General features: G+C 46.3%; 1 protein-coding gene across 2 annotated transcripts; it reads left to right on the top strand.

The window, feature by feature from the left end:
- Window positions 1-14,253: 14,253 nt before the first annotated feature.
- On the top strand, window positions 14,254-51,714 carry LOC141270640 (uncharacterized). 2 transcript variants are annotated; one of them, XM_073680724.1, is made up of 7 exons: window positions 14,282-14,342; window positions 22,912-23,061; window positions 23,180-23,359; window positions 23,443-23,554; window positions 23,638-23,720; window positions 28,643-28,733; window positions 48,685-51,714. In XM_073680724.1, exons 2-7 carry the CDS (start codon window positions 22,984-22,986, stop codon window positions 50,019-50,021), a joined length of 1,881 nt encoding a protein of 626 aa, XP_073536825.1. In that variant the 5' UTR covers window positions 14,282-14,342; window positions 22,912-22,983; the 3' UTR covers window positions 50,022-51,714. The 2 variants fall into 2 exon arrangements, with proteins under 2 accessions (XP_073536826.1, XP_073536825.1); XM_073680725.1 differs by lacking the exon at window positions 22,912-23,061 and having other exon boundaries at window positions 14,254-14,342.
- Window positions 51,715-72,089: the final 20,375 nt, after the last annotated feature.

The following is a 72,089-nucleotide window of genomic DNA, read 5'->3' as shown; positions in this document are numbered from 1 at the left end:
CACATACAAGAAATAGGAGCATGTTCACACTAGCAAAAAGATGCAAAACCTAGAAAAGACAAAAAATATATATCTCATACCCTACCATCATTATATATAAATGTAAAGCAAAGTTGCATATGAAATATAGGGTACTTAGTGAACTATTTTTGATCAAAAAAGTATACAAGCCGTCCCACCAGCGACAAGGTGACCCTAAATTGGGACGGTCCTACACTGTCTATATTAAAAACCTTACTGTATATCAAAGTTGAAGTAATGCATATAAAAGGGTAGACAAATAGAACCGGGTCCCAATATCAGACCACCTAAGCCCGTGGTAAGCTACATATATACTAACCAGTTCAATAAGGGGTATGCCACACCCCTAATTTGCACAGAATGCAAACAAGACAAAAAAACAAGCAATGTGAACTGAGGTCTAAGATGGTACACATGCAAGAAATAGGAGCATGTTCACACTAGCAAAAAGATACAAAACCTAGAAAAGACAGAAAATATATATCTCATACCCTACCATCATTATATATAAATGTAAAGCAAAGTTGCATATGAAATATAGGGTACTTAGTGAACTATTTTTGATCAAAAAAAGTATACAAGCCGTCCCACCAGCGACAAGGTGACCCTAAATTGAGTTTGCCAAAACTTACCTGAAAAAGCCTAAAACATTTTGAAAGAATGTTCTCTGGTCAGATGAGACAAAAGTAGAGCTTTTTGGGAAAAAGCATCAACATAGAGTGTACAGGAAAAAAAAGAGGCATTCAAAGAAAAGAACATGGTCCCTACAGTCAAACATGGCGGAGGTTCCCTGATGTTTTGGGGTTGCTTTGCTGCCTCTGGCACTGGACTGCTTGACCGTGTGCATGGCATTATGAAGTCTGAAGACTACCAACAAATTTTGCAGCATAATGTAGGGCCCAGTGTGAGAAAGCTGGGTCTCCCTCAGAGGTCATGGGTCTTCCAGCAGGACAATGACCCAAAACACACTTCCAAAAGCACTATAAAATGGTTTGAGAGAAAGCACTGGAGACCTCTAAGGTGGCCAGCAATGAGTCCAGACCTGAATCCCATAGAACTCCTGTGGAGAGATCTCAAAATGGCAGTTTGGAGAAGGCACCCTTCAAATATCAGGGACCTGGAGCAGTTTGCCAAAGAAGAATGGTCTACAATTCCAGCAGAGCATTGTAAGAAACTCATCGATGGTTACCGGAAGCGGTTGTTCGCAGTTATTTTGGCTAAAGGTTGTGCAACCAAGTATTAGGCTGAGGGTGCCAATACTTTTGTCTGGCCCATTTTTTGGAGTTTTGTGTGAAATGATCAATGATTTGATTTTTGCTTCATTCTCTTTTGTGTTTTTTCCTTGCAAGCAAATTAAATGAAGATAATAATACCAAAGAATTTGTGATTGCAATCATTTTCAGGAAGAAACTGAGTATTATCTGACAGAATTGCAGGGGTGCCAATACTTTTGGCCACCACTGTAGTATATGTCTGTATGCTCACTCTGTCTGCAACAAACTTTCCTACATCTATGATCTTTTCATTACTAACAAACTCTCCTTCCTTCACAGAATCCTGGCTCACCCCATCTGACACAGCTTCTCCATCTGCACTTTCCTATGGTGGATTCCATCTTTCCCACACACCCCGCTCCAGCGGCAAGCATGGCGGAGGAGTTGGTATCCTCCTGTCAGATAACTGCTCCTTCTCCCCAATTCCACTGCCCCCTCTGTTACTTTCCCCTCTTTTGAGGCACGCTGTGTGCGCATCTACTCCCCCTCCAACCTCCAACTGGTTGTCATTTACCACCCCCCAGGGCCAGCCACCACTTTCTTCGACCACTTCACCACCTGGCTGCTTCACTTCCTTTCCGCTGACATCCCCACTATCATCATGGGTGACTTCAACATCCCCATTTACACTTCCCACTCATCTGTCTCTAAGCTTTTATCCCTCATTTCCTTCTTCAGTCTTGCTCAATGGTCTTCCACAGCCACTCACAAAATGGCCAAACACTGGACCTCATCTTCACCCGCCTCTGTTCCCTGTCTAACCTCTCCAACTCTCCCTTTATCTGACCACAGCCTACTCACATTCTCTTCCCTCTCCTCCCCTTGACCTACACTCACTCTCTGAATTCCTCCTCCCCCTTACAGACATAAGCTCCTTACATGATACAGATGTTGCTGTTGCTTTATATAACACCACAACAGCTGCAGCCCTCAATTTGGTCACCCCCCTCACACATACCAAAGCTCACACAATCAACAAGCAACCCTGACACACCAGCCTAACTAAAGAACTGAGGCGGACCTCCATTGTTGCTGAGCGGAGATGGAAAAAGTCCCACTCCCCAGAGGTTGGGGCACAGTTTTGGGCATCTGTTGGTCCTATAGATTGTATGTTCTGATTTTTGTGCAAAATTCAATAAACACATTGTTTAAAAAAAAGAAAAAGTCCCACTCCAACGAGCTCTTCATCGCATTCAAACAGTCCCTCACTACTTTCAAGTCCACACTCACTGCTGCAAGACAAACATACTTCTCATCTCTCATCTCCTCCCTGTCACAGCTATTTTCAAGCAGAAGATTGATACCATCAGACAAAGCTTTTGCCTAAAGTCCCCACAGCCCCTTCTCATATCTACTTAACCCTAGAACGCATGACCATAAAAATCTACATTTTCACATACCTGGGGCCTTTTAGGCCCGTGTGCAAATAACATGGAATAACTCAAACAAAAATGACAAACAACTATATACCTGAGGAATACCTAGAGTTTCAAAATTCTAACTAAAGTAATCTTGCAGAAAATAGAAAACAATTAACAGGGCGGGCCTGCGAGACCCCAGGTATGCGTTCTAGGGTTTTAATTCTCTTCCTCCAAAACCAGCTTCTCCGACATTACGGAAGATCAACTTTCCTCCTTACTCTCCAAGTCACACCTCACCACCTGTGAACTTGACCCTATCCCATCCCACCTCATCCCTAACCTTACTACAGTCTTCATCCCAACTCTAACCCACCTTTTCAACCTATCACTACCAACTGGTGTCTTCCCCTCATGCTTCAAACATGCATCGGTCGCACCCATCCTCAAAAAGCCCTCCCTTGACCCATCCTCTCTGACTAGATATCGCCCCATATCACTTCTCCCTTACGCCTCAAAACTACTGGAACAACACGTCCGTTCTGAAGTGTCCTCCCACCTCTCTTCTTGCTTCCTCTTTGACCGCTTACAATCTGGCTTCCGACTGCATCACTCCACTGAAACTGCCCTGACTAAAGTCACCAACGACGTACTGACTGCCAAATCCAAGCGACACTACTCTGTCCTCCTCCTCCTGGACCTGTCATCTGCCTTTTGTCACAGTGGACAATTCCCATTTACTACAGACTCTCAACTCTTGGCATCACAGACTTGGCCCTATCTTGGATCTCCTCTTACTTAACAGACAGGACCTTCAGTGTTTCTCACTCACACACCACCTACTCACCTCGGCCCCAATCTGTCGGTGTCCCCCAAGGTTCAGTCCTAGGACCTCTGCTCTTCTCAATCTACACCCTCGGCCTGGGACAGCTCATAGAGTCTCACGGCTTTTAGTATCATCTCTATGTTGACGACACACAGATTTACCTCTCTGGACCTGATATCACCTCCTTACTAACCAGAATCCCACAATGTCTGTCTGCTATCTCATCCTTCTTCTCTGCTAGATTTCTAAAACTCAATATGGATAAAACTGAATTCATCATCTTTCCCCCATCTCAATCAGCCCCTCCATCTGACCTATCCATCAAAATCAATGGCTGTCCACTTTCCCCATTCCCATAAGCTTGCTGCCTTGGAGTAACCCTGGACTCTAACCTCTCCTTCAAACCACATATCCAAGCCCTTTCCACTTCCTGCCAACTTCAACTCAAAAACATCTCCCGGATCCGCACATTCCTCAACCACGAATCTGCAAAAATACTAGTGCACGCCCTCATCATCTCCCACCTCAACTACTGCAACCTCCTGCTCTGTGGCCTCCCCTCCAACACTCTTGCACCCCTACAATCTATCCTAAACTCTGCTGCCCGACTAATCCACCTGTCCCCCTCTATTCCCCGGCTTTTCCTCTTTGGGAAATGGGGAGCCAGTGAAGCATTTGACAGAGACTCCAGTTCAAAACCCTAACCATGGCATACAAAGCCATCAACAAGCTGTCTTCTCCATACATCTGTGAGCTAGTCTCCCAGTACATACCTACACGCAACCTACGATCCTCACAAGATCTCCTTCTCTACTCCCCTCTCATCTCCTCTTCCCACAATCGTATACAAGATTTCTCCCGTGCATCTCCTCTACTCCTGAACTCTCTACCCCAAAGCATCAGACTTTCGCCTACCTTGGAAACCTTCAAAGGGAACCTGAAGACTCACCTCTTCCGACAAGCCTACAACCTGCAGTAACCCTCACTCCACCATAAATATAAATAATTTGAAAACTTCTTATAGCTCTCCACTGCCGGCAATGGTTGTGACGTTGGTTCCTTCTGACGTACAGTTGATCTCTCCTGAACCTGTATTGGTTCTCCCGTGCATCTCCTCTACTCCTGAACTCTCTACCCCAAAGCATCAGACTTTCGCCTACCTTGGAAACCTTCAAAGGGAACCTGAAGACTCACCTCTTCCGACAAGCCTACAACCTGCAGTAACCCTCACTCCATCATAAATATAAATAATTTGAAAACTTCTTATAGCTCTCCACTGCCGGCAATGGTTGTGACGTTGGTTCCTTCTAACGTATAGTTGATCTCTCCTGAACCTGTATTGGCCCTCCCTGATAAATTTTCGGGAGAGAAAAACCAGTGTAGGATGTTCAGGGAGAACTGTAGGCTGTTTTTTACCCTGCAACCCAGTCGTCAGGGTATGAGTTCCAGCGGGTGCGAGTAATCATGTCCGTACTGTGAGGGGGTCCTTAGATCAGGTTGCTGAGGCAAAGATTATGAGTCTGGGGGCCACACTGCTGAGGACTACTGCACTGGGTTCCAGAAGTGGTCCACTGAAGTTCTGTGGAATGATGTAGATCTCAGGTGCCAGTTTCACAAAAGTTTTCCTGAGACTCTTAAGGACGCTCCCGTTCTTCATGACTCCAATTGTCCATGACCCAGGACATAAGGATGAGGAACCAGGAAGATCCAGCTGAACAAATCTTCTAAAATCCATATTTTATTGGGTCATGCAAAAAATATTAAAAGTCCACATTGGAGAGGAACAGCAAACACGTTTCGAACAATAAGTTCTTAATCAATGCAATGATTAATTCTGGAAATTTGCTACTAAACTTATCAAACTATTAAAGTATGTGCGCATGATGAGTATTTTGTGCAAAATTTCTGCAGCTTTTCTGTACCTGCCAATGCATTCAATAGGAAAAACGCAGGCAAAAACGCACAAAGAATTAACATGCTGCAGATTAAAACACACATGAAATCCGACAGGAAAATACCTGATCATGTGCAGAGTACTTCAGAATTCTTATAGACATTGATCGCATAAGGCTTCCAATGCGTTTTTGGGGCCAATTCCGTGCGGAAAAAATACATAAAAATGCACCGTGTGCTCAGAGCAGGCCCGGCGTCAGCACCCGGCGCACCCGGGCAAATGCCGGGGCCCTGAGCAGGCAGAGGGGCCCACTGGCGGTCGCGCACCCCGCCGGGCTATGGGCGGAGGAGAGCAGTGCCAGCGCCCGCCCTTCTCCCCCGCTTGCTCAGGGCCCCGGCAGCCGGATACTTACCTCTCCTCGTGCCTCCGCAGATCCGCTGTCTTCCTGCTCTGCGCTCCCTGTGACATCTCAGGTCAGAGGGCGCGGTGACGTCTTTACACCGCGCCCTCCCCTGAGCCGTCACAGGGAGCACAGAGCGGGAAGATACCGGCGTCGCTGGAGTCCAGACCAGAGCAGCGGCAGCAGGTAGCAGGTGAGGAGAAGGGAGGTGAGTATTTGTTTTTTTTGTTTTTTTAATGTATGGAGGCATGGGGCAGTATAAAGAGAAGGGGGGGGGGGGACATCCTGCATGGAGCATTATAAAGAGAAGGGGGGGGACATCCTGCATGGAGCATTATAAAGAGAAGGGGGGGGACATCCTGCATGGAGCATTATAAGGTGGGGAACAGCCTGCATGGGGCATTATAAGGTGGGGAACAGCCTGCATGGGGCATTATAAGGGGGGGGGCAGCCTGCATAGTGCATTATGTGGGGGGGGACAGCCTGCATGGAGCATTATAAGGGGGGGCAGCCTGTATGGGGCATTATGTGGGGGGTAACAGCCTGCATGGAGCATTAAAGGGGGGGGGGGCTGTATGGGGCATTATGTGGGGGGTAACAGCCTGCATGGAGCATTAAAAGGGAGGGGGGCTGTATGGGGCATTATGTGGGGGGTAACAGTATCCTGTATGGAGTTTTATAAGGGGACCAGTATCCTGTATGGAGCCTTATATGGGGACCAGTATCCTGTATGGAGTCTTATATGGGGGCCAGTATTCCGTATGGAGCATTATATGGGGGCCAGTATTCCGTATGGAGCCTTATATGGGGGCCAGTATTCCGTATGGAGCCTTATATGGGGGCCAGTATTCCGTATGGAGCCTTATAAGGGGACAAGTATTCCGTATGGAGCCTTATATGGGGGCCAGTATTCCGTATGAAGCATTATATGGGGGCCAGTATTCCGTATGGAGCCTTATATGGGGGCCAGTATTCTGTGTGGAGCGATTCACCGGTTTCTGAGCTATTGTGGAATTTACAATAGATATCACTCATGTAATGTAAGAAGTGAAATCTTTGCATTGTACTATATATATATATATATATATATATATATATATTTTTTTTTATTTTTTTTATTTATTTATTTTTTTTTTTCTCCGCCGTATCTCTGCATCATGAATCGTGGTATGTGTTAAAGGGGCTCACTGAGACTCTTTCGCCCGGGGCCTAGAAAAACCTGGAGCCGGCCCTGGCTCAGAGCCTTAACGTCCTAAAAACAACAGGACATTTAGCAATGTAATGGCACCATATAGAAGACGTCCGATCACTGGGGATAATAACCTCAATTGTGGGGTCTATTTGTCTCCAGAGAAATCAGACGATATATTCCACACATCAAACTGTGTACAAAAGGGGCGCGGGGTAATTGTGCCGTATTGAGTAGCAAATAATGCTGTAACCGTGACCGAGAGTCCGTGTAAGTAAGAGACCGAGAGAGACTTCTACCAAGATGCCCCAAATCTGTAAGAGAGAGAGAGCCGGACTGAGCTTGTTAAAGATAGGATTCTAAAATCTACTAAAAAACATTATATGAAACTCTGATGTATACTAAATATCTATACTTATATTCTGTTATATGTTATGAATCTTGTTTTGCATATATCTGTTATATTGGATATAATTTAGTCATATATACCCTCACTTTAATATATATTATGAAAACCTTGATATACAGTACAGACCAAAAGTTTGGACACACCTTCTCATTTAAAGATTTTTCTGTATTTTCATGACTTTAAAAAATTGTACATTCACACTGAAGGCATCAAAACTATGAATTAACACATGTGGAATTATATACTTAACAAAAAAGTGTGAAACAACTGAAAATATGTCTTCTATTCTAGGTTCTTCAAAGTAGCCACCTTTTGCTTTAATGACTGCTTTGCACACTCTTGGCATTCTCTTGATGAGTTTCAAGAGGTAGTAACCGGAAATGGTTTCACAGGTGTGCCCTGTCAGGATTAATAATTGGGATTTCTTGTCTTATAAATGGGGTTGGGACCATCAGTTGTGTTGTGCAGAAGTCAGGTGGATACACAGCTGATAGTCCTACTGAATAGACTGTTAGAATTTGTATTATGGCAAGAAAAAAGCAGCTAAGTAAAGAAAAACGAGTGGCCATCATTACTTTAAGAAATGAAGGTCACTCAGTCCGAAAAATTGTGCAAACTTTGAACGTGTCCCCAAGTGCAGTTGCAAAAAACATCAAGCGCTACAAAGAAACTGGCTCACATGAGGACCGCCCCAGGAAAGGAAGACCAAGAGTCACCTCTGCTTCTGAGGATAAGTTTATCCGAGTCACCAACCTCAGAAATCGCAGGTTAACAGCAGCTCCGATTAGAGACCAGGTCAATGCCACACAGAGTTCTAGCAGCAGACACATCTCTTCAACAACTGTTAAGAGGAGACTTTGTGCAGCAGGCCTTCATGGTAAAATAGCTGCTAGGAAACCACTGCTAAGGACAGGCAACAAGCAGAAGAGACTTGTTTGGGCTAAAGAACACAAGGAATGGACATTAGACCAGTGGAAATCTGTGCTTTGCTCTAATGAGTCCAAATTTGAGATCTTTGGTTCCAACCACCGTGTCTTTGTGCGACGCAGAAAAGGTGAACGGATGGACTCTACATGCCTGGTTCCCACCGTGAAGCATGGAGGAGGAGGTGTGATGGTGTGGGGGTGCTTTGCTGGTGACACTGTTGGGGGTTTATTCAAAATTGAAGGCATACTGAACCAGCATGGCTACCACAGCATCTTGCAGCGGCATGCTATTCCATCCGGTTTGCGTTTAGTTGGACCATCATTTATTTTTCACAGGACAATGACCCCAAACACACCTCCAGGCTGTGTAAGGGCTATTTGACCAAGGGGGAGAGTGATGGGGTGCTACGCCAGATGACCTGGCCTCCACAGTCACCAGACCTGAACCCAATTGAGATGGTTTGGGGTGAGCTGGACCGCAGAGTGAAGGCAAAAGGGCCAACAAGTGCTAAGCATCTCTTGGAACTCCTTCAAGATTGTTGGAAGACCATTTCCGGTGACTACCTCTTGAAGCTCATCAAGAGAATGCCAAGAGTGTGCAAAGCAGTCATCAAAGCAAAAGGTGGCTACTTTGAAGAACCTAGAATATAAGACATATTTTCAGTTGTTTCACACTTTTTTGTTAACTATATAATTCCACATGTGTTAATTCATAGTTTTGATGCCTTCAGTGTGAATGTACAATTTTCATAGTCATGAAAATACAGAAAAATTTTTAAATGAGGTGTGTCCAAACTTTTGGTCTGTACTGTATATATATCAGATATCTGTACTCGTGTGTCACTATATAAATATCCTGAAAGGATTAGTTGGAACTGGTTATAGAAGTGGACTTTCAAACTGTTTACAAGAAGGAGACAAAGGATTCAACATGACACCTCCCAAGAGAATATCCTGGCGAATGAGGAGAATATCTGGGGAGGAAACATTTAACCCCATAGGACAACATAATGAGACTTATCTATACCATGGGCCAGAGACGACTATGATTGCTCAATTGCCTCAGGGCGACACCCTATTGGGACCTTCCTTTACACTGAATAGATATATATGTTATGCTGGAATAATAAACACATCTTTCCTACGCCATTTCTCTTCAAGAGAAGTTCAGTATCTGACTCTGTCTGTCCGATATCAAAGCTTCACGTATACACTTGAATAAGTTAATTTGGCAAGGGATAAGCAAAGGGTTGGGGTCCTTTGAACCTCACTTCCACAAGCTCAGGACAGAGACATGTGCTGTAAGGGGGAAACTGGGTGTTCCTAGGGGGGGGACAATAATAATCATAGCTCCCAACCGTCCCGGTTCCCGTGAGACTGTCCCACTTTGAGGGCTCAGTCCCGCATCCCATAACGGATCGGCTGTTCTCCCGGCTGTGGAGGGTGGTGGGGCAGGTTGCGGTGGTGGAGCAGCGGGCACAGGTAGTAGCCGGCAACTGCAGCTACCACATGTGCCCGCTGCTAAAATAAATTAATATTCACTCCTCTCCACGCCCATTGGAGTGGAGAGGAGTGAATATTCATTCTCCTTAATAGTGCACACTGTCAATCGTAGCCGCCGGCTTCCTGCTGCGGCTCCAAGATCCTGTGTGCCCGCTATTAGAGAGAATGAATATTCACTCTTCTCCACTCCCATGGGCGTGGAGAAGAGTGAATAAATATTCTCTTTAGTAGCAGGCACAGAGGATAGCGGAGCCGCAGCACGAGTGCGGCTGCTCCTGTGTGCGCTATTAAGCTTGAAGTTCACCTTTAATCCCTTTAGAAGTTATCGGGCGGCACGGTGGTGAAGTGGTTAGCACTGCAGCCTTGCAGCTCTGGGGTCCTGGGTTCAAATCCCACCAAGGACAACATCTGCAAGGAGTTTGTATGTTTTCTGAGTGTTTGTGTGGGTTTCCTCTGGGTTTTCCAGTTTCCTCCCACACTCCAAAGACATACTGAGAGGGAATCTAGATTGTGAGCCCTGATGGGGACAGCGACGATAATGTATGTAAAGCGCTGCATAATATGTTAGCGCTATATAAAAATAAAGATTATTATTATTATAAGGAGAACAATTCACTCCTCTCCACGCCCAAAGTCCCGGTGTGGAGAGGAGTGAATATCCCCGCAGCTCACCTCTGCATCTGAGGACACATGGCAGTGACGTCATGCGCTGCTCAGATGAGCTGCTGGCGGACAGGACGCAGCGCTGGAGCAGAGGGGAGGAAGGAAGGTGAGTAGAATTGTTTATTTTTTTCATGTGTGCAGTGATGGGGAGCCATGTATACCAGGATCGGGTCTGAGGGGGCCGTGCATACCAGGATCGGGTCTGAGGGGGCCATGCATACCAGGATCGGGTCTGAGGGGGCCATGCATACCAGGATCGGGTCTGAGGGGGCCATGCACACCAGGATCGGGTCTGAGGGGGCCATGCATACCAGGATCGGGTCTGAGGGGGTCACGCATAACAGAATCGGGTCTGAGGGGGCCACGCATACCAGGATCGGGTCTGAGGGGCCATGCATACCAGGATCGAATCTGAGGTGGCCATGCATACCAGGATTGGGTCTGAGAGGGGAATGCATATCAGGATCGGGTCTGAGAGACCGATGCATGCCAGGATCGGGTCTGAGGGGGCTATGCATACCAGGATTGGGGATAAGGAGGCCATGCATATCAGGAATGGGGATGAGGGCCGTCTGCTGAATGCCCGTCATTACCAGCGCCCCTCTGACAACTCCTCTGCTCCTGCTAGGGGAGAAAGAAATGGTAAATGGGCGTGGATTGGGATGTGACCCAATTTTCCATGGCGCGCTACACGCGGCGCATGATCTATTCCTCTTTCTCTTCTTCAAAAGTTGGGAGGCATGTAATATTATATACACAAGGCTCCGCTCCGTACACCTCGTACACGCGCGGCTCCGCTCCGTACACCTCGTACACGCTCGGCTCCGCTCTGTACACTTCGTATACGTGCGGCTCCGCTCCGTACACTTCGTACACGCGCGGCTCTGCTCCGTACACCTCGTACACGCGTGGCTCTGCTCCGTACACCTCGTACACGCTCGGCTCCGCTCTGTACACTTCGTATACGTGCGGCTCCGCTCCGTACACTTCGTACACACACGGCTCCGCTCCGTACACCATGTACACGCACGGCTCCGCTCCATACACCTCGTACACGAGCGGCTCAGCTCCGTACACCTCGTACATGCGCGGCTCCACTCCATACACCTCGTACACGCGTGGCTCAGCTCCGTACACCTCGTACATACACGGCTCCGCTCCGTACACCTCGTACACGTGCGGCTCTGCTCCGTACACCTCGTACACACGCGGCTCCGCTCCGTACACCTCGTACACGAGCGGCTCAGCTCCGTACACCTCGTACACGCGCGGCTCCGCTCCGTACAACTCGTACACGCGCGGCTCCGCTCCGTACACCTCGTACACGCGTGGCTCCGCTCCGCACACCTCGTACACGCGCGGCTCCGCTCCGTACACCTCGTACACACGGCTCCCCTCCGTACACCTCGTACATGCGCGGCTCCGCTCCATACACCTCGTACACACGTGGCTCCGCACACTTCGTGCACATGCGGCTCTGCTCCGTACACCTCGTACACGCGCGGCTCCACTCCGTACACCTCGTACACGCGTGGCTCTGCTCCTTACACCTCGTACACGCGTGGCTCTGCTCCGTACACCTCGTACACGCGCGGCTCCACTCCGTACACCTCGTACACGCGCTGCTCCGCTCCTTACACCTCGTACACGCGTGGCTCTGCTCCGTACACCTCGTACACATGCGGCTCTGCTCCGTACATCTCGTACACACGCGGCACCGCTCCGTACACCTCGTACACGCGCGGCTCCGCTCCTTACACCTCGTACATGCGCTGCTCCGCTCCTTACACCTCGTACACGCGCGGCTCCGCTCCGTACACCTCGTACACATGCAGCTCCGCTCCTTACACCTCGTACACGTGCGGCTCCGCTCCGTACACCTCGTACACATGCGGCTCCGCTCCGTACACCTTGTACACGCGCGACTCCGCTCCGTACACCCGTACATGCGCGGCTCCACTCTGTACACCTCGTACACGCGCGGCTCCGCTCCGTACACCTCGTCCACACACGGATCCGCTCCGTACACCTCGTCCACACACGGCTCTGCTCCGTACGCCTCGTACACACGGCTCTGCTCCGTACGCCTCGTACACACGGCTCTGCTCCATACGCCTCGTACACGAGCGGCTCCGCTCCGTACGCCCCGTACACGCGCGGCTCCGCTCCGTACACCTCGTACACACGCGGCTCCGCTCCGTACACGAGCGGCTCAGCTCCGTACACCTCGTACACACACGGCTCCGCTCCGTACACCTCTTACACGCGCGGCTCCGCTCCGTACACCTCTTACACGCGCGGCTCCGCTCCGTACACCTCGTACACGAGCGGCTCAGCTCTGTACACCTTGTACACGTGCGGCTCCGCTCCGTACACCTCGTACACACTCGGCTCCGCTCCGTACACCTCGTATACGTGTGGCTCCGCTCCGTACACCTCATACACGCGCGGCTCCGCTCCGTACACTTCGTACACACGGCTCCGCTCCGTACACCTTGTACATGCGCGGCTCCGCTCCGTACACCTCGTACATGCGCGGCTCCGCTCCATACACCTCGTACACACGTGGCTCTGCACACTTCGCGCACACGCGGCTCTGCTCCATACAGTTCGTGCACATGCGGCTCTGCTCCGTACACCTCGTACACGCGCGGCTCCACTCCGTACGCCTCGTATACGCGCGACTCCGCTCCTTACACCTCGTACACGCGCTGCTCCGCTCCTTACACCTCGTACACGCGTGGCTCTGCTCCGTACACCTCGTACACATGCGGCTCTGCTCCGCACACCTCATACACGCGCGGCACCGCTCCGTACACCTCGTACACGCGCGGCTCCGCTCCGTACACCTCGTCCACACACGGCTCTGCTCCGTACGCCTCGTACACACGGCTCCGCTCCGTACGCCCCATACACGCGTGGCTCCGCACGCCCCGTACACACGCGGCTCTGCTCCGTACACCTCGTACACGTGCGGCACCGCTCCGTACACCTCGTACACTCGCGCCTCCGCTCCATACACCTCGTACACGCGCGGCTCCGCTCCATACACCTCGTACACGCGCGGCTCCACTCCGCACGCCTCGTACACACACAGCTCCGCTCCGTACACCTCGTACATGCGCAGCTCCGCTCCGTACACCTCGTACACGCGCGGCTCCGCTCCGTACACCTCGTACACGCGCGGCTCCGCTCCGTACACGCGCGGCTCCGCTCCATACACCTCGTACACACGAGGCTCCGCTCCGTACACCTCGTACACACACGGCTCCGCTCCGTACACCTCGTACACGCGCGGCTCCGCACGCCTCGTACACACACGGCTCCGCTCCGTACACCTCGTACACGCGCGGCTCCGCTCCGTACACCTCGTACACGCGCGGCTCCGCTCCGTACACGCGCGGCTCCGCTCCATACACCTCGTACACACGAGGCTCCGCTCCGCACGCCTCGTACACACACGGCTCCGCTCCGTACACCTCGTACACGCGCGGCTCTGCTCCGTACACCTCGTACACACGCGGCTCCGCTCCGTACACCTCGTACACACACGGCTCCGCTCCGTACACCTCGTACACACGCGGCTCCGCTCCGTACACCTCGTACACACGCGGCTCCGCTCCGTACACCTCGTACACACGCGGCTCCGCTCCGTACGCCTCGTACACACACGGCTCTGCTACATCCACACTGTAAACCCCTCCTGACCCCACACATAACTTTCCCCTCATCCAGCACCATGACAACCAGCACAGCAGAGTCCTGCATCCACTGAGGCCCCTGATCATGTGACCCCTGACTCCTCCCCTCCTGTGACCTCATCACAGGTCCTGTGCGCACAGAACAGCCATATATGTGGTGGAGGCTCTGCAGGTGGAGGTATGTGGAGATTCCCCATTACTGGGCGCAGGGGATAGTTATGGGCGAGCACTGAAATGCTCGGGTGCTCGTTGCTCGGGTCGAGCACATTGGAATACTCGGGTGCTCGGTCGAGTAACGAGCCCAATGTAAGTCTATGGGAAACTCAAGCATTTTTTAGGCAGCTCCCCCCGGCGGTCTGCAGGGGCCTAAAAATTGCCCAAATCGATGGGAACAGTGCTCAAATGACATGGGAACAGCATGGGGATCGCCCCAGGAAGTATTTCTGACTCCCAGGTCACTGCTGTCAACAACGTGGTCAGAGTATTACGCCACTTTTATGGACTCACAATAAAACATACAAAAACGAAACCAAAATGGATTTTCCTGGGAAATATGTTAAGGAACTTCCTTTCCAGGGTAAAGACTTGTATATAAGGCAAAATAAATAACCAAAAACAAAAATTCTCCTCCATACCTTGGGCTATGTTCGTTTTTGATGCTTTTTTGCACTTTTGCATTGCTTTCAACGGTGAAAAATACATTCACCAGTAAATGTAATTTTAACATTTTACAACCTTATCTGGCCATGTGCTGTGTGACACATGCATACAGTGCTGAAAAGACATGGGAACAGCATGGGGAAGACCCCTGGAAGCATCTCTGACTCCCAGGTCACTGTCTAAAACCATGGTCATCAGACGTGATCCTATATTACTGTGGTAATAATACAGACATTTTTGGCAACGTGACATATTAAACTCCATTTAAAATGGGCAAGGGACACAGAAGTGAACGTAATGGTGCACGCTGAGGCCATGGACAAAATGAAACTGTGCCTGCTGAGGGAGCACATCAAGCACCCACATCATGTCAACTTATCTTCCTGTCCCACTTTCTAGGGAGCCACAGAATACCATTATTGAAGCCAAACCAGTGTGAAAAGGTTATTGATTGGATAGCAGATAAATAATGCTTCCAGTCCGTTTGCAACCACGACCACCACACTGTCTTCCACACTGTCCAGTCTCAGTAGCCGTGAGTCTGGACCACATTATTATAATTAATATTATTTACTACAGCGCCTTACATGTGAAAAAGGGGTTTACATAGCAAAAAACAATTACAATAATCTTGAACGAAAACGTGATGCCGTATGGTACAGGAGGAGAGAGGACCTTCCCGGCGAGGGCTCACAGTCTACAAGGGATGGGTGAGGATACAGTAGGTGAGGGTAGAGCTGGTTGTGCGGCAGTATGGTGTTCCTGCAAGTTGTACGCTTGTCGGAAGAGGTGGGTCTTCAGGTTCCTTATTGAAGGTTTCAACAGTAGACGAGAGTCTGATATGTTGGGGTAGAGTTCCAGAGAAAGGGGGATGCATGGGAGAAATCTTGTATGCGATTGTGGGAAAAAGAGATAAGAAGGGAGTAGAGAAGGAGATCCTGTGAGGATCAGCGGTTGCATACAGGTAAGTACTGGGAGACTAGGTCACAGATGTATGGAGGAGACAGGTTGTGCATGGCTTTGTATGCCTTGGTTAGGGTTTTGAACAAACTGGAGTCTCTAGGCAATGGAGAGCCAGAGAAGGGATTGACAGAGAGGAGAGGCCGGGGAATAGCTGGGGAACCGGGGGATTAGTCGGGCAGCAAAGTTTAGCATAGATTGGAGGGGTGGGAGAGTGTTAAAAGGGAGGCCACAGAGCAGGAGGTTGCAGTAGTTGTGGCGGGAGATGATGAGGGCTTGCACAATTGTATTTGCAGATTCTTGTTTGAGGAATGTGCGTATCCAGGAGATTTTTTTTTACTTGGAGTCGGCATGTTCCTCACTCTGATCCTCCTTCCTCCCACCATGCCGAGTGCCGGAGACAATTTATCCCGCACTTGGACACTCCGAAGAGCTGTTGTGTTCATCTTTCCATTTATAGATTCTGGCCCCTGGCTCAGTCCTCTGCAAGCGGGGCAACAGAAGATCGCATGTAGCGATGCTCAAATATTTGAGCAGCCATGGTCACCTGAAGGTTACGGTGGGAAAGTGCAATTACTGTTGCAAGAGGTGGATGATGATGAGACACAATGGACAGAAAGTTAGGAGGAGGACCAGGGTGCGGAAGTGTAAGACGAGGTGGTGGACGATGAAGTCGATGGGCCGAACGTCAAGGTCCAGAAACAGTGTCTACGGGTGACACCACTGCCTCTTCTCCTGTTGTTCGTGCATTCCAAGCCTCCGTCCATGATGCAGGCGAAGATGCCTCCCACCCTGCACCTGTCGTTGCACACTTGCAACCATCACTGTCAGCGTCCACGTCCTTGTCCTAGCACAGTGTTCAGTTGTCCCTAACCCATTCCTTGCAACGCAAGCGCAAATACGCAGCCACCCACCCACAGGCCACAATACTAAACTGCCACATTTCTCGACTGCTTTCACTAGAAATTTTGCCTTTTAGGCTCGTGGAGGCAAAAGCTTTCCGCAACCTCATGGCAGCGGCTGTCCCTTGGTACTCGGGCCTCATCTGACACTATTTCTCCCGGTGTGCCGTCCCTGCCTTATACAAGCACGGGTCCCAGAACATTACCCGTACCCTCACCAATGCACTTACTGGGAAGGACCACCTAACCACAGACATGTGGACAAGTGCTTGAAGCCAGGGGACGGTACATCTCACTGATGGCACACTGGGTTAATATTGTGGATGCTGGGACCCAGTCGGACCCTGGGGAGGAACACGTCCTCCCGACGCCTAGGATTATGGGCCCTGGGTCAGTCAAGCTTCAGCACAATGTTCACAAGGTAGACAGCAGCAGTGATCGGTCTACTAGACAACCAGAAAATTCTTCATGATGATAGAGGCCACCATCTCCTTAGCTTGCTGGTACTTTTCTGTGGGAATGAGCTTTTCTCCAACCAACCTGGAATATTTCCAGTGAATTATGGCACTCCGTGGTTTGGTATTAGCACCCAGTACCAGAAGCAAAGTTATCCACAATTTCCTACTCAGGAATTTTATTTGATAGTCTGAGTGGCTGCCCAAACATTAGTTACTCACAAAGGAGCTGAAGACACTGAGTGGCAGTAGCTGCAAGTTTCTCCAGCATGACCTGTTTGTTAGATATCAGAGGGAGAACAGAATTGGGCTTTTCCAATGTATCAGATTGCTCTTAAGTCTTTTAGATGGAGCCAATCCACAGTAAAAAAAAAAAAAGCAGCCATAGAGTGTCTGGGAACCTTCACACAGACTTTTGTTAGTCAGGGCTGCTTCTCGGTAGGGTTGGACCTGGACGTTCCCACCAGAGAACCGGAGAATCCTCTGGTGGGCCCTGGCTTCTCCTTCAGGAGAGTTCATAATGCAAACCTTGCAAGTTGTGACGATGATAGAGGCCACCATCTTCTTAGCTTGATGCTGGTACTTTTCTGTGGGCATGAGCTTGTCTCCAACCAGCCAGGAATATTTCCAGTGGTTTAGTATTAGCACCCAGTACCAGAAGCGAAGCCATCCACAATTTCCTTCTCAGGAATTTTATTTGGTAGTCTGAGTGGCTGCCCAAACATTAGTTTCTCACAAAGGAGCTGAAGACACTGAGTGGCAGTGGGTGTAAGTTTCTCCAGCATGACCTGTTTGTTAGATATCAGAGGAACAGAATTGGGCTTTGTCAAGGTGCCAGATTGCTCTCAAGTCTTATAGATTGTCAGAGCCAGTCCACAGTAAAAAAAAAGCAGCCATAGAGTGTCCTGGAACCTTCACACAAACTTTTCTTAGCCAGGGCTGATTCTTGTATTTCACCACAGCTCTATTTTTTAGGTCGGATGAAAGGACAGGCATAGAGGGAAACCATATCTACTCCAGCTGTCATTTCTCCGTCAACAGGTTCTGGCCATTGTCACACACTACCATGCCTGGCTGTATGTTCAGTGGTAAGAGCCACAGATCTGCCTGCTGTGTTACAGCTTTCAACAACTCTGCAGCAGTGTGCGGTTTGTCACCTAAGCTTATTATCTTCAGCACAGCCTGTTGCCACTTGGCCAAGGCAGTGCTTCCAGCTTGCCACTGATGTGGTCATTTTGGAGATGGAGGCCGAAGAGGAGGAGGAGGTGAAGGAGCTGTACAATGTGATTACATTGAGGTTACATTGGCAAGTCTGGTTTTTATACTAAAGTTCCTGATGTGTTTTTAAATTTACATTTTTTTTTATGTCTCTTCAAATGTGTATTGGAGTGCGTCCTAATTTTTGGCAGCCCTTGAAATTGCTACATATATGCAATAACAGTAGAGGAGACCAACTCTTCTAGAATATTACCTGTTTTATCTGCAATTTGTTTACGGGTGAGGTATCGCAGTGTGGATAGCGTATCATAATAATAATCTTTTTATTTATATAGCGCCAACATATTCTGCAGCGCTTTACAATTCAGACAATTTACAGACATTACCGTATTACATCGATCCAGCCAGGTATTATTATTGCCTTACACTGCGTGCTGCTGGTGCTGCCGAAAAAAAATAAAAATCTATTCTATTCCCTATCGATACCACTGTTAGATGCATTTACAATTGGGACTGGCGCTGCTAGGTGGTATCATCAGCTCGAGATGAGTGTTCATTCTGGTCGCATAAATCTCTTCCACAGTCCATGACTTTTTTTTTTATTTCTTTGGCTTTATATACAAGTCATGACCCTGAAAAGAATGTTTCTTAACATTTCTTCCAGGAAAATCCATTTTTGCCTTGTTTTTGTATGTTTTATGTCAGTCCGTAAAAGTGGCATAATAATCTGACAACATTGTTCACAGATATGCTATTTGTCAGCAACCAACTGTGAATAAGTTTGAACAACATACCCCTGCCAGACTTTAAATGGAGTGTAATATCTGACACAATCCCAAAAATTTCAGGATTATTATGGCAGTAATAAGGGATCACATCTGATGACCACGGATTTAGGCAGTCGTCTAATAGTATGGTATTTGTCAGTGACCAAGTGTGAATAGGTTCAACAAAAAATAGCTGGTTGACTTTTTAAATGGAGTGTAATATTTGACACTCTCCCAAAAATTTCAGGATTAATACAGCAGTAATATGGGATTATGTCTGATGACCACAGTTTCAGGCAGTGGCCTAATAGTATGGTATTGGTCAGCGACCAAGTTTGAATAGGTTCAACAGAACACACCTGGCTGACTTTAAATGGAGAGTAATATTTGGCATGCTCCACAAAATGTCTTCATTATTACCGCAGTAATATGGGATCACGTGTGATGATGGAAAAGTTTGTCTGCTTCCACAATACTGCAATGCGAATATAATCAAAAAATCTGGCTGTATTTAATGTTCAAATGGAGCAGTAAAATGGGGTACGGTATTGCTTTTTAAGCAAATAATCAGGATTAAGAGCAAAAATAAAATAGCCCTGATATGTAGGGCTATGAATATTTGTAACAGCAGCAGACAGAACGTGCTATGGACCCTATTGTGCTGTATACAGTGTCCACAAACCCTGCCTGCCTAACTCCTGCTATCACCAGTAATATATGCAGCTGGATTACTCATCCGAATGACTGTTAGTTCAGATGGATATATATCTTGCTGTGGAATATCTATACCTAACTATTATACCACCAATTCTGTCCCTCACTCAGCAGCACCTCTCCCTACTCTGACTGTTTCCGGGGTAGACTGTGACGAACATAGGGTCACCAGGTCTTACATAGACACAATGACGCTATGTGGCCAGCCAATCACTGTAATGCCATAACCAACATGGCTACGGCATTACAGTGCGTGACAAGCAATCCCTGCATCTTAATTGGCTGTCTGAAGAGCGCCAAACATGCGTGGCGGGGATCTGAGCTCCCTCCCGAGCATCCCAGAAATACTCGCCGAGCATGTCGAGCAGTGAGATGCTCGAGTGAGTACCGAGCAGTGGCGAGCACGCTCGCTCATCACTAGCAGGGAACAGCACTCAGACTATTTTGGTGTCTTTCTTTTGCCACTTTCTAAGAATTACATATTTTTTGATCATTTTCCTCTGATAGATACATACCGACCAACTATGAAAAACAGGAAGCACATTTTTCTCGCACAGTATAGTGCCCTTTTATTGGGCCCCACACACAGTATAATGTTCCCACAGTACCGCCACCCCCCCACACAGTATAATATTTCCACAGTGCCACCATCCCCACACACAATATAATGTTCCCACAGTCAGTGCCGCCATTCCCCCACACTCAGTATGATACTACATGGCACCACTCACAGTCAGGTACCACCCACCCCACTGACTAATAAATACTCCCTTAGCCCCATTCTTAATGTCTGTACAGTTGAACCCGGGACAGATGAGATAATCACCACACGATAGCTGTACAGGATAATAGAGTATAATAAAGTCGTTGTGGACGTGATTTCACCAACATTGTGCAGGGAGATTGTTTTCTCTATAGTGATGTATATTTCTTATTGATAAAACTGTGATATCGGTATTTTTTATTCACTTACAACCTATTTTTAAGCTTTTCTCCACAACCCTCATTAGTGCGATCATACAACATACAAGCCTCTGATTGCTCTGGTGATGCACTGCACTACTGTAGTGCGGTGTATTATCCCTGCCTGTCAGTGTAATACTAATGGACCTATACACATTAGATAACTGTCGGCCAAACGATCATGCAACTGACGGCTATCTCTCCTGACTCCCCCATACACATGAACACTCTGGTTGCCCGAACCTTCCTGTGGTCTGTATGAGAGAGGTGCTGACAGATTCCTGTGGCAGAGGATTATCTCCAGAGAGAACAAAAGGGTCGGCCTCTGTAATAAAGCATAACTGATCCTTCACTCACCTATCATATGTCAGGAGGCCTCCATATACATTAGGCAGCAGCCGATCCTGCTCAAATCAGCGGTTTTACCTGAATTTAGTCTAATATGTATGGGGCCTAAGAGGTATCTTATTACACTCTGCCTCTGGCAGGGCCTAATAGACTTTCATATGTTGAAGGCCAGGGGCCTTTTCTACCCCTCCTGGTAGCATAGCAAACCAGAAGCCATCCACCGTCGAGTAGTGTTTGGGGAGATTGGGCCAAACGAAGGAGCCACGTAACTCTGACAGCCTTCTTAAATTCTACGGTTGTTTTTGGCATAAGCAAATAGTTAAACAGTCGGGATTATTGTTCTAGTAATGTCCATACCATCCGTGTGACAAACATGAACGTTGCTGTGTGGAAAAGAATAATTAATTATTTTTTTTTTATATATTGTTGAACATTTGATAAAAGGAGCACCATGTATTTTGTGCCTTTCCCATGATTTTCACAAAAATTGTTGCTGTCAATTTTATTTTGTAACATTTCAACACACTGCATCTTTTTGGTTATTTTCTTGTAATATAGGGAAGCCTAATGAGAAAATGGCAGGAGAAATATAATACCCAGAGGAAGCAAACATAAAAAATGCCACAACACTGGGAAAATAGTCAGGGAAGGACAAATATATTTAAAGAGCCGTAGTGGAAAATGAAGTTTGTCGTCCTCATCATGAAGTAGTTATTTCTCATGTCACATGTAATGAATATCTCGTGCACTATTGCTAATGCCAATTCCAGTGTTGGTAAATGAGACGAGAATTAGTGTTATGGAAGATGAGTCTATGAGAAATGTATTCAGCTGCAGACTTCGAGCAAGAAACTGCTTGTTGTGTGTAGTCTAAAATATATAGGATTTATTAGTAGATATTGTGGTAGATCGGCTCACTCGGCTGCACATGGAGGTAGACATGGAACACTGTTTAAATTCTCAGTAGGTTTATTAAACGGCATAAACCAATGTGGAGTTAATAAAAATAAACAGAGCCCATCTGGCATAACAACAAAACAAAATAAGAAAAAATGTCCAGCAAAGTCCTTGCATCGGCTAGGGCCCGGCCCCTCAGGTTTTAGCAAAAAACACACAGGTCAGATTAGCAGAAACAAACATAAGCTCCTCTCTCTGGAGCTGGCCTCCATATACTGAACCACACCTGAGTCAAAAGGCTGGCTCTTTATAGCCCAGACCACACCCTGAGGTGGAGATATGGAGAACAACCTCCTGCCCGCTCTTTGGTTGTTCTCAGTCAAACATGCCCTTGTGAAATGGCTGATTAACCCTCTCTGCACCTACTATGCAGGAGAAGACTTCCATGTTTCACGTTACAGAAGCTAACAACCTCAGTGAAATATATCTGCCCTCCAGTATTCTGCAAGTGACTTTGTCACAATATAAAAAAATGAATACTGGAAAATAATAAGAATAATATTACTTACATTAATGATCACGTACAACCCCTGTACCAGCAATGCTAGCTCTCCCACCAGTCTCTGTATCTTTTGGTAACATTGGATCTCTACAGCCAATCATCAGCTGAAGCAGTGACCAAAATAGTCAGTGAATGGGACAAGCTGACTGTCACCAATTCAACTAATATTTCAGTATATACGATCTACCAATACAACATTTACACTTTCTATCTCCTCATATGTTCCATTTATTATTGCCAGTAATTTTTATTATTACACAGGATTCTTTATGATGTTAAATCAGCTCATCTCCCTATTCAGGTCCCTACAATATCGGATCCTCTCAGTGGAGATCTTGTATATAAGAGAATTTTTCTGATTGACCCATCAAGGATGGATAGGGACAGGGACAAGATGGCGGAGAGGATATTACACCTCACCCTAGAGATCCTCTTCCGGCTTACTGGAGAGGTGAGAGATTCTGATAAGAATGTAATGTCATCTATGGGAACAGATGCACAGAACTGGAGAGGTGAGGACTCTGGGAATGTCTGTAGTGAGATTTATTAATGTGTCTCTCCATAACCAGGATTACACAGTAGTGAAGAAGACCTCTAGTGAGTGCTGTCAGGCTCCTGTGTCTGAGGGACGGGGGAGACCCCTGAGCCCAATCATGAAGCCTCTACCTCACCCCCTGATACATGAGGAGATCAATGACCAGAAGATCCTAGAACTCACCTACAAGATGATTGAGCTGCTGACTGAAGAGGTGACTCTGCTGGGAATGCTGGGACATTATACAGTAATGCTATGAAGGGATTGGGGTGATGACGGTATCATTGTATTTGTCAGGTTCCTATAAGATGTCAGGATGTTGCCATCTATTTCTCCATGGAGGAGTGGGAGTATTTAGAAGGACACAAAGACGTCATGATGGAGGTTCCCCAGCCCCTCACATCACCAGGTAATAGAAAGGACTAAATACACACGGCCTATAATTATCTGTATGTAAAAAATGAATTCAGTCCCTGTATGTGTTTCCTCCAGTTCTATCCAGTAAGGGGACAACAACTGAGAGATGTCCCCATCCTCTTCTTCCAGAGGACTATAAACAAGAAAATTCCAAAAAGGTAATTTACATATTCACCAGTAAATTATTTTATACTTTTAAATATATATACAGTGCCTACAAGTAGTATTCAACCCCCTGCAGATTTAGCTGGTTTGATAAGATGCAAATAAGTTAGAGCCTTCAAACTGCAAACGAGAGTAGGTTTTATGAACAGAAGCATAAATCTTACAAACCAAAAAGTTATGTTACTCAGTTGAATTTTATTAAATTTTAAACATAAAAGTGTGGGTCAATTATTATACAACCCCTATGTTTAATATTTTGTGGAATAACCCTTGTTTGCAATTACAGCTAATAATCGTCTTTTATAAGACCTGATCAGGCCGGCACAGGTCTGTGGAGTTATCTTGGCCCACTCCTCCATGCAGATCTTCTCCAAGTTATCTAGGTTCTTTGGGTGTCTCATGTGGACTTTATTCTTGAGCTCCTTCCACAAGTTTTCAATTGCGTTAAGGTCAGGAGACTGACTAGGCCACTCCCAACACCTTGACTTTTTCCCTCTTGAACCAGGCCTTGGTTTTCTTGGCTGTGTGCTTTGGGTCGTTGTCTTGTTGGAAGATGAAATTACGACCCATCTTAAGATCCTTGATGGAGGAGCGGAGGTTCTTGGCCAAAATCTCCAGGTAGGCCGTGCTATCCATCTTCCCATGGATGTGGATCAGATGGCCAGGCCCCTTGGCAGAGAAACAGCCCCACAGCATGATGCTGCCACCACCATGCTTGACTGTAGGGATGGTATTCTTGGGGTCGTATGCAGTGCCATCCAGTCTCCAAACGTCACGTGTGTGGTTGGCACCAAAGATCTCGATCTTGGTCTCATCAGACCATAGAACCTTGAACCAGTCTGTCTCAGAGTCCTCCAAGTGATCATGAGCAAACTGTAGACGAGCCTTGACATGACGCTTTGAAAGTAAAGGTACCTTACGGGCTCGTCTGGAACGGAGACCATTGCGGTGGAGTACGTTACTTATGGTATTGACTGAAACCAATGTCCCCACTGCCATGAGATCTTCCCGGAGCTCCTTCCTTGTTGTCCTTGGGTTAGCCTTGACTCTCCGGACAAGCCTGGCCTCGGCACGGGAGGACACTTTCAAAGGCTGTCCTGGCCGTGGAAGGCTAACAGTAGTTCCATAAGCCTTCCACTTACGGATGATGCTCCCAACAGTGGAGACAGGTAGGCCCAACTCCTTGGAAAGGGTTTTGTACCCCTTGCCAGCCTTGTGACCCTCCATGATCTTGTCTCTGATGGCCTTGGAATGCTCCTTTGTCTATCCCATGTTGACCATGTCTGAGTGCTGTTCACAAGTTTGGGGAGGGTCAGAATTCTTGTGGTTTGAGGGGTTGAATAATAAATGACACCCTGAATTAACTTTTAACATTTTAAAAAAAAAAAAAAAAAAAAAAAAAAAAATTTGCTGCAGTGCACTTCCCACTTCCAGGCTGATCTACAGTACAAATGTCACAATGCCAAGTTAATTCCGCATGTGTCAACCAGCTAAATCTGCAGGGGGTTGAATACTACTTGTAGGCACTGTGTGTATATATATATATATATATATATATATATATATATATATATATATATATATATATTAGTACAGACCAAAAGTTTGGACACACCTTCTCATTTAAAGATTTTTCTGTATTTTCATGACTTTGAAAATTGTACATTCACACTGAAGGCATCAAAACTATGAATTAACACATGTGGAATTATATACTTAACAAAAAAGTGTGAAACAACTGAAAATATGTCTTATATTCTAGGCTCTTCAAAGTAGCCACCTTTTGCTTTGATGACTGCTTTGCACACTCTTGGCATTCTCTTGATGAGCTTCAAGAGGTAGTCACCGGAAATGGTTTTCACTTCACAGGTGTGCCCTGTCAGGTTTAATAAGTGGGATTTCTTGCCTTATAAATGGGGTTGGGACCATCAGTTGTGTTGTGCAGAAGTCTAGTGGATACACAGCTGATAGTCCTACTGAATAGACTGTTAGAATTTGTATTATGGCAAGAGAAAAGCAGCTAAGTAAAGAAAAACGAGTGGCCATCATTACTTTAAGAAATGAAGGTCAGTCAGTCCGAAAAATTGGGCAAACTTTGAAAGTGTCCCCAAGTGCAGTTGCAAAAACCATCAAGCGCTACAAAGAAACTGTCTTACATGAGGACCGCCCCAGGAAAGAAAGACCAAGAGTCACCTCTGCTTCTGAGGATAAGTTTATCCGAGTCACCAGCCTCAGAAATCGCAGGTTAACAACATCTCAGATTAGAGACCAAGTCAATGCCACACAGAGTTCTAGCAGCAGACACATCTCTTCAACAACTGTTAAGAGAAGACTTTGTGCAGCAGGCCTTCATGGTAAAATAGCTGCTAGGAAACCACTGCTAAGGACAGGCAACAAGCAGAAGAGACTTGTTTGGGCTAAAGAACACAAGGAATGGAAAGCTGTGCTTTGGTCTGATGAGTCCAAATTTGAGATCTTTGGTTCCAACCACCTTGTCTTTGTGCAACGCAGAAAAGGTGAACGGATGGACTCTACATGCCTGGTTCCCACCGTGAAGCATGGAGGAGGAGATGTGATGGTGTGGGGGTGTTCTGCTGGTGACACTGTTGGGGATTTATTCAAAATTGAAGGCATACTGAACCAGCATGGCTACCACAGCATCTTGCAGCGGCATGCTATTCCATCCGGTTTGCGTTTAGTTGGACCATCATTTATTTTTCAACAGGACAATGACCCCAAACACACCTCAAGGCTGTGTAAGGGCTATTTGACCAAGAAAGAGAGTGATGGGGTGCTACGCCAGATGACCTGGCCTCCACATTCACCAGACCTGAACCCAATCGAGATGGTTTGGGGTGAGCTGGACCGCAGAGTGAAGGCAAAAGTGCCAACAAGTGCTAAGCATCTCTGGGAACTCCTTCAAGAGTGTTGGAAGGCCATTTCAGGTGACTACCTCTTGAAGCTCATCAAGAGAATGGCAAGAGTGTGCAAAGCTGTAATGCACACGCCCGGACTGACTGGCGTGTGCGTGTTTATGTAGTGATTCCACTGTGCCATGAACCGGAGAGTGCCTGGAGGGGCGTAACTAAGTATCTGCCCGATCCGACCAAGGTCGCACGACGGCATACGACGCCAGTGCACCAGGGAGGAACCGAGCAGAGGAACCAGGGTCTACTCCAGGTCAGACTCCGGACACGGCTGTTGACCCACACCGGGGAATACAGGAACAGGCAGACTAGAGCACAAGCTGGGTAGGGTCCAGTACAGACTGGGAGACAAATTCGAAACCGCAGACGCGGTAGACAGAGCTGAGCAAAGCGAAAACCGCAGACGCGGTGGACAGAGCTGAGCAAAGCGAAAACCGCAGACGCGGTGGACAGAGCTGAGCAAAGCGAAAACCGCAGACGCGGTGGACAGAGCTGAGCAAAGCGAAAACCGCAGACGCGGTGGACAGAGCTGAGCAAAGCGAAAACCGCAGACGCGGTGGACAGAGCTGAGCAAAGCGAAAACCGCAGACGCGGTGGACAGAGCTGAGCAAAGCGAAAACCGCAAACGCGGTGGACAGAGCTGAGCAAAGCGAAAACCGCAGACGCGGCGGACAGAGCTGAGCAAAGCGAAAACCGCAGACGCGGCGGACAGAGCTGAGCAAGGCGAAAACCGCAGACGTGGCGGACAGAGCTGAGCAAGGCGAAAACCGCAGACGCGGCGGACAGAGCTGAGCAAGGCGAAAACCGCAGACGCGGTGGACAGAGCAGAGCAAAGCGAAAACCGCAGACGCGGAAGGAACAGGGCTCTGTTCACACGGAACAGACTAGAAGGGAAAGGCAGAACCAGATACCCACAGGGTACTTACAGAGAAGTAGCGAGTGGACCACAAACTCACAAACGGAAGTACAGTGACAACGAGCAGGAGTAGGTACGAGTTCAGACTCTGCAGAAAAAGGAAAGGAATGGACATAGAGAAAAAACAGGTAAAAGATAGGAGAGAGTTCAGACTGGAACTGAGTGTACGGAGGAGACCGACACTGCAGCGGGATACAGGAGCGGGTCTGGGAATACGGCCCCCAGAGAGGCGGGACGAACAGGCAAGGAGCGTGTTCAGACTGGCCTGGAAATACAGCCTCCAGGAAGGCGGAACGAACAGGCAAGGAACGAGTACAGACTGCAGGTTAAGGTACACAGATAGGACACAGTACAAACATGGGAACAGATACTGCAAGACAGGTAACATAGACAGGACCTGGCATGTCAGAGACAAAAGCCAACTGACAGGGCAAGATGCTCAGGCATGGGTTAATGGGGCAGCTGGTTTAAATACCAGGTGACAGACAGCAATAGGCTGAGGACGCACAAAGGGTGTGCCTGCAGCAGGTACAAAAAGCAGGAAGTGATCGGGCGCCGCCCATAAGCAGCAGACACAGAAGCAAACAGACAGCATGGAGGGAAGCCAGAGAGACACCCTGGACTGGAGATCAAGTGCGCGCTCTTGCACAGTGGGAGATGGACCACTATGCAAGGACGCCGCCAGGTATGTTACAAAAGCAGTCATCAAAACAAAAGGTGGCTACTTTGAAGAACCTAGAATATAAGACATATTTTCAGTTGTTTCACACTTTTTTGTTAAGTATATAATTCCACATGTGTTAATTCATAGTTTTGATGCCTTCAGTGTGAATGTACAATTTTCATAGTCATGAAAATACAGAAAAATCTTTAAATGAGAAGGTGTGTCCAAACTTTTGATCTGTACTATATGTAAATTTTATACTTTTTATACTATACTTATGCTATACTATACTTATACTATACTATTGTTTTATACTTGTGTAATGAGAAAGGTGGAGATGTCAGGATTAGAGCTGATCATAGATGTGACTTCTCCATCTGTCGGTGACTTTTACAATATTTGTTTCAGAGTAAAGATCTGATCCATATTAATACTACAGCGACATATGTGAGGGGTGATGAGCTGTATAAAGAGGAGACTTCTACAAATGACTACCCAGGTGAGTAGTAACTGTAATGCACACGCCCGGGCTGAGTGGCGTGTGCGTGTGTATGTAGTGATTCAACTGGACCGTGCCGGAGAGTGAATACCTGGAGGGGCGTAACTAAGTATCCACCCGATCCGACCAGGGTCGCACGATGGCATATGACGCCAGTGCACCAAGGAGGAACCGAACAGAGGGACCAGGTGCTACTCCAGGACAGACCCCGGACACGGCTGTTGACCCACACAGGGGAATACAGGAACAGGCAGGTTAGGCTGGCACACAGACTGCTGGGTATAGGCAGCCACGGCTGGTATGCAGACTGGCGGATGCTGGTAAGCCTGACTGGTATGCAGGCAGGGAGGTACTGGCAGGTACGACAGGTTGGAGCACCGAGTGGATAGGACCCAGTACAGACTGGGACTCAGGAACAGAACCGCAGATGCGGTGGACAAACAGCAGAGTGAGGCCGCCCAGAGCGGCGAGCAAGAGCAGAACAAGACGAGACTATCTGGAGCGGTGAGCGAGAGAGGAGCAGGACGAGACTGCCGAAGCAGCGAGCAAAGGGTGAGAGCAGAGCGAGACTGCCAGAGCAGCGAGCAAAGGGTCAGAGCAGAGCGAGACTGCCGGAGCAGCGAGCAAAGGGTCAGAGCAGAGCGAGACTGCCGGAGCAGCGAGCAAAGGGTCAGAGCAGAGCGAGACTGCCGGAGCAGCGAGCAAAGGGTCAGAGCAGAGCGAGACTGCCGGAGCAGTGAGCAAAGGGTCAGAGCAGAGCGAGACTGCCGGAGCAGCGAGCAAAGGGTCAGAGCAGAGCGAGACTGCCGGAGCAGCGAGCAAAGGGTCAGAGCAGAGCGAGACTACCGGAGCAGCGAGCAAAGGGTCAGAGCAGAGCGAGACTGCCGGAGCAGCGAGCAAAGGGTCAGATCAGAGCGAGACTGCTGGAGCAGCGAGCAAAGGGTCAGAGCAGAGCGAGACTGCCGGAGCAGCGAGCAAAGGGTCAGAGCAGAGCGAGACTGCCGGAGCAGCGAGCAAAGGGTCAGAGCAGAGCGAGACTGCCGGAGCAGCGAGCAAAGGGTCAGAGCAGAGCGAGACTGCCGGAGCAGCGAGCAAAGGGTCAGAGCAGAGCGGAAACCGCAGGAGCGGTGAGCAAGGCAGAGCAGGCAAGAACCGCCGGAGCGGTGAGCAAGGCAGAGCAGAGGGGACAGGGCTCTGTTCACACGGAACAGACTGGAAGGGAAAGGCAGAACCAGGTACACACAGGATACTTGCTATGAAGTAGTGAGTGGACTCTAAACTCACAAACGGGAGTACAGGGACAACGAGTAGGAGTTAGGTACGGGATCAGATTCTGCAGGAAAGGGGAAGGTATGGACATAGAGAAAAACAGGTAACAGGCCAGGAGAGTATTCAGACAAGAACAGACACAGCAGCAAGATACAGGAGCGGGTCTAGGTATGCGGCCCCTAGAAGGCGGAGCGAAAAGGCTAGGAGCATGTTCAGACAGGAACAGGCAAGATACAGGAATGGGTCTAGGTATGCGGCCCCTAGAAGGCGGAAAGAACAGGCTAGGAGCGTGTATAGACAGGAACAGGCAAGATACAGGAATGGGTCTAGGAATGCGGCCCCTAGAAGGCGGAAAGAACAGGCTAGGAGCGTGTTCACACTGGCCTGGAAATACAGCCTCCAGGATAGGCAGAAGACAACAGGCTAGAAGATAGTTCAGACAGGACACCGTTCAGACACGGGAACTGATACCGCAAGGCAGGAAGCATAGACAGGACCTGGCACATCAGTGACCGGAAGCCAACTGACAGAACACAATGCTCAGGCATGGATTCCAGGGAGGAGCTGGGTTAAATACCAGGTGACAGACAGCAATAGGCTGAGGACGCACAAGGGTGTGCCTGCAGCAGCTACAAGAAGCTGGAAGTGATCGGGCGCCGCCCTTAAACAGCAGAAACAGAGGCAAGCAGACAGCATGGAGGGAAGCCAGGCTAGCAGACTGGACTGGAGATCAAGTGCGCGCTCTTGCACAGTGGGAGATGGACCACTATGCAAGGACGCCGCCAGGTATGTTACAGTAACCACTAAATGCAGGGAAGTCACAGAGTCCTCTCAGTCACTGGATGTGGCTGCTTTATTTTCAGTGTAGTCTGGCCATATCACAATCAAGCAGTCACCATTCTCCCGCTAAACCCAAACTGTTCCCATTACTTGGAGCATTGGAAATCCTTCGGTTGGAGTGAGACCTGTTCCGGCCAGAGCTTACAGTCCGGAGAATGCTCCCTACTATCTGGAATTAGAAGGTGCTGACCCTTACCTTCCCGGATCTCTCAACTGCAAAGCCAAATGACGGCGTAGAATGTGCTGAAAACATGGAGAATCATGGGAAGAAAAATATAATCCTTATAGTGGACCTTGCTTTTATGACGAGACATCATTCAAAGTCCTTTTTATTTATATGCTCAAATATAAACAGTAGACACATGAATATAAGAAATATAATGCAATTATCATGTTTTCTTTCTCCTTTCTTTTGCATTTAAACGCTTCCCCGTCACCTCCCATTCAGAGGAGAGAAAACCCGTAAACCATTAATTCTTGCCCATATTTCCTAAACTCTTTGCTTCTACTTATCCCAGCAATTAATTTATTGGGACGTGTAACTTTTTCAAACTAGTAGTTAGAAAAGTATATTTTTAGAAGTTATCCAGTCCTTAAAAATCATTTCCCTTGCAGATAACAACCGTGAAGTAATTACCATATGCATGGCACCCCTCATCTCCATCCTGGTATGCATGGCACCCCCTGATCCCCATCCTGGTATGCATGGCACCCCCTGATCTCCATCCTGGTATACAGATATATGGATTTAATCTCCATTGTTACATATGGCCATGACACCATAAAATAGTACTCCCCATTTTTGATCAGGACACTGGGAAATGCTGGTCTGTCTTCAGCTTTCTATGAACTTGCTTTTTGCCACGCGTGCCAAGAGCAGGACTGAGGGGCAATCAGTTTATTAAAGTCCATGAATATTCTCTACAACCCACTTGTTGTAGTGAATATTCATGGACTTTAATAGCGGGCACGCTGACCGCCGGCTGCTGCAGGAGCGGCGCTGTGGTACAGTGTTCCGACTATTAAGGAAAATTAATATTCAGTGCTCCCCACGCCCATGGGCATGGGGAGCACTGAATATTCATATTCTTTAGTAGCGGGCACAGTGCAGGCTGCAGCAGGCGACTCCTGCCTCCTGTGCCCTCTCCACCGCCACTGCCACTCCCCCACACCACCCACAGCCACCATATATACACCATATACACTGCTCAAAAAATAAAGGGAACACTTAAACAACAGACTATAACTCCAAGTAAATCAAACTTCTGTGAAATCAAACTGTCAACTTAGGAAGCAACACTGATTGACAATCAATTTCACATGCTGTTGTGCAAATGGAATAGAAAATAGCTGGAAATTATTGGCAATTATCAAGACACACTCAATAAAGGAGTGGTTCTGCAGGTGGAGACCACAGACCACATCTCGGTACCAATGCTTTCTGGCTGATGCTTTGGCCACTTTTGATTGTTGGTTGTTCTTTTTCACTCGTGGTAGCATGAGACAGGCTCTACAACCCACAGAAGTTGCTCAGGTAGTGTAGCTCATCCAGGATGGCACATCAATGCGAGCTGTGTCAAGAAGGTTTGCTGTGTCTGTCAGCGTAGTGTCCAGAGGCTGGACGCGCTACCAGGAGACAGGCCAGTACACCAGGAGACGTGGAGGGGGCCGTAGGAGGGCAACAACCCAGCAGCAGGACCGCTACCTCTGCCTTTGTGCAAGGAGAAACTGGAGGTGCACTGCCAGAGCCCTGAAAAATGACCTCTAGCAGGCCACATATGTGCGTGTGTCTGCACAAACGGTTAGAAACCGACTCTATGAGGGTGGTATGAGGGCCCGACGTCCACAGATGGGGGTTGTGCTCACAGCCCAACACCGTGCAGGACGCTTGGCATTTGCCACAGAACACCAGGAATGGCAAAGTCGCCACTGGCACCCTGTGCTCTTAACAGATGAAAGCAGGTTCACACTGAACACATGTGACAGACGTGACAGAGTCTGGAGACGCCCTGGAGAGCGATCTGCTGCCAGCATCATCCTTCAGCATGACCGGTTTGGCAGTGGGTCAGTAATGGTGTGGGGTGGCATTTCTTTGGAGGGCCGCACAGCCCTCCATGTGCTTGCCAGAGGTAGCCTGACTGCCATTAGGCACTGAGATAAGATCCTCAGACCCCTTGTGACACCATATGCTGGTGCGGTTGGTCCTGGGTCCCACATGAGGACAATGCCAGACCTCATGTGGCTGGAGTGTGTCAGCAGTTCCTGCAAGATGAAGGCATTGAAGCTATGGACTGGCCCGCTCGTACCCCAGACCTGAATCCGATTGAGCACATCTGGGACATCATGTCTCGCTCCATCCACCGTCACGTTGCACCACAGCCTGTCCAGGAGTTGGCGGATGCTTTAGTCCAGGTCTGGGAGGAGATCCCACAGGAGACCGTCCGCAACCTCATCAGGAGCACGCCCAGGCGTTGTAGGGAGGTCATACAGGCACGTGGAGGCCACACACAATACTGAGCCTCATTTTGACTTTTTTTTTTTTCAAACATCATGTTTATTTGTTTTTTTTAACAGAACAAATCATAGAAAAACATATAAAACAAATAAAATAAAGCCAGGATGTACAAAATAAAGGACCTGTACACAGATCATGTACAATGAATAATCAATAAGTTCCGGTTAGCTGGCTTAACAAATAGACATCTAAGCTAAGTATTATCAAGTTACAGTCATCTACATTCAATGGAATTAATTAAATAACGATAAATTGTGATGATTTTCTCCCCTGCTTTAGTTAACACGTAAGAGTCCTAGGTTATTATTTAGATCCTCCAGAATATACCATTCTGTAGAAGTAAATGGTTGGACAATTTTATTCTTTTTAGACAGAGAACAGCAGGTTATAATAAACTGTTTCCATTTTGATAGAAACTTGCCAGCTTGTTGTTCTTTGTTACTAAGGGCATCTAATTGCTCCACTCCCATAAAATGTGTCATTTGGATTATTAGCTCTGCTATAGGGGGAATGATAGGGTCCAGCCAGTGTTTGAGTAACTGTTTTTTTACCAGGAGGAGTAAAGTATGAAGCAGTTTTGGGGGGCCTTTTGATTTTTGGTCTGAATTTTCTGGGTTATTCCAATGATGTAGTATGGCTACATATGGAGAGAGAGTGTATCCTGGGCCCCATATAGTTTTTAGCACATCTGAGACCTGATCCCAGTATACTGTTGAATCAGGGCAGGACCATAGGCCGTGCATAAGATCAGAGTATGGGTGATGACATTTAGAGCAAGCAATCATCCTATTTGACAAGGGATCTTTTTTTGGTATATTAAAGGCGTAAATGGCCCCGTGTATTATTTTATACTGAGTCTCTCTCCATGATTCGTTTATAATGTATTTTCTAAATATATTCCAACCCGATCTGATTTTAGTAGGGATTTCAACATCATCTAGTTGTTGCTTCCAATATTTAAAGAAGACATCAGGGTGTATCTTTAATAAATTAGATTTCATAGCCGAGTAAAGACTAGAAATTGAGGGAGTACCAGTTGGAGATAGTAAAATTATATCTAATTCGTTTTGAAAGGTCTCGAAGGTGACATCCTTTAAGTTTGACATAATGGATAATCTAATTTGTTCAAATTGGAGGCCATGCTGCAGAGGTAGATCATATTTATCTATACATTCTGGGAACGTCAACCATCTCCGATCGGTTGGGTGGAGTAGGTGAGATATGTTATGTATACCTGCTTGCTGCCATTTAAGAAATAATTTATTTTCACTGTCCTGTGGAAATTCCAGATTCCGCCATAGCGGCAGGTGCTTAGAAACTCTGAAAGAAAGGCCATATTTTTTCTAACTGCTTTCCAAGCGGAAATGGTGTCTTTAAAAGTTACTGATTTTTTGATTGCTGGGGGTAGAGAAGAGTAGCGAGAGTGTAGAAGAGCAGTTAAATTAAAGGGGTAAGCATAGTCTGATTCCAAAGAGTAATCAGAGTATGTATGTCTTTTGTGGAGCCAGCCAATTATGTAGCGAAAAAGGCAAGCAAGGTTGTAATTTCTAATACTTGGAAAATTGATGCCTCCATCATCCTTGGACGACATAAGTTTGTCAAGGCTAATCCTAGGACATTTTCCTCTCCATATAAAATAACTGAATGCCTTATTAAGTGTGATTACGTCAGAGTGTTTCAATAGTAATGGTAGAGTTTGGAGTTGATACATAATTTTAGAGGTACTTATCATCTTAACGAGATGCGCCCTACCCAAAAAAGACAAGGGCAAATCCTGCCACGACTTCAACTGATCAGTAATTTTTTTTGATGAGGGGGGGATAATTTAATGTATATAGAGAAGATGGTAGCCGGCCTATTTTTATACCCAAATAGGTGATATGGGATGTAGCTATATTAATATCATAAAAAGATTTCTTTGGGTAGTTTCCTACCCTTTTCAGTTAATGGTAGCAATTCACATTTTTTAGTGTTTATTTTGAAACCAGAATATGAGCCAAAATTTTTAAGTAGATCCAACACCAGAGGTAAATGTAGGAAGGGATCTGACATGAACAAAATGATGCCATCTGCAAAAAAAGCCGCCTGAACTGATTTTTTGTTAAATTGGATGCCTGAAAAAGTTTTAGGGTCTGACAAAATACGGACTAAGGGTTCTAGAGCCAGATTAAAAAGTAAGGGGGATAAAGGACATCCTTGTCTCGTTCCCTTTTCAAGAGGGAAGGGAGAGGATAGAAAACCCGGGGTATACACCTGGGCTTTTGGAGACGTGCATAAATTACGAATGTAATTAAAAAAAGGGCCTGACAATGACATTTTAGTCAAAACCATGTATAACTAATCCCAATTTATATTATCAAAGGCTTTTTTGGCTTCAAGGGAGATAATTGCTGTGGATCCCTTTAGATCAGGAGTAGAGTGGATTTTATCGAGCGCCACTAATACTTTCCTAATATTTAGTGTGGCTGAGCGACCTTTAACCGGTTCAGGACCGCCCACTGTACATAAACGTCGGCGCTGCCCGGGCTCTGTGCAGCGCCGACGTTTAAAAACGGTGGGTGGTCCCGCAGCGCTCAGGACCCCCAGGGTCCTGCTAGCGCTGCGGTACCGGTTCAAAGCGATAGCTCTGACATGTGGCATCATGGGGACCTGAATGGATCAGGTCCCCATGATGTTAACCTGTTCCTATCTTCTAGATGCCGCGATCCATAGCGATCGCGGCATTTAAAAGATAGTAACAGCTGGTGGTCGGCGATCGGGACCCCCCACATACCTCAGGAGCGGCGGGGATCCCGGTGCTGTGACCTCTGACATCATTGAGACCTGATTGGCTCAGATCTCGATAATGTCAGCGTCACACCAGCCAATCAGAGAGATCACCAGGGAAGTTTGTTTTATCAACAAACTTTCCCGGGCGATCTGCCTGATAAATACACTGTTTCTCCTCCGATCTCAGTGAGAGAGCAGAGGAGAAACAGTGTGACAAGAGCTGTGTCAGCCTTGCCACTGTGAAAGTAAAAAAAATAAAATAAAAAAGAAAGTAAGAGTTAGGGTTAGTGAGTCTGTCAGATCAGTCAGTCCTGTCAGATCAGTCCTGTCAGATCTGTCAGTCAGTCAGTCCTGTCAGATCTATCAGTCAGTCAGTCCTGTCAGATCTATCAGTCAGTCAGTCCTGTCAGATCTATCAGTCAGTCAGTCCTGTCAGATCTATCAGTCAGTCAGTCCTGTCAGATCTATCAGTCAGTCAGTCCTGTCAGATCAGTCAGTCAGTCCTGTCAGATCAGTCAGTCAGTCCTGTCAGATCAGTCAGTCAGTCCTGTCAGATCAGTCAGTCAGTCCTGTCAGATCAGTCAGTCAGTCCGTCCTGTCAGATCAGTCAGTCCGTCCTGTCAGATCAGTCAGTCCGTCCTGTCAGATCAGTCAGTCAGTCCTGTCAGATCAGTCAGTCAGTCCTGTCAGATCAGTCAGTCAGTCCTGTCAGATCAGTCAGTCCTGTCAGATCAGTCAGTCCTGTCAGATCAGTCAGTCAGTCAGTCCTGTCAGATCTGTCAGTCAGTCAGTCCTGTCAGATCTGTCAGTCAGTCAGTCCTGTCAGATCTGTCAGTCAGTCAGTCCTGTCAGATCTGTCAGTCAGTCAGTCCTGTCAGATCTGTCAGTCAGTCAGTCCTGTCAGATCTGTCAGTCAGTCAGTCCTGTCAGATCTGTCAGTCAGTCAGTCCTGTCAGATCTGTCAGTCCTGTCAGATCAGTCCAGTCAGTCAGTCCTGTCAGATCAGTCCAGTCAGTCAGTCCTGTCAGATCAGTCCAGTCAGTCAGTCCTGTCAGATCAGTCAGTCAGTCCTGTCAGATCAGTCAGTCCTGTCAGATCAGTCAGTCCTGTCAGGTCAGTCAGTCCTGTCAGGTCAGTCAGTCCTGTCAGATCAGTCCCGTCCGTTCAGTCCGGTCCGTTCAGTCCAGTCAAAAAATCTAAAAATAAAATGGCCCGTCAGACTTATACCGCAGAGGAGGTGTATGCCCTGCTGTGTTCTGACACTGATGACAGCGCAATTTCAGATGGAGATGTGGATTTTGAGGGCTTTAGTAGCGGCGACACTGAGAGCTCAGAAATGAGCAGTGATTCTGGTCCATCCTCAAGCCCAAGGACCAGTACAACAATAGGGGCAAATAGCGCTACTGGAGAAACGTCTCCAAATCAGGGAACACTGCCCAGTACAAGCGCTGTCCCTGCTACTAGTGAATTGGCGCACGCCAGTGTACAAGGGGCTTTGCCACATGATCTAGCATTTCCCAGATGGGAGGCTTCGGATTCGGCTGCTCCATTCAGCCCTGATTTCAACGCCACTCCTGGTATAAATGTGGAGGTGGAAGATTTTGGACCAATTCATTTTTTTAATTTGTTTTTTACAGACAGCTTGCTAGAGCATATTGTCGTGCAAACAAATTTATATGCATCCCAATTCATAAGCCAGAATCCCCGATCTTACTATGCTAGAGCAAATTTATGGACACCAACTAATGTCCCGGAAATAAAAAAATTTTTAGGACTTACATTTGCCATGGGGCTTGTTAAAAAACCGAGCATTCGATCCTACTGGTCCAACCACCCTGTTCAAGCCACCCCTATGTTTTCAGTCATTCTGCCTAGGACCCGTTATGAAATGCTCATGCGGTTTTGGCATTTTAACGACAATAGTCAATGCCTGCCCAGAAATGCCCCAGAACATGACAGGTTATATAAAATTAGACCCATCATTGAAAATTTGTCAGAAAAATTCTTAAGCCTCTACACCCCAACACAAAATATTTCTATAGATGAGTCCCTTGTAAAATTCAAAGGAAGACTGCACCTCAAGCAATTTATCCCATCTAAAAGGGCAAGGTTTGGAATAAAGATCTATAAAATGTGCGAAAGTTCAACCGGATACACATCCGCTTTCCGCATATATGAGGGGAAAGATAGCCAACTAAACCCACCAGGATGCCCTACTTATCTGGGGACATCTGCAAAAATTGTTTGGGAGCTGATAAGTCCATTTTTTCAAAAAGGCTACAATCTATATGTGGACAATTATTACACCAGCATACCCCTATTTAAAAGTCTGGTTGAACACAACATCGGGGCTTGTGGGACCATCCGTAAAAACCGTCAGGGGTTTCCACAACCATTGGTCAACCAAAAGTTCCAAAAGGGGCAGTCAGGGGCTGTACGCAACGGAGAGCTGCTTGCCCTGAAATATAGGGATAAGAGGGATATTTTTGTCCTCAGCTCGATCCACACAGATGCCACAAGGGCCACTGTAGAACTAGGATCCACCACTCCGAAGCAAAAACCTGTGTCAGTCATTGACTACAACAAACACATGGGGGGTGTGGACCTTGCAGACCAGGTTCTACAGCCATACCAGGTATCAAGAAAGTCCTATACCTGGTATAAAAAGTTGGTTATCTATTTGTTTCAGGTGGCCACATACAATTCTTTTGTGTTGTACAAAAAAGCAGGAAATTCAGATCCTTTTCTTGATTATCAAGAAAAGGTAATTGAAAATCTTGTCTTTCAAAGTGTTAGCCCCGCTCATCCATTAGAATCTGAGGATGTGAAAAGACTCACTGAGCGACATTTTATTGCACTTATTCCAGCAACGGAAACAAGAAGGAACCCCCAGAAAAGATGTCGTGTATGTACTAAGAGAGGAATGAGGCGTGATACCCGCTATTATTGCCCACAATGCCCATCATTGCCAGCCTTATGCGTCACTGACTGCTTTAAAATCTACCACACAGAACCACGTTTTTAAACTGTAAAAATGTATCCCAATTTGTCATTCAAACATTTGGTTCATTTAGTGAATGACATATTCGAGTAGAGCTCACTTAATTTCCAGGGGGGGTTCTCCAGAATCTAAACCTTCCATTGCGTGCTTGTTTCTGGAAATCATCCATCGAGTTAAAATGGTCACTAAACCCATAGATGAATTCCCAGAGGGGTGTCATTTCCAAAATGGGGTCACTTCAGGGGGGATTCTTTAGCTCTGGTACTCTGAAAAGTGCCAGAACAGCATAATCCCCCCTGAAGTGACCCCATTATGGAAATGACACCTCTGTGGGAATTCATCTATGGGTTTAGTGACCATTTACCTACTTATTTTCCCACCACTAGATTAATTTATACAGAGGAGTAGATTGTAAAATTCGGTCACTTGTTGTGGGTTTCCTCTGTTTAGGCACCTCAGGGGCTCTCCAAATGCAACATGGCGTCCGCTATCCATTCCAGTCAAATTTCCATTCCAAAAGTCAAATGGCGCTCCTTACCTTCCGAGCCATGCCGTGCGCCCAAACAGTGGCTTTGCACCACATATTGGGTATCAGCGTGCTCAGGAGAAATTGCACAACACATTTTGGGGTCCATTTTTTCTGGCTGCCCTTGTGAAAATTAAAAATTTGAGGCTAAAGTAGCAGTTTTGTGTTTAAAAATGTGTTTTTTTATTTTCACCCTTCAACATTATAAAATTGTGTGAAGCCCCTGGGGGTTCAAGGTGCTCACCACACATCTAGATAAGTTCCTTGAGGGGTCTAGTTTCCAAAATGGGGTGACTTGTTGGGGGTTTCCTCTGTTTAGGCACCTCAGGGGCTCTCCAAATGCAACATGGCGTCCGCTATCGATTCCAGTCAAATTTCCATTCCAAAAGTCAAATGGCGCTCCTTACCTTCCGAGCCATGCCGTGCGCCCAAACAGTGGCTTTGCACCACATATGGGGTATCAGCGTGCTCGGGAGAAATTGCACAACACATTTTGGGGTCCATTTTTTCTGGCTGCCCTTGTGAAAATTAAAAATTTGAGGCTAAAGTAGCAGTTTTGTGATAAAAATGTTTTTTTTTATTTTCACCCTTCAACATTATAAAATTGTGTGAAGCCCCTGGGGGTTCAAGGTGCTCACCACACATCTAGATAAGTTCCTTGAGGGGTCTAGTTTCCAAAATGGGGTGACTTGTTGGGAGTTTCCTCTGTTTAGGCACCTCAGGGGCTCTCCAAATGCAACATGGCGTCCGCTATCGATTCCAGTCAAATTTCCATTCCAAAAGTCAAATGGCGCTCCTTACCTTCCGAGCCATGCCGTGCGCCCAAACAGTGGCTTTGCACCACATATGGGGTATCAGCGTGCTCAGGAGAAATTGCACAACACATTTTGGGGTCTATTTTTTCTGGCTGCCCTTGTGAAAATTAAAAATTTGAGGCTAAAGTAGCAGTTTTGTGAAAAAAAGTTAAATGTTCATTGTTTTCTTCCACATTTCAAAAATTCCTGTGAAGCACCTGAAGGGTTAATAAACTTCTTGAATGTGGTTTTGAGCACCTTGAGGGGTGCAGTTTTTAGAATGGTATCACTTTTGGGTATTTTCTGTCATAAAGGCTCCTCAAAGTCACTTCAAATAAGATGTGGTCCCTAAAAAAATGTTTTTGTAAATTTTGTTGTAAAAATGAGAAATCGCTGGTCAACTTTTAACCCTTATAGCTTCCTAACAGAAAAAAATTTTGGTTCCAAAATTGTGCTGATGTGAAGTAGACATGTGGGAAATGTTATTCATTAACTATTTTGTGTGATATATCTCTCTGATTAAAGGGCATGAAAATTCAAAGTTTGAAAATTGCTAAATTTTCCAAATTTTTGCCAAATTTCCATTTTTTTCACAAATAAACGCAAGTGATATCGAAGAAATTTTACCACTATCATGAAGTACAATATGTCACAAAAAAACAATCTCAGAATCAGGGGGATCCGTTGAAGCGTTCCAGAGTAATTACCTCATAAAGTGACAGTGGTCAGAATTGAAAAAATTGGCCCGGTCACGAAGGCAAAAACAGGCTCTGGCGCGAAGTGGTTAACAAAGCCTGCTTGTGCAGGGGATATAAGGTGGGGTAGAATGGAGACCAGTCTATCAGCCATTATTTTGGATAAAAGCTTAATGTCGATATTTGTAAGTGAAATCGGTCTGTATGAATTGGGGGATAATGGATCTTTGTCTGGCTTTAGTAATAATTTGACATAAGCCATATTTGCGGAAGGAAAAATAGGATTGCCACAAATTATCTTGTTGAAGATCGGTACTAATAGCGGGGACACCTCTTTCGTTAAGGATTTAAAGAAATCAGAAGTGTATCCATCAGGTCCAGGGGCTTTGTTTGGTTTCAAATTTTTAATTGTAGTGGTAATCTCCTCCAATGAAATAGGTTTATTTAATATAGATTTATGTTCCTCCGAAAAAAATGGTAATTTGATCTAATCCAAGAGTGTATTAGAGAGGGGCAAGGTTTGTATTGGTTTTTTATATAGGTCCTTATAGAATGAGCCTAAAATCTCATTAATTGATTTAGGGTCCATGTGAATAACCCCATTATTATTTCTTAATTGAAAAATTCCCTGGGCTTTCTCATACCTTTAGCTAAATTGGCCATCATCCTCCCCGATTTGTTACCAAATCTATAAAAGAACGCTTCTGTTTGAGATAAATGGAATTTTTCTCTCATATCTGAATATTGATTGAATTCAGATTGTTTTTGGGACCAATGTGTTTTATTAAGAGGGGAAGGATCGAGAAGAAATGTAGTGTAGGCTTGTTTCAGTTCAGAGGACAGTTCACTATATTTTTTCATAACCCTTTTTTTGTGAGAAAAAGTATATGCCAAAATTTTTCCTCTAAGTACCGCCTTGGCCGATTCCCATAATAATGTGGGGTTATCTTGGTGTGCCGAATTGTCAGATAAGAACTCGTTCCACCAAATCTTGAGAGAGGAAATAAAAGAGTCGTCTGCAAAAATAATCTGGAAATTTGCACAAGAAGTCTGGGCCCCGAGGGAAATCCCTTGACAGTTCCAACCTCACTGGAGCATGATCAGAAATAACAATATCATCAATTTGCACCGTTACCAATTTAGCCAACAGAGGAGAAGATACAAAAAAGTAATCAATACGGGACCAAGAGTCGTTGGCGTGTGAGAAGTGCGTATATTCTCTATTACTGGGGTTCAAAAACCTCCATGAATCAATTAATTGGCAACTAGACAAAAAAGGTGCCAGTGCTTTGTCATGCGAGGTAACCGATTGCGGAGTACCAGTAGTGTTTTTCCTATCCTCATGAACTGAAACCTCTGAGTTAAAGTCTCCACCTATTATTTTGTTAGGGTTGGAGTCAAATAGGAGTCTAGTCTCCAATTGTTTAAAAAAAGGTTTGTTGCCTATATTAGGCGCATATACATTGTAGATAGAGAAGGTTCCACAAGACGCAGATAATGTTAATTGAATCAACCTCCCTTCTCCATCCTGCTGCTGACTTATGACCTGATGTATAAGCTGCTTATTAATAAGGATTAAGACTCCAGCCTTTCTATCTACGGACAGTGAACCATAGATACCACCAACCCATAACTTCTTCATCCGGGGGAAATCTGCTTCAGGCAAATGCGTTTCTTGCAGCAAGGCTATGTCAGGCTTTAAACGTTTTAAATGTGTAAGGACTTTCATCCATTTTTGGGGAGAGCGCAAACCCTTAACATTCCAAGATACGATACACATATTCAAAGACTGTAAAGATAGACATGTTTGGTGAACAACTTATAAAATAATGATGACATGTAGTTAATTACGTACTAACGAGCAAAGCTCGACCATGTGAAACAAACTCAAAAAACAATATACAAATGTTTTAAAGAACTGACCTAGCAAGAGAGTAAACATTTTTAACTGCTCGCTAGGGAAAAGACTATCTCCTGGGCTTCACTTCTGCCCGACCATGTGTGCAATATAACAGATTACATTTAAATTTAAAATAAGATTCAAATTCAAACCTAACTCCCCTCTTAATTGACGTAATTTATCAAAATTTTCTAAACCAATTGCCTCCATAAAAGACTTTCACTCCAGGGCCATCAGGCGTATAAAAGGAGAACCTCCTTTAGTCAGCGATTGTTATAGCTTTGGTCTCCTTTGTCTCCTCGTTTTGTGGGTCTCTTAGGGCAGTGGTCCCCAACCTTTTTTGCACCAGGGACCGGCTTGAAGCAAGATCATTTTTCCATGGCCCAGCAAGGAGGGGGTGGGGTGGGCGGGGCTTTGGTCATATGGGGGCGGGGTAATGGAGGGATTTGGAGTTTAGTGCATACTTATCATATAGTGTAGACCAGGTCCCCGCCAGGAGCTATGCCAGGAGCCCCACATAATGTGCTGTGCCAGGAGCCGCATCACTGAGGCCCCATCACGCCCTGCAGCAGGACAGGGCAGCTGTCCTGACAGCTGCTGTTCAGCTGCATTTACTTCATCCCAGGGGCAGACACAGACTGTAGTGGGCCCCTGTGCAAGAAATTTTTGGGGGCCCCCCCCGCCCTTCATAAGGCAACAAAGTTATGTAAACATAACCCCCCCATGTGCAGCTCACCCCCGTGCATCTCTCATCCCCCTCCGTGCATCTCTCATCCCCCTCCGTGCATCTCTCATCCCCCCCCGTGCATCTCTCACCCCCCCGTGCATCTCTCATCTCTCCCCTCCCTCCCATGTGCATCTCTCATCTCTCCCCTCCCCCCATGTGCATCTCTCATCTCTCCCCTCCCCCCATGTGCATCTCTCATCTCTCCCCTCCCCCCATGTGCATCTCTCATCTCTCCCCTCCCCCCCATGTGGATCTCTCATCTCTCCCCTCCCCCATGTGCATCTCTCATCTCTCCCCTCCCCCCCATGTGGATCTCTCATCTCTCCCCTCCCCCCCATGTGGATCTCTCATCTCTCCCCTCCCCCATGTGCATCTCTCATCTCTCCCCTCCCCCCATGTGCATCTCCCATTCCCCCCACTCCTAGTTAATTGTATTTAAAAAAAAATAAAACTTGTTATACTTACCCCCATGCGATCCCTGCAGAATCCTGGCGCTCGTCCAAATCGCTGACACCAGGTTCTCCTGACTTCCGGCCATGTGACGGCGCCGTCACATGACCGGAAGTCAGGGGAATCATGAAGGTGCTGCCGCAGCAGCGCAGCGCTAAGATGTTCCGGACCCGGCGCTTAGCATGCGGCCGGGGGCCCCATGAGGAGAGAGACGCACAAGAGGGGGGCTCCGAGGGGGCTCCTACCGGCCGGGCCCCATACTGGAGTCAGGGCAGTCATGCCCTGATGGCGGCCCTGCTGGAGGCTGGAGGGGCCCCCTCTCCCCGCGGACCGGCTGAAAAACCCCAACGGCCCGGTCCTGGTCCGCGGACCGGCGGTTGGGGACCTCTGTCTTAGGGGACCGTGAACTAGAGGCAGTTTTTGCTTGGAGGGTCTGTTCAGGACTGGCCCCAGGGTCTAGGAGACTGTTGACAAAAGAGTCTGCCTTATCAGGTGAGATACATTCCCGGAAGGAGCCATCAGTGTCTTTCAGCAGTAGAGTAGCCGGGTAGCGTAGCTGAAAGCGGATTTTTTCTTTGTGCAGTCTGGTGCATAAAGCGCTGAAGGCCTTCCTTTTCCTGGTTACTTCAATTGAGTAGTCTTCGAAAAGCAGGATTCTATGGCCTTGAATGATCAATGGGTGGTTTAATTGTTTGCAGGCTCGGATAATGTCAGCTTTATCATTGAAATCCAAGAATTTCATAATGACTTGTCTTGGCCTTGTAGTATTGTTGGCTCCAGAGACAGAGAGTGGAGGACCAATTCTGTGGACCCTTTCTACCTTTTTACCTTCAGATAATTTTAGGGCTTTTGGAACTTTGTTCTCACATAAGGGCTTCAGAGTGTTCTGCTGATATGATTCAGGTAGACCCACCAAACGCAGGTTGCTCCTGCGAGAGCGGTTCTCAAGGTCATCTATACGGTCTCTCAGAATTTAGTTTTCATGAGTCATAGCCACTATTTTGGAGTGGTCCTCATTTGAATCATCTTCAATGTTTGATACTCGTGATTCTAGCTCAGTGAGCTGTTCGGCTTGTTCTTCCTGTCTGGTCTGAAGATCCATCAGTGCAGTATTTAGTGTGGATTGGATTATGATTTTGATTTCAGGAAGTAGCCTAGCAGTGACCTCAGCCGCTAGTTCCGAAGGGTCCATTTGTGATTCCCCTTTTCTCAAAGTAGAATTGCGGGGTGTTTTAGGGGGTTGACGTAGATCCCCTCCATCTTCAAGATGGACGTGCTGTTCCTCTTGGTCTGGGATAGGAGCCATATTATGAAGATTGGGGAAGTCCGAATGATATGAAGAGGAAGATTGTTTTTGCCCGCTACAGAGAAGGTAGCGGTCCATTTAGGCCAAAGATAATTTTCGAAGACGACCTTCAGCTGTGTGAAAATTACAAAAAATTTCTGAGCTGCGGGGTCAAAAATTAGGAGTTTGGAGATGTACAGGGTGGGAGAGCAAGAGCAGGTAAACAGAGATCACATGGTCGGCGCCTGAACCGGAAGACTCACAGAATCATGGCCCGTAAATAGTGGTTACTTCATGATAAGGAATGGAGTGAATCCAGAGCCGGTTGTCTAATGTCCAGTAATAATAAATTGCGTATATGAGGTCAAGTCAGATTATTAGACGACCAAGGAGAGTTGGGCGGTATAATAGAAATAGTGAGTGAACTGAGACTGCAGTATTTCTGTGGGCCACAAGATGGCGTTTGATGCAAATGATAAAGAAAATGGTTGTTTTAGTACAAATGTCCACTACATGGAATTTTGAAATAATGAGCAAATGGAGGACGGACACTTGAGGGTTAACCAGCTTATCTTGATACTGCTGACCTCCACAAAGATGGAAGGTGGGGGGGCCCAGAATGCCTCTCAGTCCCAGCCTCAGCCCCGCAGGACCTCACGGAGGACGCGGCACACTAGACACAGGCCGCCCCGATGTTTCCGAACCCCACGGAGGACGAAGGCAGGGTAAGTTTTCCCTTCGCAGGTGACTTGGGGGTGCTGTTCCGAAGCACTTACCCCTGGCTAGCAGAGAGTCCTGTCAGGGGAGTGCAGTAGGAGCGGAGGCAGGCTCCGGCGGTGCGTCTCCACGAATCCAAGATGGCGGGTGCACGCAGGCCAGGACTCTCTGAGGCTCCGGTATCCCACGCCAGAGAGTGCTGGTGGGACCCGGGAGAACTCTCCTTCAAGAACTGAAAGGTCAGGAGATCTAAGGAAAGGTTAGAAGGAGCCTGAAATGCACTTTAGGATAAGGCTCAGCGGGAGCTCCTCCAAGACACGTCCTGCTCCCTCAACTTCCAGTGGGCGGGCCCCTTGACTTGTTTTAAGGACATTACATCAAAGTTGGATCAGCCTGTAGTGTGTTTTTCCACTTTAATTTTGGGGTTGACTCCAAATCCAGGCCTCCATTGGTTAATTCATTCATTCAACTTTGTACAGAACAAAGTATTCAATGAGAATATTTCATTCATTCAGATCTAGGATGTGTCATTTGAATGTTCCCTTTATTTTTTTGAGCAGTGTATATGGGTATATATTCGGAATATAAGACGCACCCCCCCACTTTCCTCCAAAATTTTGGAGAAAAAAAGTGCATCTTATAGTCCGAAAAATACGGTAGATCCTTAGTAGGACAATTGTTAGAACTCTCCTGTTAGTTTTTTTTTAGTTTGCTGGTCACATGACCATTTTTGCCTATTTAATCCGGCTCCGCCCTCCTGGTCTTGCTGGACTTCATTGTATTTACTACTCTTGAGCTAGCTTGGTGCTCTGTTGCCGTTCTCTGTTAGTTTTGCTAGGTCTTCTGACCTCTATGCTTTTTGTTGTGTGTTTGTCTTTGACTGCTACTATTTCTGCTAGGTGTCCAACTTATCCCAGTCCCTAGTTCTTGTAGGGATCCCTCCCTCACATCTATAGGTCTTCGTACAGACTAGCCGAGGACTTTAGCGGGTCTGATCGCAGGATCAGGTTCCCCGTTACATCGTAGGGATCTAGTTTAGTTCTATTGTAGGGACAGTTCTCCTGTCTTTCCTTAGTCCCTGTAGCAGATCATAACAACAATCCATCTTGACTCCTATAAAAAAATTAAATATTTAGCCTCTCAGCAACAATTGTGATAACTGGTTCCCAAAATTCCCTAATTTCCCGGCAGTCCCAATACATATGAGATATGCCAACTCTGAGTTACACATGAGACATTTAGAATATTTAATATATCCGAACCTCTAATAGCCGGGGACGGAGCAACCTGTGAACAACCATAAATTGGAACATTCTCTCATGTGACGTACAGAAGAACATTAGCAGAATTTACAATTATTTCACAATCTTTAAGATAAATCCAAGATCTGATTCCCAGAATTTATTCTCTTCTGATAGTCGATTAATTAAATGTTTTAGCCGAAGTTCGGCACTGTAAAAAATGAGGGAGATTAGTATTATTGTAAAGGATAGTAATTAATACACAAAGATATGATAGTTTTACCTTCAAGAGCCGGAAATATATTTTCTCTGTTAAGAATTCTACAAATGTCCATTATATAAGAACTTGTACTGAAGCGATCCATGGTTGAGTCTGAGAGGCCAGAAAATGAAAGTACTCCTTTGTTGGAAGAATAAGTCCACGTTTAGTTTTTGGTCAGTATTTTACATCAATATTTGAAAGCCAAAATCAGAAGGGTAACAATTAGAGAAGAAGTATGTTAAAAATACGTGCACCACTTCTGTATTTTTCACCCACTCTTGGTTTTGGCTTATAAATACTCAAGTAAAATACTGACCAAATACTGAACATGCGAATGTGGCCTAAATGAAGTTAACCCTTTAATTAGTAGAGTATTTTTCATTTTTTGCACTTTTGTGTTTTCCTTGTTTTCTTACAAGACCCATAACTTTTTTTTTGTTGTCTACATAGATGTGTTAGCGCTTGTGTTTTTGCGGGGCAAGTTGTAGTTTTGAATGACACCATTCATTTTACCATATAATGTACTGAAAAACAGGGGAAAAAAATCTAAGTGGGATGAAATGGTGAAAAAAATGCAATTGTTTTTTGGGTTTTGCTTTTACAGCGTTCATTTTGCGGTAAAAAATGGCTGGAGACATAATTGCCCTCATCAGTCTGGTTACGACGATACCAAAACTTGATCATGGTGATTTCTCTATTTAAGTGCTGAAAAAAAAATTCGAAATATTTCAATTTTTTTCCTTTGTGTCGGCATTTTCTGAGACTTAGAACAAACAAACAAATAAGGTGGAACATCATCCTCTACTCGTTCCCGCTCTGAGGTCTAATGTAAGATTGTCTGCTGTTTTTTTTCTTGGTAAATAATTGAAATTTTCTACATAACTTGCAATTTCTATCTATATTTTAGAAATGTTATACACGTATATTTTATTCAAAAGTAATCATCTTTTTTCTTGGCAGATGACTGCACCAGAAGATCAGAGGGACAAATGACAGCTGCAATTTTTAAATCAGATGACAATGAGATCACACAAAATATAACTGAAGTGAATGCCATTATCTCAGATATACCATCATTCCTTCACACCAATGGTCTATTATCTGATCCTTTTAACCAGGTCTTATCTTCCGATTCATCGCAGACTATTAAGAAAAATGAAAATCACGAAAGAGGCATTACAAATCAAACTGCTCTTAAAGCAAAGACGCCATGTTCATGTGCAGAAAATAGAAAATGTTTGTCCCTCAAAACGTCTTTTGTTACTCATAAAAGAACGCACACAAAGGAGAAAAGATTTTCTTGTGCACAGTGTGGGAAATATTTTATCCAGAATTCAGAGATTGTTAGATATAAAAGCGTTCATACAGGGGAGAAGCCATATTCGTGTTCAGAATGTGGGAAATGTTACGCAAGCAAATCAAATTTTACTAGACATCAGAAATTTCACACAGGGGAGAAGGCTTTTTCATGTTCAGAATGTGGGAAATGTTTTCATCAGAAATCAGATTTAGTTGTCCATCAGAGAACTCACACAGGGGAGAAACCTTTTTCATGCTCAGAATGTGGGAAATGTTACGCAAACAAATCAAATTTTATTAGACATCAAAGATTTCAAACAGCAGAAATGCTTTTTTCATGTTCAGAATGTGGGAAATGTACAGATAAATCACTTCTTGTTAGACATCAGAGAACTCACACAGGGGAGAAGCCATTTTCGTGTTCAGAGTGTGGGAAGTATTTTAATTTAAAATCAGCTTTCGTTATCCATCAGAAAATTCACACAGGGGAGAAACCTTTTTTGTGTTCAGAATGTGGGAAATGTTTTGCAGATAAATCAAATTTTTCTAGACATCAGAAATTTCACAGAGATGAGAAAGCCTTTTCATGTTCAGAATGTGAGAAATGTTTTCATCAGAAATCTGATTTAGTTGTCCATCAAAGAATTCACACAGGGGAGAAACCGTTTTCATGTTCAGAATGTGGGAAATGTTTTTCAGATAAATCATGTTTTTCTAGACATCAGAAATTTCATAGAGGGGAGAAGGCCTTTTCATGTTCAGAATGTGGGAAATGTTTTAATCAGAAATCAGATTTAGTTGTCCATCAGAGAACTCACACAGGGGAGAAACCTTTTTCATGTTCAGAATGTGGGAAATGTTTTTCTCAGAAATCAAGTCTTGTTAAACACCACAGAATTCACACAGGAGAGAAGCAATATTCATGTTTAGACTGTGGGAAATGTTTTAAACAGAAATCGCTTTTAGTTGTCCATCAAAAAAACTTACACGGGGAGTAACCATATATTTTGTACAAGAAAGCACATAACAGACACTCAAAGTAAAGTAAATAAGTAAACTAGAAAGGGAAAGCAATTTAGAATTTAGATTAAAATTAAAGTATATGCAGTTGGTAAAAGATGTCTCGTATCTTAAAAGCAATCTAACATTACCATTGAACATTTCAGATTGTATATTTATATATCCACTATATAGACAAGAGTATTGCAACCTACCTTCTCCCACACCAAAAAAATAACCCTCCACCCTCTTTTTTCCTAACTACCCATATTAGTGCTCTGCCATTCATTACAGTTTCTTTAAATGCACAATCTCCAGGTCTGAACAAATGTATTTACTTTATGTATATCACAGTAATAAACCTGTTCATGTTGTAAGTTACTATTTATATCTATGATCCATTCCTTCATTGTAGGAATATCTGGTGGGATCCATTTATTAAAAGCAGTTTCTGAGCTAATTATGGCTTTTTCACCATCATTTGGAACTGATTCCCTTTTGTATTCGCCAATACACTTATTATTGGGTCTAAGGTGACTTTGTTTTTAAATACTTCCTCAATTGTCTCAATTGAGACCCCACAAAATGTAAACTTTATTCCATAGCCATAACATATGGTGGGTTTGTGACAGAGTGCCCCTCCCCCAACCCCCTTCAGACTGTTTCATGGACCATACTGGACTCAGGCCTATATTAGCCTTTTCTGTCCTGCATCTGGTGGGGGCATGTGTGTCTGTACACCTCTCGCAAATTGTCTCTTCAGACAGGAAAAGAACTAGAACTCTAGTGCCACCTATTGGAAGTAGCAATCCTAAAAGTCAATATTGACCCTTTAACGAGCCTTGTCACATGACTTAGGATAAAAGCCAAGACCAGAAACTCAATTTGCAGACATTGTGTTTCGGGGTGCTGCCCCTCGTCAGTGCAAAGTGTGAGCTCTTGTTTGGTTGGGTGAGATGCGTCAGACCGGTATCTAACAAGTAATGTTTCTCCTTGCGGAGAGCGACATGCTAAGCACGTCAAGGTGAGGAAACTTTTGTTCCTCTCTGCATGTGGCTTTCCTTAAATACCCAACTCTGCAGACCTGCTGGTGGCTGGAGTTCTTGAAGATTCTTCATTTTTCGTTACCTGTAGTACATGTTTAAGGGGGTGGGGTTTGTGTATCTCTGCCCAAACTGGGGGCTGATCGCAAGAGAAGAACCATAAGACACATGTTTTGTTTGTTAATCAAGCAAAGGTTGACCACTAGGATCATATCCATATAAATGTCTATAGATCAGGACAAAATTAAGCTGTTCAACGTCAACATTTAAAGAAAAAAGAAGTGGCCAAAACGCGCGTAGGGGCAGTGGCAACATAGACTGATCTACACATGTGAGTAGTTGGGACATATCTATTCTAACTATTTAGGTTTTTGACGGTTTTTCATATGAATTTATACTAGCACTGTGCACTTTAATACTTATTTGTGGCCTATATATAGGATTCATTTGTTTATTTGTATGAGTGGGTGCAGTTTACACTCCTCCCCACTGTCCAAACCTTTACCTATATGCTCTCTCCTCATGTGGATGTCTATCTGTGGTGCCTCATTTGGCCTACCACTGATGTAATTATTGCCATTGGAGATTTTGTATGTCTACTGTTTTTATAGTTACCTGTACTAATAAAGTTTATTACATTTTTACCTAATGTTCGCTATACGTCTTTTTCTTTAAATTTTGATCTACGTTTTGTTTGTTAGTTGATGCTGTCTTGTGAAGGGCTAGGATCTGTTGCTGAGGCCAGATCCTGGTGCCGTGTATGGACTATTGGAGATCCGTTGAACTATTGGAGAATGGAGAGCAGTTGCTACATGAGAATGTGATGTCTTGTCACCCTGCTGGATTTGATGACTTAGTCTGAGACTGTTGTTACATTGTACTTGGCATTTGATTACCGGGTGGCACCCCCGGATTTGTACTTTTCTGTATTACTGACTCTAAGGAACTATAGCTACGTTTGTTGTTGTGGGATTGGTCATCGGCCTGCTGTCTGTGCCTGCTCTGTCTCACACTCCGTCACAACCTGGTTGGCAGCGGTGGGATCAGAGCAGAGGGAATGGATAACAGAGGCCCAACAACGAATGGAGCCAGAACCTCAGGATACAGAAATTAAATTGTGGGGAATCTACAAACGAAGGCCCGTGAATTAGGCGTCAGTTACAAAGGACTGTCCAAAGAGCAACCAATTGAGGCTTTGGAAGAAGCTAGCCTTTAAGATTCCACAAGAGAGGGATTTTCAGAGCAACTGGAGGAAAGACGGGACCTGGAGGTAAATACTCGGAAAAGTCAGTGGGTTGCGTGGTATGAATAGGAGATGGCATTTCTTGGGGATGAACCCACCATTGAAGATGAACGGTAGGCCATTCGCAGAGTTCAAGAAAGACAGCTCGCTGTGGTAGCAGCTGGAAGCCCCAGGCAGACATTAATCACAACATCCACCATGAGGGAAGCCCCAAGAGTGTCCCGCAAGGACTTTAAGCCATTTAATGAGGCTTCAGGGGACATTGAGGGATTCTTCCAAGACTTTGAACATCAATGTCAGTTAATGGAAGTTCCAGAAATGGAGCGGGTGAGACATCTGGTGGGGCCCTTAGAGGGTGGAGCTGAGGAAGCGTATCGAGCTATGGACCCTCAGTGGAATCGTGAGCATATGAGGATATTAAAGAAACTAGCTTGGAACATTATGTGGTTACTCCAGACACTTACAGGACTCAGTTCCGCTCGTTAGCCTGTAGTGGGGAAGACGCTTTTAAAATGTATGCCCATAGGATCAAACAGACATGTCATCGCTGACTGGAGGGAGAGGGTGCCTTAACTTAGGATATCATAACAGTTCTTTGTCAAATGCCCCACTGAGATCAGGGAATAGGTGCATGAGATAAAACCAGCGACAGTAGAACAAGCTGCCGCTCTAGCTGATGAGGTTCTCACCATCAAGCCTCAGTGGAAAAAGCTATTGGTGGATGGAGAAAAAACTGCCAACACCCCACCATCGGTGGTCCCTTGTCCTCCATTCCCCAAGGTTTGCTGTCCCACTAGACCACCGCCTCCTGTTGATACCAATATGAATCACCTTCCAGCTAGTCCTTCCTCATCCTCTGGAATGTGACAAGGAGTGAAAATAGTTGAGCGCAGGTGTTTTGGTTGTGGGCATCTGCAAGCCACATGCCTAGCTATTCAGTGGAGGAATCGTCCTCAACCCCAACAACCACCTTCACATGGATATCAGCTTTCAGGTTCCCTTGCCTCCTTCCCCAGAATGCAAATGGGAAGGAGTGCGACACAGCGCAGATGTTACTGATGTGGGCAGCCTGGGCATCTGCAAGACACCTGCCCTCATGATCAATTGAGAAATGACCCTGCACCAAATCGGCCTATCAATTATTTTCAGCCAAATACAATGGAGGAAGAGGTGATAGCCCTCCAAGTTGATTTGCCTAATGACTCAGACACCCATGTTTCACCATTAGGGGTTTATGGGGTGCGGGCCACAGCCATGAGTTCCTCTAATCATCAAAGAAAGCACTTACAGGAGGTTGTGCTGGACAGTCGGAGAGTTCTTGGTTTTTGTGATTCTGGGTCATTTCTCACCATAGCTGATCCCAGAGTGGTTCAGCCAGAGGTAATACACCAAGGACATGGGATTACCATTGAATTAGTTGTAGGCCAATGGAGGAATATCCCAAAAGCAAATGTAGAACTGGACTTTGGCTTTGGGGTCAAGCAATGTGTGGTTGGGGTGATGAGTGGCCTGCCTGCAGATATTGTCCTAGGAAATGATGTGGGAGATCTACAGTGCCGATTTGTGGGTGCAGGAAGCAGAGTTTAAGTCAAAGAGGATGCAAAATGGAGCCCGGACCTTCAGCCATGCAACTTCATCATATGATATCCAGAAGAGGCAGTCAGCACCAAAATGCTGATGGATTGTCCAGACAGGAGGATCCATGAGTCCCGGCTGCTATGTCTATGTGTACTTGACAAGCGACCTGTTGAGTTCACTAGTCTGTACACAAATTGAGAGGGGAAGGGGTTATGACAGAGTGCCCCCCCCCCTCAGCTTGTTTTCATCGACCTTACTGAATCAGGCTTATATTAGCATTTTCTATCCTGCATCTGGTGGGGGCATGTGTGTCTGTGTTCCTCTGGCAAATTGTCTTCAGACAGTAAAAGAACTAGAACTCTAGTGCCACCAATTGGAAGTTGCAATCCTAAAAGTCAATATTGACCCTTTAACGAGCCTTGTCACATGACTTAGGTGTAATGCAGCGACTTGCTGGCATTACGGTAATGGTCCAGGTTGTGTTTTACCTGACCATGTACCTTCCCCCTCAGGTGACTGGTCACATGACTGTGACATAGCACAGGTCCTGCACGCACAGAATGTCTGTCTGATCACATGACTGTCACATCAGCAAGGTCCTGTCAGTATGTGTGTGTGTGTGTGCATGGGATGCATATATAAACCCTGCTTGATGGGAGACAGGTGTGTTCTGTGAGAAAGGCGTAAGGCCTGTTCCCGTGTGTGTGGGACACCGACCGTGTGAGGCCTAGTGAGGCCGAGTGAAGCCTGGCAGACTGAAAGGCAAAGACTGGATCCTGTATGGATGCTAGTGGCCTTGGAAGGCAGAGGTTTGAGGAAGAGTCCTGAAAGGCAGAGCCTGGATCCTGTGTGGATGTCAGTGGCCTTTGAGGGAACGACGGCTGGAGACCCCTACCTGGGAAGCCGCAAAGCCACAGTGGTGGCGGAGTAATGGACTGAGCAGCTAAACCCGGCAAAGGTAATACCCTGTGTTATATGGACATTAATATGGACATTGCTATGTTATTACCTTGCTGAAGGCTGTACCTGGAGCAAGTGGGCCTTTGTGTCACTTGGCTCGTGAATATTATATATATGTATGTCGGCGTGCCACTGAGTTGGACCCGGTCATATGCGGTTTATGAAGTAATAAACTGCTGAGCATTGTTTAAAAACGGAAAGACATTGCACGTGTGCATTGATTGTCGCAGCGAAGCGAGTATCCCCCATTATGATGACTAGTGCTGCCTTACATAGGATAAAAGCCAAGACCAGAAACTCAATTTGCAGACACTGTGTTTCGAGGTACTGCCCCTCATCAGTGCAAAGTGTGAGTTCTTGTTTGGCTGGGTGAGAGGCGTCAGACCGGTATATATGAAGTAACGTTTCTCCTTGCGGAGAGCGACATGCTAAGCACGTCAAGGTGAGACTTTTGCTCCTCTCTGCATGTGGCTTCCCTTAAATACCCAACTCTGCAGACCTGCTGGAGACTGGAGTTCTAGAAGACTCTTCATTCTTTGTTACCTGTAGTACATGTTTAAGTGGGCGTGGGGGGGGGGTATCTCTGCCCAACCAGGGGACTGATCCCAAGAGAAGAACCATAAGACATGTTTTGTTTGTTAGTTGATGATGTGTCTTGTGAAGGGCTAGGATCTGTTGCTGAGGCCAGATCATGGTGCCGTGTATGGACTATTGGAGATCCGTTGGAGATTGGAGATCATTTGCCACGTGGGATTGTGATGTCTTGTCACCCTGCTGGATTTGAGGACTTAGTCTGAGACTGTTGTTGCATTGTACTTGGCATTGGATTACCGGGTGGCGCCCCCCAGATTTGTCCCTTTCTGTGTTACTGACTCTAAGGAACTACAGCTACATTTGGTGTTCTATTCTCCTAGTCCCAATAAAGGTTGTGGGATTGTTCATCGGCCTGCTGTCTCTGCCTGCTCCGTCTCACACCCTGTCACAAACTCACACCAAAAAAAATAAATTTCCTCCCACCCTCTTTTTTCCTAACTACCTATATCAGTGATCTGCCATTCATTACAGTGACCTTGGTATCGTCAATTCCAGGCGGGTTGGCCCCCAACCCATCTTACTTCTAATCATCCCACAAAAACGACAGACACTATAGCTTGGGTGTAATTGGCCGCAGTGGCATTTATTAATGCATAATAAACGTCTTGTGTGTAATATATATACACCACAGACCAAAAGTTTGGACACACCTTCTCATTTAAAGATTTTTCTGTATTTTCATGACTATGAAAATTGTACATTCACACTGAAGGCATCAAAACTATGAATTAACACATGTGGAATTATATACTTAACAAAAAAGTGTGAAACAACTGAAAATATGTCTTATATTCTAGGTTCTTCAAAGTAGCCACCTTTTGCTTTGATGACTGCTTTGCACACTCTTGGCATTCTCTTGATGAGCTTCAAGAGGTAGTCATCGGAAATGGTCTTCCAACAATCTTGAAGGAGTTCCCAGAGATGCTTTGCACTTGTTGGCCCTTTTGCCTTCACTCTGCGGTCCAGCTCACCCCAAACCATCTCGATTGGGTTCAGGTCTGGTGACTGTGGAGGCCAGGTCATCTGGCATAGCACCCCATCACTCTCCTTCTTGGTCAAATAGCCCTTACACATCCTGGAGGTGTGTTTGGGGTCAATGTCCTGTTAAAAAATAAATGATGGTCCAACTAAATGCAAACCGGATGGAATAGCATGCCGCTGCAAGATGCTGTGGTAGCCATGCTGGTTCAGTATGCCTTCAATTTTGAATAAATCCCCAACAGTGTCACCCGCAAAGCACCCCCACACTATCACACCTCCTCCTCCATGCTTCACGGTGGGAACCAGGCATGTAGAGTCCATCCGTTCACCTTTTCTGCGTCGCACAAAGACACGGTGGTTGGAACCAAAGATCTCAAATTTGGACTCATCAGACCAAAGCACAGATTTCCACTGGTCTAATGTCCATTCTTTGTGTTCTTTAGCCCAAACAAGTCTCTTCTGCTTGTTGCGTGTCCTTAACAGTGGTTTCCTAGCAGCTATTTTACCATGAAGGCCGGCTGCACAAAGTCTCCTCTTCACAGTTGTTGAAGAGATGTGTCTGCTGCTAGAACTCTGTGTGGCATTGACCTGGTCACTAATCTGAGCTGCTGTTAACCTGCGATTTCTGAGGCTGGTGACTCGAATAAACTTATCCTCAGAAGCAGAGGTGACTCTTGGTCTTCCTTTCCTGGGGCGGTCCTCATGTGAGCCAGTTTCTTTGTAGCGCTTGATGGTTTTTGCAGCTGCACTTGGGGACACTTTCAAAGTTTTCCCAATTTTTCGCACTGACTGACCTTAATTTCTTAAAGTAATGATGGACACTCGTTTTTCTTTACTTTAGCTGCTTTTTTCTTGCCATAATACAAATTCTAATTGTCTATTCAGTAGGACTATCAGCTGAGTATCCACCAGACTTCTGCACAACACAACAGATGGTCCCAACCCCATTTATAAGGCAAAAAATCCCACTTATTAAACCTGACAGGGCACACCTGTGAAGTGAAAACCATTTCCGGTGGCTACCTCTTGAAGCTCATCAAGAGAATGCCAAGAGTGTGCAAAGCAGTCATCAAAGCAAAAGGTGGCTACTTTGAAGAACCAAGAATATAAGACATATTTTCACTTGTTAAACACTTTTTTGTTAAGTATATAATTCCACATGTGTTAATTCATAGTTTTGATGCCTTCAGTGTGAATGTACAATTTTCATAGTCATGAAAATACAGAAAAATCTTTAAATGAGAAGGTGTGTCCAAACTTTTGGTCTGTACTGTGTGTATATATATATATATATATATATATATATATATATATACATATACACACATAAAGACACAGTAAGGTCCTAAGCAGGGGCTTACATAGGAATCATGGGGCCCCATAGCAGAAGTTCTAATTGAGCCCCCCCCCAAAAAAAAGTTAAATAATTGTTGGGGGCACAGAAGAGCAGATCTCACAACTTTCCAGCCTTTGCATAGCAATTAATAAATTGGGTACAGCAGTTCAATGCAGTTGGGGAATATTTTTTTCATAAGAATTTGGGAAAGTTATGAAATGTCCTATAAATGTCTGTCCTATTCCTGATCTAAGGGTCTAGACTTTTAGCTGAGATGAATCTGTGCTGTAGTAAATTTATCACTTAAACATGAGCCATGTATGAGGGAGTTGCAGTTGGAGTCTGTGTCATGGAAATTGAGGAGTCGGAGGTTTGGCTTATCGACTCCGCAGCCCTGCCTACTGTACCCCACCTCAACTCCCAGGGCAAAGTATGGTGACCCCAACACAGTATAATCCCCCAACTGTGACCCCCACACAGCCTTCCATGCAGTATAGTGGGCCTACATACAGTATAGTGGGCCTACATACAGTATAGTGGCCCCCACACCTCTCCACACTCCACTGAGTATAATGCACTCACCATGGTCCTCCACACAGTATAATGCACTCGCCATGGTCCTCCACACAGTATAATGCACTCGCCATGGTCCTCCACACAGTATAATGCACTTGCCATGGTCATCCACACAGTATAATGCACTCACCATGGTCCTCCACACAGTATAATGCACTCGCCATGGTCCTCCACACAGTATAATGCACTCGCCATGGTCCTCCACACAGTATAATGCACTCGCCATGGTCCTCCACACAGTATAATGCACTCGCCATGGTCCTCCACACAGTATAATGCACTCGCCATGGTCCTCCACACAGTATAATGCACTCGCCATGGTTCTCCACACAGTATAATGCACCCGCCATGGTCCTCCACACAGTATAATGCACTCGCCATGGTCCTGCACACAGTATAATGCACTCCCCATGGTCCTCCACACAGTATAATGCACTCCCCATGGTCCTCCACACAGTATAATGCACTCCCCATGGTCCTCCACACAGTATAATGAACTCCCCATGGTCCTCCACACAGTATAATGCGCTCCCCATGGTCCTGTACACAGTATAATGAACTCCCCATGGTCCTCCACACAGTATAATGAACTCCCCATGGTCCTCCACACAGTATAATGCACTTGCCATGGTCATCCACACAGTATAATGCACTCACCATGGTCCTCCACACAGTATAATGCACTCGCCATGGTCCTCCACACAGTATAATGCACTCGCCATGGTCCTCCACACAGTATAATGCACTCGCCATGGTCCTCCACACAGTATAATGCACTCGCCATGGTCCTCCACACAGTATAATGCACTCGCCATGGTCCTCCACACAGTATAATGCACTCGCCATGGTCCTCCACACAGTATAATGCACTCGCCATGGTCCTCCACACAGTATAATGCACTCGCCATGGTCCTCCACACAGTATAATGCACCCGCCATGGTCCTCCACACAGTATAATGCACTCGCCATGGTCCTGCACACAGTATAATGCACTCCCCATGGTCTTCCACACAGTATAATGCACTCCCCATGGTCCTCCACACAGTATAATGAACTCCCCATGGTCCTCCACACAGTATAATGCGCTCCCCATGGTCCTGTACACAGTATAATGAACTCCCCATGGTCCTCCACACAGTATAATGAACTCCCCATGGTTCTGTATGCAGTATAATACAGCCCCCCATAGGGTGAAAGGCAGCCCGCACCATAGGGTAAAATGGAGCCCCAGTCCTCCAGTATTATCAGTACTCACTGATTTATAAATAAATACATACTTACCGCTCCTCGTTCCCCGCTGCTTCAGTCTCTGCAGCGCGTCTCTGTCATCACCTCAGCAGCTGCCAGCTCCACTGTCTGACAGAGCGTGGAGCGTCATCACGCCGCTGCGTCAGAAGCAGAGGAGAAATGATGGGAGAGAGAGTGTCACATGACTATCCCTCCTCCATCATTGCTTTCAATCAGGGCCGGCTCCAGGTTTTCGTGGGCCCCGGGCGAAAGAGTCTCAGTGGCCCCTTTAATACATGCAGCATTCATGATGCACAGATACAGCGGAGAAATGTAGGTATACAACACAGGGCAAAGGCTGCCCCCTCACCCTTCACATATGCAGACATGCACGTACACAGATACGTACATATTTGAACACATTCTTAAAAACACATAAAATACATAAATATATATATATACACAGTCATACACACTGACATACACACAATACGCATTCGAAATATATTTAATATGGGGACTGGGGAATCTGGTGGCAAGCCTCACTTACCTGTCCCTTGTCCTGTGTCCGGTCCAGCTGTGCAGGGCCGCCGGCATGTCTGATGGCCATCACAGGCTCTGGACCATCAGAGGGACCCACTCGCCGTCGGGGCCCAGACCGCTCCCCCAGCATGTCCACAGGGATGACCTCTGGCGGTGTTTGATTGCCGGCTCTTAATCGGGGCCCCCCTCCTGCACCTTCTGCTCCGCCGGCGCTGCTTAATTGCCGGCACATCATCAAGGCCCCCCACGGGGTCTCTCTTCAACAGGGACCCCCTCGGTGCCTCCCTTCAACAGGGCCCCCCCTCCATCGGGGCCTCCCTTCAACAGGGCCCCCCCTCCATCGGGGCCTCCCTTAAACAGGGCCCCCCCTCCATCGGGACCCCCCTCTCCGCTGTTTGATTGCCGCCACCCGCCGACACTTTTCAGACATGGCCGCGCGCAGTGCGCTGTGCGGCTGTGTCTGGTAGTAATGACGCGGCAGGGGCGACACAAGCACAATTAAAGGGGGAAGAAGGGGGGCGACTGCTATCGGGCCCCCCCAGCTCACGGGTCCCATAGCAGTCGCGTGGCCTGCCTCCATTGGCGGTACGCCACTGGTCCTAAGCTAAGAAGGGGTCTGGTGCTCCCAATAACAAAACAGCACTTGCTCCTACCCGCACACTACCAGAACGGGAACACCACAAACCCCCCAAACCCGTGGGGGTTCAAACGTTTTGAAACTGCCACACCTGGGACTCGACATTCCTTTTGTCATAAGTCCTGCAACTCACCAGACCCCACTACTACACATATAACCGAGGGATCCATGTCCTGTGGACACTCCCATACCAATTTATACCCACTTCAAGGACCCTACACACGCCACCACGAGAGTGCTTAACCCCCCTTCCTTTTATGAAAATCACCTGTTCAATGCCTTTCCGCAGTGCTGCTGACCATATGTGAATCCCTCCATTGTTTAAATGCACTCCGTCGCTTATCCAAAAACCACCCAAGCCATTTTCCAAACTAAAATGCCTGATATTCCCCCATGTTCCGAGACAAATTTTGAAACGACCCTATTCACTTTTCTCTGTGCATTGTTTAGCCCCTCTATAGACCTGGCGTTTCGCCAACTCTTACGGGGAACAATCTCCGACCAGACTGTTACCATCCCCGGAAAAGATGCCCAGAGCCGTGAAAAATAGTGCTTTAAAACCCTACTTAATTCCCTGCACGGCCGAGCTCCCAAGTCGTTACCCCCCACATGCAGCAGCAATATGTCTGGGGGGCGATCTAAGCGCACAAATTTATTTACTTCCCATAGCACCGCGTTCCATCCTATCCCTCTAAACCCCAGCCAGCGTATAGTGGCTGTGTTCCTTGGGATGCCAAGTTGCCTTCCATCCCGCCTTGCGTCTGCTCTCAATGCGCCCCAGTGTACATAGGAGTGGCCCATTATCCAGACAAGGAAACGGGAACCTAAGCAAAAGACAATATATGGTTAGAACACACCTCTAAACAATTTTTTTTTTTTACACGTTAACTACTGCATCTGGTCTCAAGTATGATAAATAACATTTTGATTCCCACCTCCCTATGCGTTTGACGGTTTCAGCTTTAAGACCACACGCCGCTGCGTCTGTTGCGACCCCTATCCGGAAGGAGTGGCGAGCGAAATTGCGCAGATCCAAACCCAGCTTACTCAGACACGTTCTAAAAATGCTGGTTAATTGGTATTTTGACAGAGATGTCCCATCTTCGTGACATAGCAGGGAGCCATTGGAACTGCCCCCAAGCCTCTTGAAACGCTCAAATGTTTTTAAAGGGCACAGCTTTGAACCCTGCACTGCTCCTAGCCTTACTTTTTTCCCTTTTCCCAGTTGGTCTGTTTTAGATTATCTTAGCCAAAATTCGACCCCTTACTTTTTCGACAACACGTCCCTCGCTAGCACCCCACCAAACTTTTTTTAGATGGGGCAACAAGCTTGTTAACTCTTAGAGCCCCGAAAAAGGCCCAGGAAAAGGCTAACCTTAAGTGTTATCGCGTACTCAGAGCTGCAGATCTCTGTCAGTGCCTCCCCCAGCCATTCCAGTATTCTGAACGACACTGGGCGCCTGCTATCCTTTTGCGCCCGCCCCAGACGAAACCCTTTTACCACCTGTTTTACTAGGGGATACTTTGTTAAATCCCTAAGTCCCCTGGTCCTGAAACTAAATCCAATGCCCGCGATTACTCGGTTTACCTTGGCAATCGACTACCCTACCCGAACTCCCTCGCTAAACCTTAGAAGCAGCAGCCCTACCTGATCATGCTTAGATAATAAATCATTACTTTTTCCACTTTTCCGGCCTTCCCACAGCCCCCAGGCTGTCAATGTGCTAAGAGATGGGGACGATTTTATTAGGGGTTGGGCTGCGTGAATGCCAATTTCCATAAGTGTTCCAGGCAATCGAGCCCCTTCACCTCTGCTTTGGGGGCCAACGACCGGAAGCGATCCCACTGAAAATGAGAAAGGGCATCAGCGTTGGCATTCTTTTCACCTGGTATGTGTGAGGCCGTTATATAGCCATTTATCAATAAACATTCCAATACTAATTGCCTTAGTACCCTGATTACTGGTGGAGAAGATGCTGACAGTTTTTTTATTGCTATTACCACCCCCATGTTATCGCAGCGTAGGCGAATCCTTTTGTTGCGTAGCTGCGGGCCCCACAATGTTACCGCTACTATGATTGAGAAGATTTCGAGCAGGGCTATGTTTTTTACCAGCCCCGTCTGATTCCAATTGCCGGGCCACTCCCCGGCACACCATTGGCCCCTGTAATAGGCGCCGAACCCTGTGCTACCAGCTGCATCCATGAAAAGTTCCAAGTCGACATTATCCATCACCTCCTCCATCATTAATGAACGGCCGTTGTACCCTTGGAGGAATGTCGCCCATACCGTCAAGTCCTCCCTGTGCTCTTTCGACAACCTGATGTAGTGATGTGGAGCCCTCACTCCGGCTGTCGCCCCTGCTAACCTCCAGGAGAATATGCGTCCCATGGGTATCACCCTATATGCGAAGTTCAACTTGCCTAGTAACGATTGTGTCTCCCTTAACGTCATCTTTTTTAGTCGACTGGCCCTTGCCACCTCGGCCCTCAATGCCACCACCTTTTCTTCTGGCAACCTGAGTTCTCACTTCTCAGATTCGATGACAATCCCAAGGAAACAAATCTGCGCGGCCGGGCCTTCCGACTTTTCAGGTGCTAAGGGGACCCCGAATAACTCCGCAACCCACTCCATGGTGTGTAATGTGGATGCACATTGCGGTGAACCCTTTGGGCCAAAACACAAAAAATCGTCGAGGTAATGGATAATTGGTGCCCCCCAGACACATCCCTAACAACCCATTCCAGGAATCAGCTGAACGCCTCAAATAAGGAGCGCGAAATGGAACACCCCATGGGCAAACAGCGATCTATGTAATATGCTCCTTCCCAGAAGCAACTAAGCAGTCGAACACTGTCTGGGTGTATTGGTAGTAACCTGAACGCCCCCTCAATATCTGTTTTGCCCATCAGGGTACCCTTCCCCAATTTTTTGACCCACCTGATCGCTTCGTCAAAGGAGGTATAGACCACCGAGCTAAGTTCTGTCGCAATGCCGTCGTTCACCGAACTACCCCTTGGATAGGATAAATGATGCATTAATCTAAATTTATTGGGTTCTTTTTTAGGGACAATGGTGGCTCCTTGAATGGTCCTGCCATTCTGCCCAATGTGACTTCCTAATTTAATTTTGCCGTAACTACTCCAGGGTACTGATAGGCTGATTTTAGTTTTTTGTTGGTGACTGGGACCTCGACGCGACGAAGGGGATTGTGAAACTCACCTCAAAACCTGCCGTCAGCAGCTCGACTGTTTCCCTATCTGTGAACCTATTTAGGAAGGGTAGCATTTTTTCCAGTTTCATCAGCGTCACTCCTTTGGGAATTGTTGGAAGTTCCCCCTCCCCTTTATCATTTATCGGCCCCATGTAATGAACCATTAGAAAAGGAGCAGGCATGCTTGTATTTACAATCGGCGGCGAATTTGCACTGACTCTCGTTGAATTGCCAGCATAGCCCTGGCCTCTGTCCGCCACTTGACTCCCCTGTCCCTTATCTCTCCCTCTACTTCCGTGATGGCCGGATGGCCCGGCCCCACCTGGAAAGTGGTGCCCAAACCTTGCTGGGGCCATTACCCTCAACCACAACCCTATATCCTTCTGGTCCCATCTTATCGTTGGTCGAACTGTCTTTCTTTGCTGAAATTGCTCATCATGTCTCAGCCAAGTTTGCCTGCCGTACACTCTGTACGCCTCCCCTGGCGTCTTGTAACCAAATATTTTGCCTATGACACTTGCTAGGATATGGAAAGCCTGCAACCAGTTTGCGAAGGTTTGTGGGATGAACCGCCACTGTTTGTTTTCATCTTCCTTTTTATTATCTTCGTTCTTATTTTTATCGAAATTAAACTTCTCTGACGGCAGCAGGGAAAATATTTCCACATATTCGTCCTTCCAAATTTGCTCTTTTACCGCCTTCTTTAAATGTGCCCCCAGGGAAGCCTCGTAGCATACGCACACCTCACCCCTTGCCCTATCATCCAAGTGAATTGTGTCCCCTTTTTCCATCGTCATTCTTTCCGACACAGGCGCCGGACTTATCGGCTGATAATGGGCGTGGGATCTTTTCCACCTCTCCTACCTCTTCGTTCCTTCCTCCCTCACCTAACAGGACCCGGGCTGATGCTGGAGCCAGTAGTAGATTATGTGCCTCTAAGGAAGCTACCCGATTTTTTAGGACAGTCAGCATGTTGTGTATGGCCCCCCTTCCGTGTTGCCTATTCCGCTTCCTGCCTGATCTGTCTCTCCTGCCCCCCGTCTCAGCCCTACACTCTGCACCATTAAGATTGGTTGAGACGGATGCAGAGCATAGTTATACTCACTGGGCTGCGTTGGCCGTCCCGCCACACCGGCCGGAGATCCCGCATCCATCCTGGTCCTGTGGCGTTGTTCGTCCAGGTGCTCCCGACGCGTTGCCGGCTTCCCTCGCCGTGTCTGTGGGTGGGGGGGCCCCATGGCAACCACCGTGCTCGGGCCCTGAGGAGGCCTAGGGGACGGAGAGTGGATAAGGGGCAGGGGAGGATGCCAATGCGGGGGGAGCAAAGACCTGTGTTGGTATCTGGGACAGGGGATGGTTAGGGGGCAAGTGAGGCTGCGTAAAATAGATAGGGTGGTGGTGGGATGCATTATTCTGGCCAAAATGGTAGGGGGTATGGAGAGGGATATAGGGAGCTAGAGGTGCTGCTAGGGGCTGGTAAATTGGACTGGTGGAGTGATTGGGGCTGAGGAGGGGCAGGTGGAGGGCTATGCCTTGCTCTCCACTGTCCTCTGCGCTGCCCCCGTTTTCTTGCTGCCTTGTCCTGGATCCATGGCAAGGCCGCCGCTGGAGGTCCTGATGCCCCCAGTCACGTGACCGCAGGTATCCATCACGTGACTGCAAGTCGTGGCCACCGCTTCCGATGTGCGATGGCCCGGGGGACGATGACTCTGCCTCCGGACTACGTGACCACAAGTCCTGGCGTCGATCTTCTGTGTATGGTAGCACAGGGGGAGCAGGCTCCGCCCCGCGGTCACGTGACCGCAGGTCCTCAAGCCACTATGACCGCGGGTGCTGCCTCTTGTGGGGGATGCCCGCCTGCCTGGCCTGCTTCATCTCCATTGTTCCAGCCTTTTCTTTTCTTTAAATCCACAATCTCCATATATGAACAAATGTCTTTAGTTTATGTATATTACAGTAATAAACATGTTCATGTTGTAAGTTACTATTTACATCTATGATCCATTCCTTCATTGTAGGAATATCTGGTGGGATCCATTTTATTAAAAACACTTTCCGAGCTTAGTATCGCTTTTTCACCATCATTTGGAACTGATTCCCTTTTGTATTCGCCAATACACTTATTATTGGGTCTAAGGGGACTTTGTTTTTAAATAATTCCTCAATTGTCTCAATTGAGACCCCACAAAATGTAAACTTTATTCCATAGACATAACATATGGGGGGTTAATCTGACACTTAGGGTCCTTTTTGTTGTTCAAGTTTGACAATACCTGTGGTGTTAAATAAATATATGTACAATGAACAATTACAAAATTCTATACATTGGATTTTTTTTCCCACGCCAGTCTTAATGAGGTGGGGTGCAGCAATAAGATGTACGAAAATCATTAAGAGGTGCCACTCAAATGAATTTGGTGCTTCTTATTAGTGATGTCTACCTCCCTCCATTTAGGCACTGGAGTAGCATTTCTGGTGCAAGAAACAATCTTCTGGCTCTCACTGAAACCTGGATCAAGAAGTTGCTGCTCTCTCATATGGTGAGCTACAATTTTCACAAAACCCCAGACCTGAGAGTAGACAAGGTGGAGGTGTTGGTCTGTTCCTTTCATCACTATGCACTTTCCAGGTTATCATTTGCCGGTATTCTGTGACTGTGACATTCCCACTCTCATCATAGGGGACTTTAACATTCCCATTAATAATCCGCTATCTCCATTTGCTATTCATCTGCTTTTTCTAACCTACTCCTTCGGCCTCTCACAGCCTCCTAACTCTCCTGCACATAAGGATGGGAATATTCTGGACCTGGGCTTCTCCCATCTCTGCTCAGTGAATGACTTTACTAACTCTCTACTCCCGCTCACTGACGACAATTTTTTTTCCTTCTTTGTCAAGAACTGGCGTCCAGCTCAGGACACCCCCACCTATCACAAATACAAAAATCCACATGTCATCAATACTCAGCTGCTTACGAACAATCTAGTCAGCTATAGCTCCGATCTCCCTCCTCTCCTGTCCCGACTTAGTATTGTCACATTATAATAATACATTGCAGAGTACCCTGGATGAAGCAGCACTTGCTACATGTAGAAAAAAACAGGCACAGATGATGGCAACCCTGGCACATAATGCAAACACGTTCTTTCCAGCATTGCTGAAGGTATACCAAGCATCAGTGGAGAAAATCGCTTTGAGGAGAAAACTTCATCCATTATATGTTCATGCTCAAAACTTATAACTGCTCTCCAATTGGCCAAACTAGTCTACTTTACCACCCTCAACTAGCCGACAATCAAAAACAACTCTTTGAAACTTTCCACTCCCTCCTGAGCCCTAAAGTACAGGCCACCATCACCAACCTCATTGCTGACAATCTGGCCACTTATTTTCTAGAAAAAAATCAACTATATCTGTCAGGACATTTTAACACAATCCCCACAGTGCCTGGATCCAGGGCTGCCACTAGGAATTTCGGGGCCCCATACTGGCAAAATTTTCGGGCCCCCTTGAGACTCCTCCCAGGTTCCATCCCAGCTCCGCCTCCACCCCTCGAACTTTCCACAGTCCTTCCGCCCACTCTTGGAAATACTCTACTTTCTGCACCACATCCTCACCAATCACACATTAACAGTTACCATCGAACACCAGATCACATACAGTACAGACCAAAAGTTTGGACACACCTTTTCATTTAAAGATTTTTCTGTATTTTCTTGACTATGAAAATTGTACATTCACACTGAAGGCATCAAAACTATTTCCGGTGACTACCTCTTGAAGCTCATCAAGAGAATGCCAAGAGTGTGCAAAGCAGTCATCAAAGCAAAAGGTGGCTACTTTGAAGAACCTAGAATATAAGACATATTTTCAGTTGTTTCACACTTTTTTGTTAAGTATATAATTCCACATGTGTTAATTCATAGTTTTGATGCCTTCAGTGTGAATGTACAATTTTCATAGTCATGAAAATACAGAAAAATGTTTAAATGAGAAGGTGTGTCCAAACTTTTGGTCTGTACTGTATATAGCCAGCACTCCATCTTGACTGAAAATAAAAACAGAAATGTAGAAATTTTTGCAAATTTATTAAAAAAGTAAATTTGAAATATCACATGGTCATAAGTATTCAGACCCTTTGCTCAGACACTCATATTTAAGTCACATGCTGCCCATTTCCTTGTGATCCTCCTTGAGATGGTTCTACTCCTTCATTGGAGTCCAGCTGTGTTTAATTAAACTGATAGGACTTGATTTGGAAAGGCACACACCTGTCTATATAAGACCTCACAGCTTACAGGGCATGTCAGACCAAATGAGAATCATGATCTGGCCTAGGTTACAAAAGAATTTCTGCAGTACTAAAGGCTCCTAAGAGCACAGTGGCCTCCATAATCCTTAAATGGAAGAAATTTGGGAACACCAGAAGTCTTCCTAGACCTGGCCGCCCAGCCAAACTGAGCAATCGTGGGAGAAGGGCCTTGGTGAGAGAGGTAAAGAAGAACCCCAAGATCACTGTGGCTGAGCTCCAGAGATGCAGTAGGGAGATGGGAGAAAGTTCCACAAAGTCAACTATCACTGCAGCCCTCCACCAGTCGGGTCTTTATGGCAGAGTGGCCCGACGGAAGCTTCTCCTCGGTGCAAGCTATATGAAAGCCAGCATAGAATTTGCTCAAAAACACAGGAAGGACTCCCAGACTATGAGAAATAAGATTCTCTGGTCTGATGAGACGAAGATAGAACTTTTTGGTGATAATTCTAAGTGGTATGTGTGGAGAAAACCAGTCACTGCTCATCACCTTCCCAATACAATCCCAACAGTGAAACATGGTGGTGGCAGCATCATGCTATGGGGGTGTTTTTCAGCTGCAGGGAAAGGATGACTGGTTGCAATTGAAGGAAACATGAATGCGGCCAAGTACAGAGCTATCCTGGATGAAAACCTCTTCCAGAGTGCTCTGGACCTCAGACTTCTCTGAAGGTTCAACTTCCAACAAGACAATGACCCTAAGCACACAGCTAAAATAACAAAGGAGTGGCTTCAGAACAACTCTGTGACCATTCTTGACTGGCCCAGCCAGAGCCCTGACCTAAACCCAATTGAGCATCTCTGGAGAGCTCTGAAAATGGCTGTCCACCAACGTTCACCATCCAACCTGAAGGAACTGGAGAGGATCTGCAAGGAAGAATGGCAGAGGATCCCCAAATACAGGTGTGCAAAACTTGTTGCATCATTCCCATGAAGACTCATGGGTGTGCTAGCTCAAAAGGGTGCTTCTACTCAATACTGAGCAAAGGGTCTGAATACTTATGACCGTGTGATATTTCAGTCTTTCTTTTTTAATAAATTTGCAAAAATTTCTACATTTCTGTTTTTTTTTTTCAGTCAAGATGGGGTGCAGAGTGTATGTACATTAATGAGAAAAACAATGAACTTTTTAGAATTTACCAAATGGCTGCAATGAAACAAAGAGTGAAAAATTTAAAGGGGTCTGAATACTTTCCGTACCCACTGTATAGCAGCTTACAGAGCACATTCCCCAATTTTTCCCAACTTCTACACTACACCAAATGAAGAACAAAAGCGACAGTGCCACCCTGCACAGTAACAGGACCCCCCCCCACTGAAAATAGTATCCTCAAAAATAACAAACATACAGTAATAGAGTCACACATCCTGCCCCATGTCTCTCCATCCTGCCCCACGTCTCCATCCTGCCACTATGTCTCCCATTCTGTCCCCAAGTCTCCATCCTGCCCCCATTGTCTCCCATTCTGCCCCAATGTCTCCATTCTGCCCCCGTTTTCATTCTGCCCCAATGTCTCGCATTCTGCCCCAATGTTTCCATTCTGCCCCATGTCTCATATCCTGCCCCTATGTCTCAAATTCTGCCCTCATGTCTCCATTCTGCCCCTCATGTCTCCATTCTGCCCCCCATGTTTCCATCCTGCCCCAAATGTCTCCCCATCCTGCCTCCAATGTCTCACATTCTGCCCCCCATGTCTCTATTCTGCCCCCCATGTTTCCATTCTGCCCCTCATGTCTCCCATTTTGCCATGTTTGCATTCTGCCCCCAATGTCATATTCTGCCTCCATGTTTCCAATCTGCCCCCATGTTTTTTGCCCCCAATGTCCCCGTTTTCATTCTGCCCCCCATGTTTCCCATTCTGCCCCCATGTTTTCATTCTGCCCCCAATATCTCACATTCTGCCTCCATGTTTCCAATTTGCCCTCATGGCGGTGATGTCATATACCAGCGACGTGCGTCTTAATGTCAGCCGCCGGCCTATCACTGTGATTGGCCGGCGGCTGTTAACTATTGCCATGCGGGAAGCTTCCGAGGACGCAGGATCACTGAACCGGCAGAATGCTGCCACTCAGGCCCGGTGAGCAGAAGAACGGGGCCCCGACCGGGCCCTGTCTGCTCACCGGGCCCCATATGCCAGTAAGGGAATTACTGCCCTGATGGCGGCCCTGCCTGGATCCCCTTCCCTCCTGTACTTCAAACTGACTTTCCACCTTTGAACCTGTTACAGAAGAAATTACTAGGCTCCTCACTTCTTCTCGCCCAACAACCTGCACCAGTGACCCTATTCCCTTACATCTCTTTCAGTCTTTCTCCCCAGCTGTCACTGCCCACCTAAGTAAAATATTTAACCTCTCTTTTCCTTCTGGCATCTTTTCCTCTTCATTCAAACATGCCGTCATGACCCCTTTATTAAAAAAAAAAAAAAACATCTTTCAACCAGAACTGTGCTGCCAACTCCTGGAACATTTGATCCTCTCTAATATGCTATATTTCGGATAACTTTCTTCTAGACTCTTTACAATCTGGTTTCCGGTTTTTACACTCTACTGAAATTGCCCTAATTAAAGTCTCTAACGATTTACTAACAGCTAAATCTAATGGCCAATACTCCCTGCTGATTCTCCTGGATCTCTCTGCTGCATTTGACACTGTGGACAACTAGCTCCTCCTCACTATGCTCTGCTCTATCGGCCTCAAAGAAACTGCTCTCTCTTGGTTCTCATCCTACCTCTTTGACCACTTTTTTACTGTATCTTAAACTGGCTTTTATTCCTCTAATCTTCCCCATAATATCAGGGTTCAGTCCTAGGCCCCATGCTCTTATCTCTATACACTGCCCCATAGGACAAACCATCAGCAAATTTGGTTTCCAGTATCATCTCTATGCTTTTGACACCCAATTATATGCCTCTCCTTCTGTCATCACCCACAGCTTAACAAAAAATACTAGGGATTGTCTGTCCGTTGTCTCTCATATCATGTCCTCCTTCTACCTGAAACTGAACCTCTCTAAAACTGAAGTTCTTGTGTTTCCACCTACTAAGGTCACGGACCAACTATTAGTATTTGGTCAGTATTTTTTCTTAGAAGTGGGAGACAATCACTCACTTGCTCATGCTACCTACAGTACAGACCAAAAGTTTGGACACACCTTCTCATTTAAAGATTTTTCTGTATTTTCATGACTATGAAAATTGTACATTCACACTGAAGGCATCAAAACTATGAATTAACACATGTGGAATTATATACTTAACAAAAAAGTGTGAAACAACTGAAAATATGTCTATATTCTAGGTTCTTCAAAGTAGCCACCTTTTACTTTGATGACTGCTTTGCACACTCTTGGCATTCTCTTGATGAGCTTCAAGAGGTAGTCACCGGAAATGGTCTTCCAACAATCTTGAAGGAGTTTGCATGGATTTATATAGTGTGACCAAGTTGTCGAGCGCTTTCCAAGTGATTCTAAAATCGCTTGGAAAGCGCTTGACAACCTGCATGCGAAATCACATGTGCAAAACGCGTGAAAAATGCTTGTCCCTGGCTGAAAAAACGCATGCAAATTTCTAACAAAATACAAAAATAAGATCGATGAAAATGGGTGCTCAGTGCTGGAAAAGTATTTAGTAAGTGGCCAGGTCCTCACAGTGACCAAGTTAGTTAAAAAAAAAAATAAGAATGGTAAAAAATTTAAAAAAAAGGATTATTCTTACCTTCTTATGTCCTCCCGGTGTTTTCTCCGCTGCGTCCGGTGTCTTGGGCGGCTCGCGGTGGTGTGAAGGACCTGCGGTGACGTCATTAAGTCATGTGACAGGTCACATGAC

This window comes from Phyllobates terribilis, unplaced genomic scaffold (assembly GCF_046119375.1).
Source record: "Phyllobates terribilis strain yellow unplaced genomic scaffold, ASM4611937v1 Scaffold_5__5_contigs__length_657084704, whole genome shotgun sequence".
Taxonomy (NCBI): domain Eukaryota; kingdom Metazoa; phylum Chordata; class Amphibia; order Anura; family Dendrobatidae; genus Phyllobates; species Phyllobates terribilis.
This window is presented reverse-complemented; position numbering and strand designations above follow the sequence as displayed.

Excerpts from the sequence above, each read along its gene's own strand:
- LOC141270640 (XM_073680724.1), top strand. The coding sequence starts at position 22,984 with ATGGATAGGGACAGGGACAAGATGGCGGAGAGGATATTACACCTCACC. Across the intron at positions 23,555-23,637 it reads CCAGCCCCTCACATCACCAG|TTCTATCCAGTAAGGGGACA; the intron begins GTAATAGAAAGG and ends TGTTTCCTCCAG. Across the intron at positions 23,721-28,642 it reads AACAAGAAAATTCCAAAAAG|AGTAAAGATCTGATCCATAT; the intron begins GTAATTTACATA and ends TATTTGTTTCAG.